Genomic DNA, 72,089 nt, shown 5'->3' with positions numbered 1-72,089 from the left:
TCATATCTGGAACTGTGTGCCGGAGAGGTGGCCACCTCTCACGGTCACTTGACCGGCCAACCCGCTAGATGACTCACGGTCACTGGTGTACACTAGTCCTGGCAGGATAGCTATCAACTGCTCAGGACCCGAATTCGATTGCATCATTGGCAAAGCCAAAGCAGATAGATATCATACTAAAATTGAAACATTTTATGGCAAGACAATACTTGAAATAACTTTAACTCAAAGATTTTGTCATGAAATAACTTGCTTGAATGTATCATTTAAACTCATTTGATATATATGAAACTGAAATTAACAGTTAGATCATCTCATGCATTCATTCGTATAAGAGGCCTACGATACGTAGGGGATCTCTATATACGTATAGTAAAAGTAATGCCCACCTGATTGCAGTGTTTTGCTACTTAAGACAATGATTCTCTTTCCTTAGCGCGATAGGTTACTCAGGCGCTTTTGTTTATTTGAACCTTTAATAACACGAAAACATGTGTTCGAGTGAATAATAGAAAAGATAACAACAAATGCAGTGAATCACTATTCACTCATTTCTCTAACTACCCATATTTCCTTAAACGACTATATCTAACTCATATACAATCGTTCTTCCTTTATCAAAATACTTCATGTACCTTTGAGGATGTAGGAAATTCCATTTTATATTATTCTTTTATTTATCTATTATAAATAAAGAATAATTCTATAAACATAAAACGTTTTCCTTTTCCCCATTTAATAATGTCAATCACCAATATATATATATATATATATACACATCAATAGCTCATTTATAAACTAAAAGTGATATTTTATCAACAATAAAACTTTAAAATTCTTAATAGGAATTATTTTGAATCATTTCCATCTCAACAAAACTGTATAGATTCAACTTCAACTAATAAACTGCTTTTACTCCGAACTCGTATGGAGTCGAATTTTATATCAATAGAAACCTCTTTGAGTCTAGTTTAATTGAAAAAAAAGTATGTTGAAAAACTCCAAGTAGTTTAAGAGATATAGCGATTTTCCCATCGCCTACCAGATTCGGCAGTTTCTGCCAACTGAAAGTCCAGATCTTTGAAAAATAGCAAACGTTTCCGGAATGACCTCAAATTTTATATGCAGATAGATAACGCATATAAATTTATACCATAAAAATTTGAGAGCTAAATATCAACATATGGTTACTGAAATAGTTAACTTAATCATCTGCCTTACGACAGTTTCAACAGATACGGGCAGTAGACTTCTCAAATTTTAAAAGGGTAGTAAACGAAGTTCAAATAACATGAAACTTTGTACAAATATTCACCACACTCCCATCTATACCCCAGAAATTTCCCATAATATAATAGAAACGGGAATGCATCGAAATAAGGGCGTCAACTTACCCTTGTCCAAGTGAGCACTAATGGAAGTTGTTCGCCGGGGGTTTTTCTGGTCGTCGTTCCGCTATGGTGTTTAGCCGCGAAGGTCTACGACTTAGTCTTCCTCGTGCGAGGTAGATCAGGCTACACAACGGTGGTTTCTCGATCCTTTTTCGTCGTAAGGATAGTGAGAAACGAAGGCCGTAAGTTGGCCGGTGGCTAAGTCGGGAATTCGACGTTGGCCTCCGAAGGATATTGTGGCCTTTGGTCGGGAAAATATAGAGAAGGTTTCGGCCTTTCGATTGTTGGGTTTGGTAGCCTGAAGATGGAGGAACGAGTACACGTTCTCGGTTCAGAGCCTAGTGACCGGTCGGCGAATAAACGGTCCGGCGAAGGGAGCTCACTTGAGCTCTTGCAATGAAGAAATTAAGGTTTTCACTACAATGCTTTTGCGGGAGTGATGAGTACTGAAATGATAATTGAAGTTTTTTTTGATTTGAAGCTGAATCAATCGAGTGAATTTATAGATGAATTTATGCGACAATTGGGGTAATGATAATGGAATTTTTGGCGTAGGGAGTTGGAAGGGGAAGGTTGAGCATGCCATCTTTGAAAATTTTCAGCTGCAAATCTACACTTTTGAAAAAAAAGATTTGCTAGAAATCTGCAAATCTTTGAAGTCAGAAATCTTGAATTGGAGGGGAAGGTTGAGCATGCCATCTTTGAAAATTTTGTTTCTTTCGTGATCTTCTTTTCCTCATATCTTGGCTTTTTGGATTGCATGGAAGATATTGAGACCTTGAAAAACTTGTTGCAGTATGATGTTGCGTTGAAGGAGAAGGTGGAATAGTGTAGGAATTGATGTGTTGGATGAAAAATCGAGACATACGTGTAGTAGGATTTTGATTTTCCGTGATCTAGTTTCTCCTAGTTCTTATTCGTTTCTGTAATAATTTTCCAATTCCTGCTAATTAAATACTTGTCGTATTTATATAAATTAAATCCTCAATCTTGAGATTTAATACGTGAAAGTCGGAATTAATTCGCGACTTAATACCTTAACACATATAACGCGAAATAATAAAATTATTATGCATATGATCTCAAGTTATAATTCTAGCAATTTGATTTAAATAACACGATTTATAAAATCGGTTATAAATCTAAATTTTCTAATAATATTGATTAAATCAATAAACTGGTAAAACAAAGTCTCAAACGTATAGTTAAACCAATAAATTTAATTATTGGTTTCATTCATGACTGAATATTAAATCGCAGCTCTGTATCTCTTATACAGACTTTTGCTGAAATAATATTATCTGAACAAAATAATCACAATAAATAATTAAAAGAATTTTATAACTAATGCACATATTTAATCTAATATGTATTTAAAAGAGCGGGGCATTACATAAAGCCACATAGGACCTAAAATTAAGGGGAGACAAGTAATCTCAAATCGTATTATATAATGATGATGTACTATCTAAGAGAAGACGATTTACATGATCCGATTCATTATACATATATTTGTATGCGTGTGTTATATATATAACTTTATTAATGTCTCATCTCTGACCCTTAATTTTCTTAATCCAACCGTAGGAATTTGACTTTGTCTATTTCTTTATAAAAAATAAAAAAAAATAAAAAGAAATTGACTCTGTCTAATTCTTAGTATACAATCTTCCTTGTTTCAAAAAAATAAAAAGTATACGACTTCCCTTGAAAACAAATACAACTGGGGCCGTAGAGATTCGTCATTTAACGCTATGGAAATTTCTTTACTCAATGGGAATGAGCGACCTCAAATCTTTTCTTCTTCTTCTTCTTCTTCTTCATTTTTTTTTTTTTCAAATTTCGTTTACAATATTGTACAACTTTCAATTGGGTTGGTAGCTCTTCGCAGTATTTTCCACCCGTGGGGTATCTACACAAGTAATAGTATAATATAATCTAATATATATGAATTCTCTGGTCAAACAAAGGAAATTAGACCTTGATATAAACTTTAAGACAAAAAAAATATTCCCATACCATGAAAGAAAAAACAGATATTTAAACAAGAAAAATAATATTGGAGATTAGGAACCTTAATTACAGGCCTATTCATTTCGTTCGAGGCACATAAGATTATGATACTTTGGTTCTGGTGTAAATTATTCTTATACTATTAACTTTCGGTCAATAAATGGATGATTCAAATTGATTTTCATGCACATAGGAGTATATTTTTATGCATACATGTTTCTTTCAAGCTTTTTTTCATGTATATGTGTTTGGTTTGGTGGATATGATAGATAAGATTGATAACATTAGAGGGGTCATTAAATAATCTACCAAATTTTGGGGTGATAAACAATTACTCATTGGGTAATTAGATGCGGACTGAGTTATTAATCACAAGCTCAATCATACAAATCAAACACTTGATTAAAGTGAATTATTTTATCAATCATGTCTTATCATTCAAACCAAATGCCTTCACTAAGAATAATCCTTAAGCGATTTTCGACCGTTATGTAAAGAAGAATTATTGCTTGTATATAGAAATGTTTTGAAATAAAAGAAAGTATCACTATATGCACGAAGAAGAAGCATTAATGAAATCTATAAAAAGCATGGATCATAGTTTCTATATGGCGGGAGAAGTTTGTATTATAATCAGAATTAAAATAAAAAGAAATAAATAAATTCTTATCTTATGTCAAAATAAATCAGACGCATTATATACATTTAAAAACTAATACCTTCATGGCTTGACGAAGTCAAACTCGTAAATTATATAAAAGACCTGAGTTATGAGACGAATACGTTCATTGCTTGAAGAAGTTATCTATAAGTATAAAGATAGAGTGTGGTGTGTGGAAATTAGAACACACAGCCTTCTCATACAAAACTAAACATACAGATTAATTTGTAGAGCAAAAAATGGTTTCCAAAATAAATGTATTATTTATGGGTGTTTTGTTAGTAATGGTGCTTCTCATTACTTCGGAACAGGGACGGACCTAGAAATTTAATAATGACTGGGCGAGATTTCACCGGATGATTCTAATAAAGTTTTAGTAAAGAAAACGAGTTGAATCTTGAAATAATTATTTCAAATTACACAATTATGACCGGGCAAAATTAACATATATAGATAATTTTTTTTTAAATCATACATATATAGGTAACAAAAAAAAATTGACCGGGCGACCGCCGGGGGTGCCTGGCCTTTAGATCCGTCCCTGCTTCGGAAGTTGCAGTTGCAGATGCTACAATACTCGCTCGCACGTCCAATACACTACTGCCATGTAAGCACCTTCTTTCTTTCAAAATTAATACTACAATTACGTATGTATGAATGGAAGGCATTCAATTTATTTTTCTTTGACAATTACGAGAGATTATCGATAGAAAATGAACGTTAGACCCAAAGGGCACACCTAGCGGTGCGATCTCCTGTGTGTGAGCAGTGAGATTTCGGGTTCAAATCCCACTGCTCCTCCTCCCCAACCCCCCAAGTCAAAAAGTCGATAGAAAATGAACATCATAAATTTCGTCGGTAAAAAACATTTCGATGGAAAGTTACCGTTGATACATTTTACCGAGGAAGGGCATGCGTGCTCAATTATCATGTTTACTTTCTTTTGTTTATAGATTTATTAAAATCTTCTACAAAAGACTCTAACTATGGCATCCACTTTATATTAATTTATTTTTTCTTGTTATAATCAGCTGGGGAAGTTGAGGTAAGAAGTCCCGATGGTCCTGTATATGATTGCGCCAACGGCTGCTGTGGTGTTAGTGTGAGCAGATATTGCCGCTGCTGCCGTTAACAACATCAAACTCAAGCCACATAAATAAATTTATTTTCTTTTTTAATGTTGGGATTTTTCTGTATAAGTTTCAGTATTTAAGAACAATAAAACAACTCCACTTGCTTCATTGTCAAAGGTTTGAAATTGAGTGTCTTATTCAGTTGCTTTATTGTCTAAACTTGTTTATCTTTCCCGAGTGGGCTTGTACGGAGATTGTATCTCAATTAATTGATTCATACGTTGTATCACTTTGCTACTTCAGTTCAAATATTTTTATTGATTTTATATGTTTATTTAGTTCTATAATTTTATAAAATTAAAAGTGGGATTATAATTTTGTTGATAGAGATAGGGACGACGTGTCTGACGATCTTCATACCCAGATGCCAACCCAAATTCAATTGAGAGTAATTACCAAATTATATCTTTTTGTGGGATGAAAGAAACATTAATGATTTCTATATTATGATAGACACGCGCTTTGAGTTTTATTGAATGTTGGTACTTAGTACTTCTCCGTCCCATTAACAATTACTCACTTTTTTTTTTCCGTCTATTTTATTAATAATGGCCCATTTAAAAAAGAAAATTACCACCTATCACAAAAGGTTATGGACTCCACCCGGAGGAAACCCATAACTTTTATTCAGTTACAATTTGATCGGAATTGCTCACCGTCGGAAAAATCAAATGAACACAAAGTTCGTGCATTTTTATTCAAAATATAAAATTCAAAATAATAAATAAAAAATATTCATGTATTTACACACAAATAACCTTTTTTTATTGAAATACAGACTTTGAATATTACAAAACCAAAAAGTTGTTCATGCATTATCATCTAAAACCTTCATACATAATGTTGAGGCCAACTAAAAAAAAAGTAGGGAACACAGAATCTCCATGGGCTTCGGATGGTGTATTCGGACCTGCTTTATGGCACTAGTAACAGTATCACCATTTTGAAGACCTCTAAGGTGGGGTAATGTTGGAGAGCACCCCTCAACGACATCTGTAAGTGGACTCCACCGAATTGGATCCTAGATGAAGATCAAGCCTTGTGTTACAAAGTGATAAACAAAATATTGGGTGAATAAAATAATGAAGCAATTTACTTGCGCCTTTACCATTATCAAAAGTCTGCATACCTCTACTAGACGAACCAAAGATTTTCTCCCAGTTCTGGATGCTCTGACCACAGCATAAAAGATTAAACACAACAATAAAGTTAATTACCTCGCCCCCTTCTCCTGAATTAGATTTTCCGCCTAATCTATTAATTGTTGGAAATATGGTTTTAATGCCATATCTGGAAATTATTATTTAATTAAATATTTATTATTTAATTAAAATAATGATTGGATGTTAATCTACATCTCGAGTAGATCAACGTGATATACTTGAAGTCTAAAAACCGATTTCCGATGAGTGAGATATTGTATGTCAAAGTTTGGATGTTGAAGAGGGAAAATAACATTTATGCTATGTTATCCCACATTGGAAAACATAGAGATGTTTTTCATGTATAAGAATAGCAAAGCACATGGAGTTGATAAATTGACTTGTGGGCTTGCTAGTGGGCTTGATCTAAGTACTAGCCTCGCGCGCACACACACACGCGCGCCGCCGCCGACGATCGGACGGACGACGACGTCGCCGCCGCCGCCGGACGGGCGGGCGGGCGGGCCGGGGCCAAGGACTTGGATCTTGGCAATTGGTGCTTTGGGGCCCAAACTATTTTTTGGACCAACTCCATTGGGCTTTTATTTTTTGGCCCAACAGGATTTTATTTTTGGCCCAACTAAATTGTTTCTTGGCCCACCCCACAGCAACACATCAGCAGCAGCAGAAGGAGCAGTAGCAGAAGCACGCCAGCTTCGACTTCTGCATGGCGTCTTCATTTTTGCAACTGAGTTTCTTCAATGACTGCGCCCACCGGCCATTTCTTCAACCTTTACTGCTTCCAGTCGTCATAGTAGATACTTACCACATGTCTATAAATAGACCTCTGGAAAGCTTGCAGAAGACATACTAACAAATACTGCATTCTGCCATTTCTACACACTCACTCTCTGCACAACACTTGTGCTCAGTTCTTGATCCTATTTAGTTCGCCGGAGCTCGCCGGATTGTGGTGCTACATCCAACGAGACGTAGTCGTTTTACCTTTGGGGAAGATACGCCAAACCGAAGAGCACTACCGGGGCGATAATCTTCTTGCGGGAAGAGATTCATCTCGACTCGACTTTGTTTATACGTATAATTTATTTATACGGTGTATTTCAGTTGTATCAAATTATTTGAGTTGTAATTTCTCAAATTATTTACTTTGTAATATTTTCAATTATTTTGAGTCGTAATTTCTCAAAATAAATATTTTGTAATATCTCGATCGTGTACCCGGTTCTAACAATCGCAAGAGGATTATTTCTCTGCCGTTGATACACGTTCGAGAAATGGCTCACACCGACGTCAATATGGATGGCTCCACCACCTCTGCAACCATCGGTTCAACCACGTCGTCAATTTTTTCCTCGTTTGCATCAACGGGGGCTTCATCGTCAACATCTAGAACTATTGGTCTTGCCGAGAAACCATCAACGTTCTCAGGCAAGAACTTCAAATATTGGCAAGAGAAGATGCTATTCTACCTCACAACCGTGGGGTTTGCCGGATTCTTAATGGAGGATAAACCTCCAACCCCGAGTGAAGGGGAAGGGGAGACAAGCCAAGAAATTCGTGCCGGATATTTGAACTGGTGTCGCGGCGACTACTTGTGCCGTAACACCGTTCTCATGTCTCTGGACGAACGGCTCTACCGTGTTTTCAAGGTTCATGAAACCGCGAAACAATTGTGGGAGGCCCTTGATCTAAAGTATCAAGTGGACAAGGCGAATACTACCAAGTATGTCGTTGCCAAATGGTTGGAATATAAAATGGTTGACTCCCGACCATTGATGGACCAAGTGGAAGAGTTCCAAAATCTTTCACATGAGGTTCAAGCCGAAGGGATGCCCTTGGCGGATGCATTGCTCGTTGCAATCATCATAGAGAAATTACCTCCTAGTTGGAGGAAATTTCAAAACCTTTTGAAGCATGAGCGCTCGGAGATGTCCGTGCCGATATTGTTATCCAAGCTTCAAATGGAGGATCACGTGAGAAGTCGTGATCAAAAGGGAAAAGTTCCGATGGAGGCAAAGGCCAATCTCGCCGAGAAAGGCGGTCCCTCCAACAAACGTGGTCGCCCTAACCCTAATAATAAGGGTAAAGGGAAGCAAAGCGGTAGTCAACCATCAAAGTTTGATGGTGTATGTTATAATTGTGACAAAAAAAGGTCACATGGCTAAGGATTGCCGCAAGCCAAAGCGGAAGAAAGCAAATGGCAACGTGAACAACGTCGAGAAGGACTTCGACGATTGGAACCACGATGACTTTGCTGCCATGATCTCCGAGGTGAATCATGTGGACAACCCGAACGCTTGGTTCGTGGACACCGGCGCTACCGTCCATATATGCATAAATCGTGAGTTGTTCCACAACTACAAAGAAGTGGAAAACAAAACGATAATGGAGGCTAGCGAACGGACATCCCAAGTCCTTGGCATGGGAGATGTGATTCTTCAACTCACGTCGGGCGTGGAGATCACATTAAAAGATGTATTACACGTTCCAACTGTCCGAAAGAATTTAATTTCGGGGTTTAGGCTTACGAATAAGGATTTTGAATTGTTTTTCAAATCTGACTATGTTGTAATACGCAAGTGGGGAAAGTTCCTAGGGAAAGGCTATGCCTCCGAAGGACTTTTCAAACTTGGTGTAAGAGCTTGTAAGCCTGCCAAGGCTAAAATCAATAAAGATGCATCAACTTCTTCTGCTTACTTGATTGAGTGTTCTGATTTATGGCATTGTAGACTTGGACATGTTAATCTAAATGCTATAAAGAGATTAGTAAAAATGAATTTACTAAAAGTTGATGAATACAACTCACAAGAAAAATGTGAAGTTTGTGTTGAAGCCAAAATGGCTAAGTTACCGTTTAAATCGGTAAAAAGGAGCACTCAACCATTGGAACTTATTCACACCGATGTTTGTGATTTAAAGTTCGTGCAAACTAGAGGTGGCAAGAAGTACTTTATCACCTTTATAGACGATTGCACAAAGTATTGTTACCTTTACTTATTGAAAAGTAAAGATGAGGCTATTGAAGCTTTTAGAAACTTCAAAAATGAAGCCGAGAATCAACTTGGATGTCGAATTAAGATGGTTCGAAGTGATAGAGGTGGAAAATATGTAGCTCCGTTTGCTGAATTATGCAACGAAAGTGGTATAATCCATCAAACGACGGCTCCTTATTCACCACAATCTAACGGCGTTGCTGAACGCAAGAATCGAACTCTTAAGGAGATGATGAATGTCTTGTTGATTAGTTCAGGATTACCCCAGAACATGTGGGGGGAAGCTGTCTTATCGGCCAACTATATCTTGAACAAGATTCCACTCAAAGGGAAAGATGTAACTCCCTATGAGCTATGGAAAGGAAGGAAACCTTCGTATAAATACCTCAAAGTGTGGGGGTGTTTAGCCAAGGTAGAAGTGCCTTTACCAAAGCAAGTTACAATAGGACCTAAAACGGTGGATTGTATCTTCATTGGTCATGCACTTAATAGCAGTGCCTATCGTTTTATAGTGCACAGATCGGAGATACCTGATATACATGTTGGGACAACGATAGAATCAAGGAATGCTATATTCTTTGAAAATATCTATCCTAACAAGGATAAAGGTACATCGAACTCTAATGATGGAGTTGATGGTGATGCTACAGGTTCTAAACCTATGGAAGTAGCTAGTAATTCTACTCAAGTAGATGATGCCACGGGTTCTAATCATGTACCACCTAATAGGAAAAGACCAAGGTCTAAACCTATGGATGTAGAACCGAGACGTGGGGAACGAGTTAGAAAAGCTAATGTCTATGGACCGGATTATGTTGTCTTGATGCTAGATGGCGAACCGGTGATGATTAAAGAAGCTATGTCTGGCTCAGATGCAGCTCTCTGGAAAGAAGCCATCGATATTGAGATTGATTCCATTATGCAGAATCATACTTGGGTGTTAGTGGATCTACCACCTGGAAGTAAAGCTTTAGGATGCAAATGGATCCTAAAGAAGAAGTACAAATCTGATGGTACTATAGATAAGTACAAAGCCCGACTTGTCGTTCAAGGTTTCAGGTAGAAAGAAGGGTACGATTTCTTCGATACCTATTCACCTGTGACCAGACTAACATCTATTCGGATGCTTCTCGCTATTGCTGCCTTGCACAATCTCGAGATTCACCAAATGGATGTGAAAACTGCGTTCTTGTATGGCGAGTTGTAAGATGAAATATATATGAAGCAACCTGAAGGGTTTGTAGTACCTGGGCAAGAGCACAAAGTATGCAAACTTCAAAGGTCTTTATATGGGTTGAAGCAAGCACCGCTTCAATGGCATTTAAAATTTGACAGTGTAATGTTGTCAAATGGATTCAGAATCAATGAGTGCGATAAATGTGTCTACATTAAGAATTCTAATAACGGATATGTTATTGTTTGTCTTTATGTAGATGACATGCTCATCATGGGAAGTAATTCCCGAGTGATTCAAGAAACCAAAGGCATGCTAAGTAAAAATTTTAGCATGAAAGATATGGGCTTAGCTGATGTTATCCTTGGAATTAAAATTCTAAGAAGACCTGATGGTATTACTATAACACAATCTCACTACGTTGAGAAATTGTTAAAGAAATTCAACGCTTTTGACAAGCCAATAGCTAAGACACCATGGGAACCTAGTGTGCATTTGAGTGTACACAAGGGAGAACCTGTTGACGCGATAGAATATGCGAAGATTATTGGGAGCTTGTTGTATCTAACAAATTGCACTCGTCCCGATATAGCATGCTCGGTCAACAAGTTGGGCAGCTTTACAGCTAACCCTAGTAATGAACATTGGAAAGCTCTTGAAAGGGTTTTGAGATATTTGAAATATACTCAAAACTATGCGATTCATTATACTAGGGAACCCTCTGTACTTGAAGGGTACTGTGATGCAAATTGGATATCTGATGCCAAAGACTCGTTTTCAACGAGCGGTTATGTATTCACTGTGGGGGGTGGTGCTGTGTCTTGGAAATCCAAGAAGCAAACATGTATTGCTAGATCGACCATGGAATCAGAATTCATAGCTTTGGATAAAGCTGGTGAAGAAGCCGAGTGGCTTAAAAATTTCCTCGAGGATATTCCATGTTGGTCGAAACCTGTGTCGTCCGTAATAATTCATTGTGATAGTCAAGCTGCTATCGGACGAGCACAAAACCATTTGTATAACGGTAAGTCGAGACATATTCGTCGACGTCATAATACCGTGAGACATTTGATCACTAGTGGAGTTATCTCAATTGATTATATAAGATCAATTGATAACATAGCGGATCCTTTGACAAAAAGTATCCATCGAGATCAGATGTATAAACTGTTAGGGGGAATGGGTTTGAAGTCCACAAATTAAGGATAATCATAGTGGCAACCCAACCATGATGACTGGAGGATCCCAAGAACTTGGTTCAATGGGACAACTAAGCTATGAAAATCCGTGTGTTGAACACTCGAATTGCCTATTCTTTGTAGAACAGTGAGTGTTCGGAAACCTGCACGTGGTGAGGTTAAGTCTTTGACTTTTAATGACTCTAGAACTCCTCGAAGAGGACAAGTATAGCAGGATACTTGAGTTAAGAGTCACCTATGTAAGTGTGAAGTGGGGCCGCTTCGATTGAAACACTTATGAATCCAAAGAGGTGTTCCAAGGCCTGTAATGGACACAAACGTGAGAACGAATAAGGATTGAAGCAATATTGTGTCAATATTGTTGACTCAGTATACACCGAGGAGGACTAGTTCAAGGAACCATATCCACTAGGCCGCCGGTATACTCGATAACATTGACTATGGCAGGTTCAAAGCCACAAGCTACCTTTCCAAATGCAATGTAGTTTCTTAAGAGAACTGAGCTAAGTGTTTGCATACTTTCGCATACTGTTTTCTCACTCATGTGGGGGATTGTTGGAAATATGGTTTTAATGCCATATCTGGAAATTATTATTTAATTAAATATTTATTATTTAATTAAAATAATGATTGGATGTTAATCTACATCTCGAGTAGATCAACGTGATATACTTGAAGTCTAAAAACCGATTTCCGATGAGTGAGATATTGTATGTCAAAGTTTGGATGTTGAAGAGGGAAAATAACATTTATGCTATGTTATCCCACATTGGAAAACATAGAGATGTTTTTCATGTATAAGAATAGCAAAGCACATGTAGTTGATAAATTGACTTGTGGGCTTGCTAGTGGGCTTGATCTAAGTACTAGCCTCGCGCGCACACACACACGCGCGCCGCCGCCGACGATCGGACGGACGACGACGTCGCCGCCGCCGCCGCCGGACGGGCGGGCGGGCGGGCCGGGGCCAAGGACTTGGATCTTGGCAATTGGTGCTTTGGGGCCCAAACTATTTTTTGGACCAACTCCATTGGGCTTTTATTTTTTGGCCCAACAGGATTTTATTTTTGGCCCAACTAAATTGTTTCTTGGCCCAACCCACAGCAACACATCAGCAGCAGCAGAAGGAGCAGTAGCAGAAGCACGCCAGCTTCGACTTCTGCATGGCATCTTCATTTTTGCAACTGAGTTTCTTCAATGACTGCGCCCACCGGCCATTTCTTCAACCTTTACTGCTTCCAGTCGTCATAGTAGAATTCAATGTATTGAATTCATACTTACCACATGTCTATAAATAGATCTCTGGAAAGCTTGCAGAAGACATACTAACAAATACTGCATTCTGCCATTTCTACACACTCACTCTCTGCACAACACTTGTGCTCAGTTCTTGATCCTATTTAGTTCGCCGGAGCTCGCCGGATTGTGGTGCTACATCCAACGAGACGTAGTCGTTTTACCTTTGGGGAAGATACGCCAAACCGAAGAGCACTACCGGGGCGATAATCTTCTTGCGGAAAGAGATTCATCTCGACTCGACTTTGTTTATACGTATAATTTATTTATACGGTGTATTTCAGTTGTATCAAATTATTTGAGTTGTAATTTCTCAAATTATTTACTTTGTAATATTTTCAATTATTTTGAGTCGTAATTTCTCAAAATAAATATTTTGTAATATCTCGATCGTGTACCCGGTTCTAACATTAATTGCTATGGCAATCACATCATGAGTTTCTCTGGATATTGCACCAAGTGACATGCCACCAGTACAAAATCGCTGAACAATAGAGGTGGCAGGATCCCTTTTAATTTCAATGAGATCCCTGAGAACCTGCCATTGGTAAACATACATTCGATCAATAATGATAAATCCTCATTGTGAAGGTATCAACTTGGAGTAAATCCTCACATAATTCAGATTTTCCAATGAATATTAATTTGAAGTAACTCAAGATCAAGCTCCACCAAAACAGAAGGGGCACTCTCTAATACCAAGGTAAGAATATAAATGAAAAAAGTAATAAACAAAGAAAGAACTGCTGATAACGATTCTCAGTTCTATGTATGTAAAAGGTAATAAACAGAAAGGGCACTCTCTAATTCATGTAAACTGTAGAGAGTTTGATTTCAATTCTCAGTTCTATATATGTATGATAACAATTAACTGCAGATTTCAAGAATTTGTTCAAATTAAGAAGGAGAAATATTGGGCTGATACACTTTATTGTCACCCACAACACATCAAAAGGCGGATCGCCTTGTTTGCCATCGTTGTGTGATGGACGCGCCCGCCCGTCGTCCGGCGCGCAGTATTAAAATAATTTGTGTATGCCCTAGACAGACAGTACACGCTCCTATTGCTCGCAACCAAATAACAGTCTTAGCAGCAAGTATATGGTCGATCTCACGGAGAGTGAGGAACTACTTTACTCTTCGGGTGCACAAATTGAGTTGTCACGGTCTCAACCTGTTTATCTGCACAAGTAAACTTAAACAAAGATCAAATATAACAAGGGGTAAGGTTTTCGGTTAGGTCATAACTGTTGTCAATATTTATTTCGGTCATAGGCATACTGATGATCCGTCCATGATCCATATAGACTCAAGGCGTGGCCCAAAGACATTGGGGCGTTTCAAGAGGCTATACTTCACATTTAGGATGGTTGAGTCTATTGCGATCACTTGGTCCGAAGGTCACACAATCCCCGGTCACAAGGCAGTGCTTCACTCCTCCTTAGGCAGTAGTCATACCCGTTACTCACCAAGTATGACCCTCACCAACCTTCTCTCCCGAGGTCCCCAACTCTGCACTTTGAGTGACACATGCCTCCTGGACACAATCATTTCTGGCTTGTCAGCCGACCAGTCATAGACATGCTACGGCGCAGAAGTTACCTTCCTCATTTGATAACCATGATTTTATGCTTCGTCACAGTTGATGGGTAGTCTCCAGAGAAGCCCAAGACTGAGGAAGGACAGTGTATCCCATCAATCATTTCCTCACCTTCCGGATCTACAACGCCTTTTGTTGACGCTGCTCAGCTACTCGGTCGTGGGTATACCGGTTGTCACGCCCTGGTATGCCCTGGCCTTTGCTTAACACGGACAGCGTTTTACCGAACGGAGATCACCCGTTAGGCCCCTACTGTCCATGGCTTGGCACAGATCCGTCTGGAACCACGAGACTCAACCGAAAGAACAAATGCCTCACGAATGTTTACATATTGACAACAATTATTTCCACCCCTTAAACCTCACCAATGGAACTACTCACACATATTGAAAAACGTAAATGTAAAATAAAATAAACACATGAATGAAAGGAAATTCGAAATACTTAATATAAAAATACCTAAGGCAACAACCTTGGCTTTGTTCGTCACAACGGAATTGAAATACGAAAAACAACTAAATCGTTTGGTGCGAAAAATGTAAAAGAACTGGAAATAAATTATTTCTTGGTGAACTAACTAAAATCTAAGTCTAGAAGAGTAATCCTAAACTCTAGAATGTAGATTTTGCTCTCTGAAATTCGTAAAACTCCAAAAACACTTCTCTGCCAGCCACACATGTTGAAGTTTATATAGCAATTCGATAAACCCTAGTCGGCAGACCAATTATGACAGATTATTTCCTTCCATATTTAGCTTGATCCTTGATTTGATTTGATAGATAATGGATCTCCAACGGATTTAGGGTTGATCCACATTATTCCAGATCCTTCCATTGCTAGAATTCGCCAGAATCTTCCGGACAATCTCCTCCACACGTCTTTCTATATATAGCTCCACCTGCTGACTGTTGTTGACGGGAATGGTCATACTAGCTTCTTTCTTCGGTTGGCCTCATACTAGGTGGTACACTTCGAACGTTCCCGCGCCTCGAATGGTTCTGAGGGGTACTTCGTCGAGCTCTCTTCCTGGTTCATATATAGTGGTGGACGTCGTATCCCACCAAAATAATTCCTGCAGAATTATCAAAATAAATTAGTATCGTGATAAGCAGGGTCGATCCCACAGAGAGCAGATAAAACCATTCAAATCCCTAAGTCTAGAAAATCGGTGATGCCACCACGCCTTAATTTTAAAAGGAGTTAATTAAACTAAAAACGCAGAATTTAATCAAATAAAATACTCTTGAATTAAATCAATAAAAAGGGTAATTCGGCTCAAATAAATCCACTCTAATTCAAACTCTGATCATTGATGCAATAATTAATTAATCCCTATCAACCAACCAGTTATAGGATACCGTGAAACGCAACGGACGTACCCCAATTCCTACTTACGGTGTCGATAAACAGCTGGAGACGCCAGACCTGCTTATTTCTCTTATTAAAATATAACCTAGCTGGAGACGCCAGACCTAGATTTAATATTCTAATAGCATTAAGATGAAGGAACCCAATTTATATCAATTATCCTAGAGACGCTAGTAATAATTAATATACCAATTAATTTCTACTACGAACATGGTAGTTGTATCACTAATTAGTCCAATTCCAACAATTACGGATTGGCAGGAACTAATTGACTGTAATCCAATTTAATCTAAGTTGATCAGGCTTAAATAAAATCAGAATTATCTTGGAACCTAGGAATTAATCGGAATCAATAGGAATCAATTTTAAACCAATTAGGTCTCACAGATCATTAAATTAGAGTTTCATTATTCTCGCCGAATTAAAAGAATTAGCTACTCATGCTTAAAATAAAAACAATCAAATAAATAAAATAAAACATAATAAATAATAAAAGCAAATCAACGAAAATAATTTTGCAAGAAATTAAATCAACTTGAACCAAATTGAAGAGAATTCGTCTGCCTCGATCCAAGTTCCAGCCGCAATCTTCTCAATCTCCAAAGCAAGAATTAAAATGTAAAAGCAACGAGGGAATTCTAATACTAAAAGACGTATGAATTAAAATTGCATGAAGTTTAAGGTTGCATGGAATGAAAATAATATCAACTGCTATTCTATCTCCAAGTTGCGGCTGAGTGTAAAAGTTAATGTGTAGAAACTAATCAAAAAGTCAAAACCTAATAATCCTTCGTCCAATGTTGCGGCTGAGTAAAAATGTATGTGTATGTCTAATGTAAACTTAAACCTAAAACTAATATATATATCCCTAACTATGCGGCCCTAACACCAAAATAAGGAAATAAATCCCTAACTATGCCGCTTAAACCAAAATAACATGGGCTTCGGCCCTAAACTTAATTAATACTCAAAATAAAATAAAATTAAGAGTTTTGGGCTTCCTAAAAAATATAACAAGTAAATTAAAAGCCCAATCTCTACTTTCTTCCATCTTCACGTCAAATCCCATCGCAAATTCTTCTTTCTCCACTTTCTTCCAATTAGCAGCTCTATCTCCAATTCTTCTCATTCCTGCGCCAAAACATAGCAAAACATGTAATATCACATGAAACCACGGCAAAACGCACACTAAACTAGGTAGCTAAAATACACACATCAAATCCCCTCACACTTAGATCATACTTGTCCTCAAGTATGAAATAAGAGAAGAATCAATGGTGAAATTCAGCCCCTAGAAGCAACTCCTTTCCTTGACACGAAGACTCTAGAAACGAAAGAACGGAAGACAGACACAACGACACACGCAAAGAACAGGAAAGTAAAAAGAAACAAGACAAGACACGACAAACCAAACAACTAGCCAAGCAACATCAAAGCATCAGGAGCGAAACAGTCTATCAAATCAAATCATGCAATTCACCATCACTTCCCAACTCTCGAACTAAGAACATGAACCTCCAAAGTGTGTTTTCATTATCAATCTAGTCCAAATTAGGCAACAATGAGTGCAACTCTCACGCTCATTCAATCTCTCCATAAGAAAAGGTAATTCTCACACAAGAAGAAACTCCAATTAGTCATGATATTTCGCAGTCACATTATGGCTCAAAAAGGTCTTTCTTCTTTGGTTGTAATGGGGCTAAGGACTATCAATGATGTAGGCAAGATCCTAGGGGTCCTAAGCTCAAACATTGAAGATCAAATATCGTGCATGCTCGAATCAAATCACACCAAAAGAAATCTAAACATATGAAGAATAACCTCCAAGTCTCCAACTCAACCATGGGCAACAACCATCAAACAACTCAATGCATGTATACTAATTCGACTTTGGTGCAACCTTTATTTTCTCTCTTTTTTTTTCTTTTCTTTTCTTTTTTTTCTTTTCTTTTCTTTTTTTCTGTTTTCTTTTTCTTTTCTTTTCTTTTCTTTTCTTTCATATTTTTTTTTCTGCACCACTCATTAAAACAAACACAATCATGCAAAGAATTCATCAAAAACAAACTGCCCAACTGTCAAAATCCTCTTCTGTTCGGCCAAACAGATCATCCGTCCTAGATTAAAATGCAATTTCGACTCAGGTTCTGTTTGGGCAAACAAGTATCCTTATGCACATTCCTAAAAAAATCACTTAAGATGTCATTCAATTCTAACATGCACAATGGGACCAAAGAGAAAGTTCACAAAAAATAGGCCTTGGCTATATATATATAGTGACTAATATGAACAATCACGGCAATGCTCAAACATGGCTCACTAGGGGTTAGTGTACGGGTAGGAATTCAAAAGCAGGCCAATTGGCTACCCTAGTGCCTCTTATCATTTACCACATATGACACACTTGATATCACGACTTCATGGATCATCAAATCTCTCAAAACAAAAATTAGTAGAGAGTGCTCTACTCTATTTAAGCTCAATACCTCACTTATGTGTAATTTAGATTCACTCATCAACCTTATTTTGTCATTCCAGACATCATGTAATCAAAACACACACTGTCAATCACAAGTTCTCAATTCTTAAGTCGGGAAAGATCAAGTTATCACACATATTTAATCTAACAGCATGCTTCAACACTGAACTTATCAATTACTTGGCCAGAAGACTCACAAAACTCAACATAAACTGACTCAACAAAAAAAAACAAACTCAAAGACGCCCCCCTCACACTTAAATTTTGCTTGCCCTCAAGCAAACAAAATAAAGTATAAGTAAGGGACAACGAAGACACACAACGAACCCAAAACAGAAAAAACAACACAAGAACAAGCAAAATAAAACAAAACAAGGAAGGAAATCACCGTGTGTGCGACCGCCGCAGCTCCTGTCTGATGGTGGCGCTCAAGTTCGCAATGCTCTCCTGCAGGGCCGCCACGTGCCCATCCATCTGCGCCAGCTGCCGTGTAACCTGATATATATATATATATATATTTTTAAGAAACTTTAACAAAAATAAATTAAAACTAAGGAAGGGAAACTAAGAAACTTAAAAAAAACTAAACGAAAAACGAGAAAGAACAAAGCGAAAAACTAAAAGGGAAAGAAAGTCGGGTTGCCTCCCGATAAGCGCCATTTTTTTTAACGTCGTCGGCTCGACTTCCAACTTTGCTCACGAAACCTTCAGAGGCAGGAGTGAAATTTCTTCCACGTCTGCCACGGGTGATGTATCATAATACGGCTTCAATCGATGGCCATTGACGGTAAACGTCTTTGCCGTATCCAAACTGCGAATCTCAAATGCTCCGTTTGGGCAAACAGACTGTATAACGAAGGGGCCAATCCACTTCGTCTTCAATTTCCCGGGCATCAATCGCAGCTTTGATTGGAACAACAGCACCCTTTGGCTGTAATAGCCCGCTCTTTTATTCTATGATTAAGATAAGTAAATGCGATATTTACTTATCGCATTCTTCAGTAAATGAAGTCCAGTAATTATTTATGATTTAAATTCAGCTTATGACACTGGATTATATTCTAATTGAAGCAGGGTTATTATTTTATTACTAAGCCAGTTAGCTTCGCGTGAGTAAAACCGCGATGAGAATTATTGAGTAAACCAATAATTATTCAATTCAGATTCATAACTGACTTATCTAAGTCATGTTATTTATTAATCACAATAGAATTATTTTTCTATTATTATTATTATTACTTGAGTCGTGGATTTTTTTTAACTTCGGAAGCAAATCACATCTACATTTTTTTCAGATTTATTTTAAATGAGATGCATGATATTAGCAAGACCAGAGATCGATATTCAAGATACGTGATTAATGGGAATAATCAATGTTTGATTGCAAACATGCAATTTTATTAGCAAAACTCGAGATTAGTATTACAGATACACAAGATATAGATTTACCGAAGACTGAAGGATTTTCTTCACTTTACTCCTACCATATAGCTAGTACACGCAGCCATAAAAAAAAGAAAAAGGGGAAGGGAAAGAGAAAGGTGCGTGTGTACACATAGAATAAAATAGCTGCAACAACAGTAGTTCTGATAACACTCATGTCCCATCCTTTCCCCTGTAGCTTGCGGCGCTTGCGGCTGGAGCAGTAAGGGGTCTTTCAACCACCCTCTATCAGCCACCCTATGACAGCCTATCTACCCCTTTATACTACACCCAACAATCCCTTCACTCATTTCCTTGGACACTAGAAACCAGAAATGAGAGAGAGAGAGAAAGAGAGTTGATTTGCTGCTGCTTGCACTTCTTCAAGAGGTAAGCCTTGTCTTACCATTCTTGTTCACCTGCATTTATTAAGGGAACAACACATGATTCGTTTCAGTAAATATCCACTGGATTAAATCCAACAACAACAACGAGAAACGCTAAACCCTCACAAGGTATATACTATCTCAGTTTATCCAGTCCACATTCATACCAACAAGCATGCTCAGTTTTATGGAATGCAGAGTGCATAAATGAGTAATATACGTACATATGGTCATAAGCAAACCACGAGTTGCTGTAATAAGATTAATCCATAGTATATTTTACACATATTGAATCCCAATCTATGATGCTTCCCCTTGCTCTAGTAACATGAAAGACATAGATTATAGAATGAGAAATTCCTTCTCGATTTAGTGAAACTGAATCTAGTATTTTAGGGAAAGATAAAAGTAGTATTTTGTTGTACCTGATTTCATTAAATCGGGGACGGGTACCAGATGACGTCGACGCTGACCGATGAAGAGGAGACGGAGGTCGTCCAGCTGAGCAGAGGCGACTTCGCCTGAACCGAGAGAGAGAGAGAGGCTAGAGCTCGATTCTTGAGCAGAGAACAGATTTCAGCGGCGCGACGATTTCCGGCCAAGGAGGACGCGACGGCGTCGAACAAGGGCGGGGACTCGCGATTCAGACGGAGAAACCGGGGCTCGACTTTCCTCCCCAATTGTGTGTCTTCGTTGAGACTGAGAAAGCGAGGAGATTTTTGGCCCTGATTTGAGTTCCACTTGATGTTACTAGAGGAAAGAGGGCAGAGCCGTTGAAGGCGGCGGCGGCGCCAGAATTACAGAGGAGCGGCGGCGACGGTTTCACTTAATAGAGAGAAAGCTAGGGCTCGATCTTTGTGATTTCGAAGGAATGACAATGAAGAAAATGAATGGAAATTGAAGGACGCCTGGAGTAAGACGCGGTGGAAGAACCGACCTCGCCGGAATCTCAGAGCCACGATGAAGGCGGCGGATTTCATGGGTGAGAAATGGAGAAGGAAAAGGGATGAGTTTCAGGCGAAAAATTGAGAGAGAGAGAGATGCTGCGTGTTGCAGCCGAAAATTTGAGAGAGGGAGTGGATTTGGGCTGACTTTTCCTTTGGTCTGGGCCCCTCTATTTTTTTTTAGTTGGGCCGAAGAAGTCAGTTTTGATTGGGCCGAAACAGGGTGAATTTCTTGGGCTGAAGCTGTTAATTAATTGGACTAATGCTTTTATTAGGTGGGTTGTCCCTCTTAAATAGTTTCCAGGCCCAGTTTCTTTTATTAATTGGACAGTAGATTACCGCATTATTTATTTAGCCCGATTGAAATTTAATTTAGATTAGTCTATTAATTGGACTTAGTTAATTCTATTTATGGAATCATTTAGAATGAGTTATTAGCTAATAAGTGGGTTAACAAACCCTGAAGTGAGTGGATTAATTAAGTTTATTAATTCAATCTCCTAAAACGAGTTTTAATCCGATAGTCAAGATTAATAGTAAAATTTCTTGAATTATTATTTCATGATAATAATCACTAGAATAAGAAGTCATGCATAGTTATTTTATACATTCTCATTCATTTGAGAATTATCATCGAGTTAAAGTCTTATATAATATTCTCGCATTAAAGGTCAGGCGCGAGAGTAAAAGCTATTCAGGAGTAATTAAGCTATAGCAAAGGTTTGCTTATCAGGTGGGCATTACTTTCATATATATCAAATGAGTTTAAATGTTACGTTCAAGCAAGTTATTTCATGACAAAATCTTTGAATTGAAGTTATTTCAAGTATTGTCTTGCCATAAAATGTTTAAATTTTAGTATGATATCTATCTGCTTTGGCTTTGCCAATGATGCAATCGAATTCGGGTCTTGAGCAGTTGATAGCTATCCTGCCTTGGCTAGTGTACACCAGTGACCGTGAGTCATCTAGCGGGTTGGCCGGTCAAGTGTCCGTGAGAGGTGGCCACCTCTCCGGCACACAGCTCCAGATATGATAGATTACAAGAGAACTTAGTCTGCAGACGAACCTTAAGAATCACAAATGAATTTAGTAAGCTTGGGCCTTTTTAGCGAAAAACCCCCTTGCTGTACTATTTATGATGGCATGACAATTTACAGTTATGAAGCATGTATTTTTATACCTAGGCATACGTGCCCACTGAGTGCTTTTGTACTCAGCCCTGCATATGTTTTCTAAATGTGCAGGTTGAGCTGATGTGATGATGGTGCTGCAATGAGCGGAGTCTCCAGGGTTGTTAATAAATAGTTAACCTGTTTATAATATGTCTTCATACATATGTCTAGCTACTTTCCGCTGCAAAATGTTGTTGATGTTATAGTATGTTATGTCATACTTTGAGTCTTAAGAGAATGGTTTCATATGATGTATAACTTGATTAATGATATTAATTAAGTTTTATGCTGTCTTTCATAGACTGCTTTCAATTGAGTATTAATGAATAAAAATGATGAGTTTTATTAAGATGAGTAAGTTTTACGGCTACAAAATGACGCCCATTTTCTTCCCCTTCTTCTTTAACCCCATCCCTAGTCGCGGATCACTCGGCCTAACTATCCCTAGTTAGGGCGGGCTGTGACAGAGTGGTATCAGAGCGAAGGAAAGCTCTGAATTAGAAGTCTTGAGTTTAGTCTAGAATGAGTCACTAGACTAATAGTTATTAACAACCGTGAGCTCAGCGCACCATCACACCAGGCTCAACGAGGTATGTAAAATTTTAAAGTTTATTTGACGTTAAATTTTGAAGAGCATGATGTTGAGGTTATATGATGAGTTATGATGTTATACTTTGAAGATGCATAGTTTGAGTTTGAGGATTACAACATGATTAATAATGAGTTATTATGTTGTAAGAGCATATGTTGACGTTACATGATAAATCATGAGAGCGTTTATATCATATGATGTTATATGATTGAGGATGTATAATTATGAGTTATGATGTGATGTATTTGAGATGTTTTGTGATGAGAATTTTTTGAGCAGTTGTGATAAGTCACAATGATTTAGATGAAGGAATCTAATGTCATTGTTAAGAGAGATTTTTTTTTTTTACTAAGTAGAAGGATGAAATGAGAACTTAGAGCTAAAGCTTGAGAGGATTAGCAATTGCTTTAAGTACTTGTTTGTATGAGTTATGAGTTTGAATTATGAGCTTGAGTATAATAGCATGATTAATGATGAGTTATTAACATGCTGCAATGAGATATTGTACGATATGTTTGAGATGTTTTATGACGCGAGTTTTGCTCACGCAACCTTAATGGTACTTGAGGAGGTATCATGAGCCATAGTCTTTGGAGATGGCTTTGAGAGAGAATTGTTGAGTTGTCTTACTGAATCACGATGATTTAGATTAAGGGATTTAATATCATTGTTTAGAGAGATTCCCTACTGAGTAAAGATGGGACGAGATGAGAATTTAGATGTTTTGAGCTTGAGTTTTAAGATAACAGTACTACTTAGTAGGAGTTTTGCTAAGTTATGTTTTGTTTATTTCTGTTGCTGGAGCCAAGTAGAGTTAGTTCCTAGAGTCACCTTTAAGTTCTCCTTATAGGTTGGCCAGGACTGTTGGCACTGCACGAAAATGGACTGTTGTGAGATCGAACTCAAGGAAGATCGGATACGAGGACGAGGCGTACAGTATGTGGTACAGAGATACCCTAGCAGATTTTCAAACACATGTTCATAGACTATGAAAGGATGAAAGCCTTATGGTTGTTACTAGACTGGATGGCATCGTGCACCTAGTCCCCGTGCTACCAATCGAGTGGTAGGATTGAGCAAGGAAGAAAGCCTCTCAATATGATGGGACGTGTAGTCTGAGTGCTGGACCCACAGGAGATGGGATTTATTACAGATGCCCAGATTTTCTATACGGATCTACTGACCGGATGCCTGTTTTCTACCAGGGACTCTAGAAGAGTGTAGTAGATATCAAGTCAATCCTTGAGTATCAGTTACCAAAGATGATAAATGATAAACGATAATGAGGATGAGAAGTAGCCGAGGAGGGCTAGAGTTGATGAAGATGAGAAGAAAAGTCGATGTAGACTAGAGCTAAGGATGATCTTGAGAGTATGAGCGGTACACCCTCGTTTTTGATTAGTTTCAATTACATTGCGATGTATATAACTTACTTAGGAGATACTGGTACTTGAGCTTTTGACATGCTGATAGATAAGCATGCGAATATAGTACCCTACTGAGGTTAAATAGATGGATGTTCCTAGTGTGGTTAAGTAGCAACTAGATGAGTTAACTGGTAGCAATTACCGTAGGAGGTCCAGACCGAGACATAGTACTATTAATAGTGTCGGTTTAGAAGGGACATTACGATAGATACTATGGTTTTTGTAGGGTTTATATAACCCCTTTATGTAAGTCCTCTAAAAAGAGGCATTCTAGTGATGGATATATTAGGTTGACCAGAGTGGTCTTTTTGTTAGCATTTTGTGAGTGCTTATTGCCTTACAGATGAATGTTAAGGTGACCGTGAGGGTTTCCTTAAAGTTGAGTTAGTAAATTGAACTTGAGTTTCGAGGATGCTTAGAGCGTTGGTCGAGTTGAGTTTTCCTTTTGTGATTTCAAAAATGCCTCAAAGATGTCATCAAGAGTGTGATGTGAAGGATAGGCGGGATAATACTCCGCCACCACCACCGCAACATGAGAGGAGAGTCGAAAAATATTGAACTTTCGAAACAAGAGTCTAGAACATAGGACCCTAAGTTTAAGCTTTTAGCTTGCTGGTGTGAACTTAAGTTTTGTTAAATATAGTATGTTGAGGGTTTAGAAGACACAGAATTTCCAAGTTCGGGATAGTATATCCCGTGTGACTGGGGAGTGATTATGTTGGACCTGGCCAGTCCGCATGATCCAAATCTCAGTAGACGTGTTTTGGGTGTATAAACCCATGTGTTTCAACTTTCGGTTGAAAAGCCAGATGAGTTCTTACTCTAGGTCATTTTTGTTCGACCTGGTAGTTACTTCATTCTACCCTCTGGTCATTCATTTGAGTCTCTTGAACAATTTGTTTTGATGTCATTCTAGGGTTGAACCCTTACAACTTTTGAGTTATCCTAGTAGATTCTTTTGATGTATAAGACTAGTGAGAGGCACGTCAGAGGACTTTAACACCCGAGCAACTGGTAAACTACACCTGAGAACAATTCAAGGCTACTTTTGAGAAATATGTACCAAGGAGTACAGTAAGCAGCGAGAGGCTGATTAGCGAAGTTTGATGCAAGGAAAGAAATCGGTTGTAGAGTATAACCGAGAATTCTGTGAGCTATCACGATTTGCTCATCAGAAGATGGATACTGATGAAGAGATGTCTGAGTTTTATGTGTCGGTTTAAGGCAGGACTTTAAGGTATGGGCAAGTTATTGGATGCACCAGTTAGAATCCTGTTTAATACAGGAGCCTCGCATTCTTTAAGTGTTTGAAGCATGTTACCTTCAAACTCGAACCAAAACGAGCTAGTCCCGAGTTGAGAGTAATCACTCCTGTAGGAAGAGCTACTACAGTTTCTCACATGATTTCTAAATTAGAGTTTGAGTTAGGATCACTAAAGATGAAAACAAGAACCTTGCACTTAATGCCTATGTGGAACGTAGACATTATTCTAAGGATGGACTGGTTAGCAGAGAACTTTGCCCCGATTGATTGTAAAAAGAGACAGATAACTTTCCAACCACCTGGGAAGGAACATACATGTTTTCACGGCATTGATAGAAAGAAGAGAGTTCCAATCGTTTCGGCACTTCAGGCGTCGAAATTGGTAAAGAAAAAAAAAAGCACAAGCTTACCTAGTTTACTTGAATGATGAAGGAGAATCAAGTAAAAAAAAAAAAAAAACTTTGAGGATGTAGCAGTGGTAAGAGAATATAGAGATGTATTTCCCGAGGTCTTACCAGGATTGCCACCAACAAGACAGTTGGAGTTCACTATCGACCTAGAACCTGGATCAGCACTAGTGTCAAAGGCACCTTATAGAATGGCGCCTAAGGAGCTACAAGAGCTGAAGATTCAGCTAAAAGAATTGCTCGAGTTAGGTTTTATTAGACCTAGTGTATCCCTGTGGGGAGCACCAGTCCTTTTTGTCAAAAAGAAGGATGGCACGTTGAGAATGTGCATAGATTATCGAGAGCTGAATAAATTGACACTCAAGAACAAATATCCTTTGCCGAGGATAGATGACTTGTTTGATCAATTACGAGGAGCGAGTTTTTCATGAAAGTTGACTTGAGATCATATTACCACCAGTTCAAATTTTGACAGAAGGATATACCTAAGACAGCTTTTCAAATGAGGTATGAGCACTATGAGTTCATAGATATGCCATTCGGTTTGACGAAGGCACCAGTAGTATTCATGGATCACATGAATCGAGTGTTCCATTAATAACTGGATAAATTTATCCTAGTTTTCATAGATGATATTCTCATCTATTCGAAGAATGAGCAGGAGCGCCAAAACATTTGAGAACGATGTTAGAAACGCTAAGAGTTGAGAAGTTTTTTGTTTTTTTTTTGCCAAATTCACCAAGTGCGAGTTTTGGTTGAACGAAGTAACTTTTCTAGGACATATTGTATCATCCGAAGGAATTAAAGTTGACCCCGCCAAGGTACAAGCTGTACATGAGTGGAGATCACCAACTACGCCTAACGAGATTCGCAACTTTTTAGGCTTAGCAGGATACTATCAGAGGTTTATTGAAGGATTTTCCATGATAGTAAGATCGAGAAAAGAAGCTAAGTACAATTGGAAAGAGGAATGTAAGGAGAGTTTTAAGAGCTTAAAGGAAATTGACTACAGCACCAGTGCTGCTAGTCCCGGAAATGAATAAAGAGTATACCATCTACACAGATGCGTCAAAGAATGGGCTAGGATGTGTTTTGATGCAAGAAGGAAGAGTTATAGTCTATGCATCACGACAACTTAGACCCCACGAGATAAATTATCCAACGCATGATTTAGAGCTTGCAGCCGTTGTGCATGCCCTGAAAATTTGGAGACATCACTCTACGGAGTTAGATGTGAGATTTTCACGGACCACAAAATTTTGAAATACTTTTTCAAGCATAAGGATATTAACATGAGGCAAAGGAGATGGCTCGAATTTAGTAAAGGATGTTAAATGCGACATTAACTATCACCTTGGTAAGGCCAATGTAGTAGCCGATGCATTGAGCCGAAAGGTCTCGTCAAAGTTAGGATGTCTTCTCACGAGAGAGGATGAGCTTATAAAGGACTTTGACAAGATGAGGATAGAGATGATAAAACCACCAGGGACGATAGCGAGTATTGTTGCGACGATGCCTAGTTTGAGGAAAATGGTGATTGAAGCACAAGGAAAGATGAGACAATGAACAAGTTACGAGAAAGGATAAGAGCATGAGATCTCAAGAGTTACCAAAAAAGCATCAAACAATGCTATCTTATTTGAGGGGAGAATATGCATTCCCCGCGATGAAGAACTTAAGAATACGATCATGAGTGAGACTCATGACACGCCTTACACCGCCCACCCAGGAGGCACAAAGATGTATCAGGTTGTGAAAAATAGATTTTTGTGGGACGGAATGAAATGAGACATAGCTTCGTTTGTAGAGCGATGCTTAGCTTGTCAGCAAGTGAAAGCATTACACCAACGACCCTATGGAAAGTTAAAACCGTTGGAGATTCCCGAGTGGAAATGGGATCACATAGCGATGGATTTTGTGATAGCTTTACCAAAAAGTCAAAGAGGAAATACAGCAATTTGGGTGATTGTAGATCGACTAACAAAATCTGCACTTTTCATACCGATCCTAATCGCGTATGGACCAGATAAGTTAGCACAATTGTATGTTCGTGACATTATAAGATTGCATTGAGTACCGGTGTAGATCACCTCAAAAAAAAAAATACATCACATTTTTGGATGAGTTACAGAAAGAGTTGGGTACAAAGATGAATTTTAGCATAGCAGACGATAGAAGATATGATAAGAACTACTATCCTTGATAGAGGAGTAAATCGGGAGAATGTGTTGCCACTAATTGAGTTTGCCTATAAGATGTGAGACAAAGTTTCGAGATAGGAGACAAAGTTTTTTTTTGAAGGTTTCACCCTCAAAGGGGATGAATAGATTTGGAGTTAAAGGACAGCTTAGACCCAGAGTTATAAGTCCTTACGAGATGTTGCAAAAGATAGGTCCAATAGCGTATAGGTTGGCTTTGCCACCTAGCTTTGGAAATGTGCATAACGTATTTCACGTGTCATAATTGAGAGGATATATATTTTCGACCCAAACCATGTGGTTTACTAAGAAGAAATGATCTTAGAACCAGACTTGAGTTATGAAGAGAGACCTCAGATGATGCTAGATCATAAAATTCGGCAATTGAGTAACAAGTCGATTGCATTGGATAAGGTCCAATGGAGATATGATAGTTAGAAAGAAGTGGAAAGAGAGTTTGAGGATAAGATGTGAGAGAAGTACCAGAAACATTTAGCAGAGATATGCAAATTTCGGGACGAAATTTTTGTTAAGAGGGGTAGTATGTAATAGCCCGCTCTTTTATTCTATGATTAAGATAAGTAAATGCGATATTTACTTATCGCATTCTTCAGTAAATGAAGTCCAGTAATTATTTATGATTTAAATTCAGCTTATGACACTGGATTATATTCTAATTGAAGCAGGGTTATTATTTTATTACTAAGCCAGTTAGCTTCGCGTGAGTAAAACCGCGATGAGAATTATTGAGTAAACCAATAATTATTCAATTCAGATTCATAACTGACTTATCTAAGTCATGTTATTTATTAATCACAATAGAATTATTTTTCTATTATTATTATTATTACTTGAGTCGTGGATTTTTTTTTAACTTCGGAAGCAAATTACATCTACATTTTTTTCAGATTTATTTTAAATGAGATGCATGATATTAGCAAGACCAGAGATCGATATTCAAGATACGTGATTAATGGGAATAATCAATGTTTGATTGCAAACATGCAATTTTATTAGCAAAACTCGAGATTAGTATTACAGATACACAAGATATAGATTTACCGAAGACTGAAGGATTTTCTTCACTTTACTCCTACCATATAGCTAGTACACGCAGCCATAAAAAAAAGAAAAAGGGGAAGGGAAAGAGAAAGGTGCGTGTGTACACATAGAATAAAATAGCTGCAACAACAGTAGTTCTGATAACACTCATGTCCCATCCTTTCCCCTGTAGCTTGCGGCGCTTGCGGCTGGAGCAGTAAGGGGTCTTTCAACCACCCTCTATCAGCCACCCTATGACAGCCTATCTACCCCTTTATACTACACCCAACAATCCCTTCACTCCTTTCCTTGGACACTAGAAACCAGAAATGAGAGAGAGAGAGAAAGAGAGTTGATTTGCTGCTGCTTGCACTTCTTCAAGAGGTAAGCCTTGTCTTAATTCCTCCACTACCATTCTTGTTCACCTGCATTTATTAAGGGAACAACACATGATTCGTTTCAGTAAATATCCACTGGATTAAATCCAACAACAACAACGAGAAACGCTAAACCCTCACAAGGTATATACTATCTCAGTTTATCCAGTCCACATTCATACCAACAAGCATGCTCAGTTTTATGGAATGCAGAGTGCATAAATGAGTAATATACGTACATATGGTCATAAGCAAACCACGAGTTGCTGTAATAAGATTAATCCATAGTATATTTTACACATATTGAATCCCAATCTATGATGCTTCCCCTTGCTCTAGTAACATGAAAGACATAGATTATAGAATGAGAAATTCCTTCTCGATTTAGTGAAACTGAATCTAGTATTTTAGGGAAAGATAAAAGTAGTATTTTGTTGTACCTGATTTCATTAAATCGGGGACGGGTACCAGATGACGTCGACGCTGACCGATGAAGAGGAGACGGAGGTCGTCCAGCTGAGCAGAGGCGACTTCGCCTGAACCGAGAGAGAGAGAGGCTAGAGCTCGATTCTTGAGCAGAGAACAGATTTCAGCGGCGCGACGATTTCCGGCCAAGGAGGACGCGACGGCGTCGAACAAGGGCGGGGACTCGCGATTCAGATGGAGAAACCGGGGCTCGACTTTCCTCCCCAATTGTGTGTCTTCGTTGAGACTGAGAAAGCGAGGAGATTTTTGGCCCTGATTTGAGTTCCACTTGATGTTACTAGAGGAAAGAGGGCAGAGCCGTTGAAGGCGGCGGCGGCGCCGGAATTACAGAGGAGCGGCGGCGACGGTTTCACTTAATAGAGAGAAAGCTAGGGCTCGATCTTTGTGATTTCGAAGGAATGACAATGAAGAAAATAAATGGAAATTGAAGGACGCCTGGAGTAAGACGCGGTGGAAGAACCGACCTCGCCGGAATCTCAGAGCCACGATGAAGGCGGCGGATTTCATGGGTGAGAAATGGAGAAGGAAAAGGGATGAGTTTCAGGCGAAAAATTGAGAGAGAGAGAGATGCTGCGTGTTGCAGCCGAAAATTTGAGAGAGGGAGTGGATTTGGGCTGACTTTTCCTTTGGTCTGGGCCCCTCTATTTTTTTTTAGTTGGGCCGAAGAAGTCAGTTTTGATTGGGCCGAAACAGGGTGAATTTCTTGGGCTGGAGCTGTTAATTAATTGGACTAATGCTTTTATTAGGTGGGTTGTCCCTCTTAAATAGTTTCCAGGCCCAGTTTCTTTTATTAATTGGACAGTAGATTACCGCATTATTTATTTAGCCCGATTGAAATTTAATTTAGATTAGTCTATTAATTGGACTTAGTTAATTCTATTTATGGAATCATTTAGAATGAGTTATTAGCTAATAAGTGGGTTAACAAACCCTGAAGTGAGTGGATTAATTAAGTTTATTAATTCAATCTCCTAAAACGAGTTTTAATCCGATAGTCAAGATTAATAGTAAAATTTCTTGAATTATTATTTCATGATAATAATCACTAGAATAAGAAGTCATGCATAGTTATTTTATACATTCTCATTCATTTGAGAATTATCATCGAGTTAAAGTCTTATATTATATTCTCGCATTAAAGGTCAGGCGCGAGAGTAAAAGCTATTCAGGAGTAATTAAGCTATAGCAAAGGTTTGCTTATCAGGTGGGCATTACTTTCATATATATCAAATGAGTTTAAATGTTACGTTCAAGCAAGTTATTTCATGACAAAATCTTTGAATTGAAGTTATTTCAAGTATTGTCTTGCCATAAAATGTTTAAATTTTAGTATGATATCTATCTGCTTTGGCTTTGCCAATGATGCAATCGAATTCGGGTCTTGAGCAGTTGATAGCTATCCTGCCTTGGCTAGTGTACACCAGTGACCGTGAGTCATCTAGCGGGTTGGCCGGTCAAGTGTCCGTGAGAGGTGGCCACCTCTCCGGCACACAGCTCCAGATATGATAGATTACAAGAGAACTTAGTCTGCAGACGAACCTTAAGAATCACAAATGAATTTAGTAAGCTTGGGCCTTTTTAGCGAAAAACCCCCTTGCTGTACTATTTATGATGGCATGACAATTTACAGTTATGAAGCATGTATTTTTATACCTAGGCATACGTGCCCACTGAGTGCTTTTGTACTCAGCCCTGCATATGTTTTCTAAATGTGCAGGTTGAGCTGATGTGATGATGGTGCTGCAATGAGCGGAGTCTCCAGGGTTGTTAATAAATAGTTAACCTGTCTATAATATGTCTTCATACATATGTCTAGCTACTTTCCGCTGCAAAATGTTGTTGATGTTATAGTATGTTATGTCATACTTTGAGTCTTAAGAGAATGGTTTCATATGATGTATAACTTGATTAATGATATTAATTAAGTTTTATGCTGTCTTTCATAGACTGCTTTCAATTGAGTATTAATGAATAAAAATGACGAGTTTTATTAAGATGAGTAAGTTTTACGGCTACAAAATGACGCCCCTTTTCTTCCCCTTCTTCTTTAACCCCATCCCTAGTCGCGGATCACTCGGCCTAACTATCCCTAGTTAGGGCGGGCTGTGACATTGGCCGACTTCAAATGTCTTTCCCCGCAGATTCTTGTCGTGCCACATCTTGGTGCGATCCTTGTACCACGCCAATGCGTCATAAGCTTCAAGACGAAGCTCTTCCAACTCTTGAAGTTGAAATCTCCTCTCCTCCTCACACTTGGGTGATTGCATGTTCACTTTCTTGATTGCCCAATATGCTCTATGCTCCAATCCAACAGGTAATTGACACATCTTCCCAAAAATCAAGCGATAAGGTGACATGCCAATGGGAGTTTTGTAGGCCGTTCGGTAAGCCCACAATGCATCGTCGAGCCTTGAACTCCAATCCTTCCTTGACGTATTCACCGTCTTCTCCAAGATTTGCTTTATCTCCCGATTAGAAACTTCGGCTTGCCCGTTTGTTTGAGGATGATAGGGAGTAGCCAATCTATGTTGAACTCCATACTTCCGCATCAAAGCTTCAATCGTGCGGTTGCAAAAATGAGTCCCTTGATCGCTTATCACTGCTCGCGGCACTCCATACCTTGTGAAAATATGAGACTTCAAGAACGCAGCGACCACCTTGGAGTCATTCGTTCTGGTGGCTTTCGCTTCTACCCATTTCGAGACATAGTCGACAACGAGCAATATGTAGAGATTCCCAAATGAACTCGGAAACGGCCCCATAAAATCCATCCCCCACACATCGAATACCTCACAAAAAATCAGCGGAACTTGAGGCATCTCATCTCGTTTGGAAATACTCCCGGTCAGTTGACATCTCCCACAGCTTTTGCAAAACAAGTAAGCACTTCTATTCAACGTAGGCCAGAAGAATCCTGAATCGAGCACCTTCCGAGCTGTCCTCTTTGGGCCAAAATGTCCTCCACAAGCGAGAGAATGGCAGTGCAAGAGAATTTCCTGTTGTTCCGCCTCGGGAATGCATCGGCGTATAACTTGATCGGCTCCAACTTTCCACAAGTAAGGCTCATCCCAGAAATAATACTTACACTCTCTCCTTAGTTTCATCCGCTGCGCCTTTGTGAACAGAGGTGGAAATTGTCCAGACGTCAAGTAATTGACGATATCGGCAAACCAAGGCTCGGGATTACTCTTGACGACGACTGAACGTGCTGCTGGCTCGGATAGGAGGCTCTGTTTGGGCAAACAGACAGCCGAACAGGTCTGGATAGCATAAAGATGCTCTTCTGGGAAAGCTTCGTTGATAGGGCTCTCATCTTCCTCTTGCTGGACTAAACGACTTAAATGGTCAGCCACATGATTCTCCGCTCCCTTCTTATCCTGAATCTCCCAATCAAACTCCTGCAACAAAAGAATCCATCTAATCAAACGTGGTTTAGACTCCTTCTTTGATAGTAGAAACTTCAATGCGGCATGGTCCGTGTAGACAATTATTTTCGCCCCCAAAAGATATGAACGGAACTTTTCAAAGCCAAAAATAATCGCCAACATCTCCTTTTCTGTTGTTGCATAGTTGCATTGGGCGGGATTCAACGTCTTTGAAGCGTAATAAATTACATGGCTCTCCTTCCCTATCTTTTGTCCAAGCACTGCACCCACAGCATGGTCACTAGCGTCGCACATGAGCTCAAAAGGAAGGTTTCAGTCAGGTGGTTGCATAATCGGAACCGTGGTCAACTTGGTTTTCAACAAGTCAAACGCCTGCTTGCAGTCGTCTGTTAGGGCAAACGGAACATCATTCTGCAGCAGATGTGTCAATGGTTGCGCGATCTTTGCGAAATCCTTGATGAATCGCCTGTAGAATCCAGCGTGACCAAGAAAACCTCGAATCTCCTTCACATTTGTAGGGTACGGAAGCTTTGCTATCAAATCCACCTTTGCCTTGTCCACTTGAATCCCCCTTTCTGAAACAACATGGCCCAAAACGATGCCCTCCTTCACCATAAAATGACATTTTTCAAAATTCAAGATCAGATTCTTCTCCACACAACGTGTCAACACCTTCTCCAAATTGTCAAGGCAGCCCTCAAACGATGCTCCATAAACTGTAAAATCGTCCATAAAGATCTCGATGCTCTTCTCGATCAAATCAGAAAAAATACTCATCATACATCTTTGGAAAGTGCCAGGTGCATTGCACAATCCAAACGGCATCCTCGTGCAAGCATATGTTCCAAACGGGCAGGTGAAGGTCGTCTTCTCTTGATCTTCTTGATTGACATGAATTTGAAAATAGCCACTATATCCATCCAAGAAGCAAAAGAATGATTGTCCAGCTAGGCGCTCCAACATCTGATCAATGAACGGTAGAGGAAAATGGTCCTTGCGAGTGGCTGCATTTAACTTTCGGTAATCGATGCACATCCTCCATCCAGTAACAAGACGCATCGGCACCAACTCATTCTTCTCATTCTCAACCACTTGCAACCCCGACTTCTTTGGCACCATGTGAATCGGGCTCACCCACTTGCTGTCAGAGATAGGATAAATGATTCCCAAAGCGAGAAGCTTTAGAATCTCCTTAAGCACGATCTCCCTCATGTTCGGATTCAACTTCCTCTGCGGGTCTCTAACAGGCTTAGCATCCGGCTCCATCAAGATGTAATGTTGACACACGTCAGGACTTATACCAGTGATGTCCGCTAGTGTCCACCCAATCGCCTTCTTGTGCCTCTTAAGCACGGTGATCAACTGCTGCTCCTGGCTTGCGGTCAGATCGCTGCTAATGATGAATGGAAGAGTATCAGCGTCCCCCAAGTAGACATACTTCAGATTCAAAGGAAGAGGCTTGAGCTCCAGTTCAGGCGGCTTTTCATCGGATCTCAGCGGTCTGTCGTACGGTGTCTGTTTGGGCAAACAGAACTGGCTTCCCGAACTGACCACCTCCGGTTGTGCATAAAGAGACATGATGGACTCCTTGACCTCTGCATCGTTCATCCCTTGAGCATCAAAATCTGTCCAACTCTTGATCATGGTGAGCTCCAACTTATCCTGCATGAATTCGGTCTCAAGAAATTCTTGGACGAGAGGGTCAATCATATCAATAGAATAAGCATTTTCAGCATCATTAGGAGTTTTCATGGCATCATCCATACTAAAAGTGTATTTCTCTCCATGATAATCCAGACAAATTGTCACAGCCCAAAACCATTTACTTCCTTTGCAAATTTTATTTGAAAATTAGTATATTTTTGAGTTATTAATATATATATCTAACAGTCGAGTTTGTGATGAATCTAGTCGCGCCCCTAGTTAGATGAATAATTTTAAAGTACAAATTATAATTTTAGCAATAAACATTTTAGACTCAAAAGATATATATAAATATTTACGTAATTTCCTACATTTAGACCGTCAAGGAATATTTACACATCTTCTTCTATATTTTGGGCTAAAGTTTAATAAGAGCCCAGTGAGAGCCCATCATCTGAATTTCAAAAGCAATTTACGTGGTTTCTTCTCAACCACCAATTCTCTATTTTAAGATCAACCACTTATCTTTTCGTGAGCTTGAAGAACAAGCATTCCATTTTACTTAATCCAGTTAAATTTAAGTCTTGCAGCCTACGAATTTCACTCTATTTAAACCTCAATCCATCATCTTCAAACTTGGCATGAACTGACTTTTTCTCATCTATTTCCTTACACCATATAATCCACTTCCATTTCTCACTGCCGACTTCAACGGTAATTTTACAAATTTCTGTAAAACTTATATAATTGTTTTCATATGCATAAATATTTACCTTTCTTTCAGTTTGTCTTGGTCAGAAAACAACCAAACTCCCACAAAATTCTTGTAAATTCAAACATGCATATACAAGTATTAAATTGAGAAGAAATCGAAATAGAATTCATATTCACTGTTTTTACAAAAGGAAAAGTAGAAATAGAAGAATGAACTGGAAAGGGGGTTGTGGCATAGAATAGCGCCGCCGTGCGCTGTTGCTGGCGGAAGGCGGCGGCTGGCGGAAGGAAGAAGGGGCAGTGGTGCGGTGGCCTCGGCCGCCGCCGTTGTGCTGTTCCGGTCGGACAAAGGGAGGAGGCGGATGGGCGGTGCTAGATCTGGAAAAGGAGGGACGGCGGCTGGGCTGTGCTGCTGTCGACGCAGGGGCGGCGATGGCGGTGCTGCTGCTAGCCGGGCGAGCGACAAGGGAGAAGCGTGGTTGTGGCGGTGGCTGGCGGAGGTGTCACCGGAGAAGGGTGGACGCTGCTGTTGGGTGCGGTGGGGGAAGAGTGAGAGAGAGACTAGAGGTGAGGAAAGGAGAGAGGTCGAAGGGAAGGAGAGAGGAGGCGTAGCCGCCGGCCTCCGGGGACGGCGCTGCCGTCCGGTGGCGGCGGCAGGAGGGCACAGAGAGCGAGAGAGAGTGAGCGGCAAAGAGGGAGAAGGGAAATGGGAGCTGCGTGAGTTGTGTGGGTGTGTTGGAGAATGAGAGTTAAAAGTAGGGGAAATGGGGAAATGAAATGGGCTTTGGGCTTAGTTTGGTTTTAAGTTAATGGGCTCAATTTCTTAAATGATTGGGCTATAATTTGATTAACTATTGCACTAATTTATTTATTTTTTTTCAAAAGGCATGCATTTGCATATTATTTTACAAAGAATGTCATATTTGGGCTTGCATTATTAATTTAAATTTAGTTTTAATTAAATATTGAGCCCAAACCTTTTTATAATCTATTAGACAATGATTTTTAAATGGTTTTATGATAATAAATTCTTAAGATTTAAACTACTATTATTATTTTTAAAGTTCAATTAGGCCCTTATATTTTATTATTTGAATTTATCTTATTAGGTGCGGCGCGACTAGGACGTTACTTTTATTTGATTTACTCAAGTTAGCATACAAGTTGAAGTTCAAGTTCAAGTTCAAAATTCAGGTGTGGGATTTATTTCAGTACATGCTGTGGTTAATCTTTGTCCATTTTAATATTATGTGTTTTCCATATGTGTTGTAAATTCAGTTATATCGCTAGGGGCCCGTTCAATGGGTCCAGGACTTCACCGTCCTTGGTATGCCACAATGCGATTTCATGTTACAGTTATGGTTGCAACCAGTCGCCAGGGGCCGGCTCAATCGGTCCAGGACGGAAAGGTCCTTGGTATGCCACAGTGCGACTTTCAGTTACGAATGTATTGATCATATGTGATTCTCATTTTATTAACGTGGACAATGATTGCATGTTCCCACACTGAGTGTACCCTGTATGCTCATCCCATATTCAACATTTTCAGGTTTTTAAAGGCCGGAGGCGCGTGGAAGGTCGAATGGCGAATCGAATATTTTGAATTTAGTTTTACTTAAAAATGTTATGTTTAGTAAAATATTTTAAAATAAGATATTTATTTCTTTATTTTCACATTATATATTTATTTATATTCATAGTTTTTCCGCGTGCGTTTTCATGTAAATTTAAAATGGATTTGGGTGTCACAAGGTGGTATCAGAGCAGGTCTACTTTCCTGTAGACTCTGCAAAATAAATTTTTTCTTAAAATGTTTTCAAGGCATTTGTGTTAGAAAGGCATTCGACCACTACGCGCTCCGATTTCAAGGTAAATGTATTTCAAAATATTTTTATGGGGATGAGTATAAATTATTTACGTTGAAAGTATGTTGAGTTTTGCTGCAATGATTGAAGTATTATCAGAAAGTTCAAGTTCATTATGCAAGTTATTATGAGAAAGTTCAGTATTCAAGTTATTATGTTGAAGATTATTGCAGCTATAAATGGTTAAATTTCGAGGACGAAATTTTTTTAAGTGGGTAGGTTTGTCACAGCCCAAAACCGTTTACTTCCTTTGCAATTTTTATTTGAAAATTATTATAGTTTCGAGTTATTAATATATATATATTAGTCGAGTTTGTGATGAATCTAGTCGCGCCCCTAGTTAGATGTGACTTTGAACTATAAATTATACCTATAAAAATAGAAATTTATTTTCCTAAATATTCTTTTAATATGAATTTGGGCCTCAATAAATTATAGCTTATTTATATTGGACCAGATTTATGATGTTGGGCCGAATATATATTTATGTAACTTTGCATAATTTTAAAACATTAGCTATTATATTAAATATAAATTTTTATTTTAATTCTGTTAGAGATTTAACTAAGTTTGCTTCAAGTTTAATTTTGTGGACTTTAAATCCCCACGTATTAACCGTAGCACCCAAGCATCAAACAGCCGCCTTACTTATTTTTTTATCCACATCCATCTTCATCACCGCCATTGTTTTTGCATCATATTTATTCATCTTATTCCTAGCTCTGTAACTTACAAATCATAATTTTTACACAGCAAGCAGATTTCTCTTTCCGGTAACTTCATTTTCTGCTCTTTCACACTATGATAAGTTCTTTTCCTGATTTTTTAATTCAGCAAAATCCAAGTTATTCTCTTGTCTTGCAAAAACGCAGCAGCCAAAACTCCCACAAAAGAAATTCTTGTTTTATTTCCAAACTTGCATACATATCATTGAAACTATTTTCTGTAATTTCCATAAGGAAATCAAATAGAACAGAGATATTACTAATTACACAGAAAAGGAAAAATAGGAGAAGAAACTGGAGGTGGGAGTTCGTGGCATAGAATAGGGACAGAGAAGAGGGGAGTCGGCGCCGTGCGCTGCATGCGCCACGGCGGCCGGCGGAGAGAGGCAGGGGCGGCGGCGCTATGGACTCGGCTGCTGCGGTGCATTTCTGATCGGGAGGAGGGAGAAGGCACCTGGGCAGCGCCGCTGTCAACGCAAGGGCGGCGATGGTGGTGCTGCTATCGGCCAGGAGAGAGAAGGAAGGTGAGGGCGACGCCGGGAAGGAAATGGTGGCTGCGAGGGTCACCGGAAAAGGGGATGCGGCCGCGGCTGGGCGCGGCGAGGGGTAGAAGGTAGGCAACAACCGAGGGAGGAGGGAGAGAGGTCGATGGGGAGCTAGAGATGAGGAAGAGGGAGAGAGGTTGAGGAGAGGACAAGGGGAGGCAGAGCCACCGGCCTCCGGCGACGGCGCAAGAATGGAAGATTCACTTCAAGTTTGCCAAAGATCTTCACAAAATCAATGAGTTCCTCTTCCGGCTTCTTCCTCGCCAATCTTCCTGGAAAGGGGACTGATGTTGCAACCTTGGGATCATGTAAGCTCAAAGGTTTAGAGACCTTGGTCTGCTCATCTTCGTTGGATTCAAGTGCTGCTCCTTTCCCCTTCTGCTCAGCTGTCGGCCTCTTGCTCTGTTTGGCCAAACGGGGCTGTTCTGTCTGCTGAATGACCGAATCCTTTGCGCCAACAGAACGCTCGAATTCCTCCACACGAAATTCGACTCCAGAATCTACCTGCGGTCCATCTTGAGAGTTCTGGGTTGTCGGTCCGTCCAACTCTGTACCACTCCTCAAGGTGATCTTGTTGACATTCTCCTTGGGATTCACATGAACTTGAGATGGCAAAGCTCCATTATTTCCCTTAAGCTGATTCATGGATGTGGCGAGCTGAGACATCTGACGAGATAGTCCCTCGATTTGCACCTTCTGCTCGGCTTGAGATTGTTGAAGTTGTTGCACATTATTTTGCAGAAATTGCTGGTTGCCAATCAAATCCGCCATCATCTCCTCAAGTGACTTGCCTTGCTTCTCGGGAGGATGTTGCTAAGCTTGTGGAGCTTGATACCCCGTCCTTTGATGTGGAGGACGGTAGTTTTGCTGCTGTGGGTGCTGCATCGTTGGTGGTTGCTTCGGCTCGGGATCTCTCCATCGGAAATTGGGATGGTTTCTCCATGGAGCATTATGATTGTTCGCGTACTGGTCCCGTTTGGGCAAATGGGGCAGTGGCGCATCACAGCTGTAAAAATTGTGGGAAGAATTTGCATGGGCTTGATACTCTTCCTCATCCCCTGTGCATTGCAAACTCGTGTGGCCTGAATTACCGCATGCTCCACATGGTTTTTCTGTCGGTTGTCCAGCGGTTGCAACCTTCTCCACCACAGTACTCAACATTTTCTCCAATTTCCCCATCCTTGCTTCGAACTTCTCCTCAAAATCTGATGAACTAGCTTGAGCAGCTTTCTTGAGCAGTTGCATGCGCGGCTCCTCATATTCCCTCGTAGCTTCCACCAAGTGTTGAATTAATCGTTTGGCTTCACTCACCGTATTTTGGGAAAATCCCCCTCCACTTGCTGAGTTCACCAAATTCTTAGTGTCAACGGTCATCCCTTGGTAGAAATACTGCAACAAATCACCCTCAGAAAACTTGTGGTTTGGGCAACTATCCACCAATCTCCTAAATCTGGTCCAGTAGGCGCTCAACGATTCATCATACTCCTGCTTTGCACCACTGATCTCCTTCTTTAGCGCGTTCATCTTGGTGGGAGGGAAAAAGTGCTCCAGGAATAGCCTTTTCATCTCCGCCCATGTAGTGATAGAATACGGTGGGAGACTCGCGAACCAAGAGTTCGCCTCTGCTGTCATGGTGAAGGGAAAAGCAGCTAATCTGAAGTGTTCCTCCGTTACTCCAGTAGGACGCTTCTGTACCTTGCAGATCTTGATGAATTCGCTCAGGAAATTATATGGATCTTCTCCTTTCTTCCCGTAGTACTTAGGAAGAACATTAAGCAATCCCAGCTTAATTTCTATAGCAGTAGCAGCCGCCGGCATCCGGATCGGAGTTGGGGGGTCATCAGCTTCGTGGCTGGAGAGATCGCACAGTCTCGGATCGTCAGCCATGTCACTCTCAGTACTTGCAACCGAAATTGAGTCGATTTCTTCTTCACAGTCTGATTCTGTCTCCGAGTCGGGGTCTGTTTGGGCAAACAGAACCTCTTCCGCAGCTACAGAACTGGATTTCTCCTCGACGAACTGTTCTTGTCGAACGGGAAGGTCAGCCTGCGAATCCAGCAGATCTAGTAGCTTCCTCGCCTTTGCCTCCTTCCTTAGCTTCTTCGCGGTCTTCTCAATTTCACTATCGTAAAGGAGGTTCGGCTTGGACGATCTGCTCATAAACAAAGAAAAAAAAAATAGACAAAGGGAAAAGAATTAATTAACACCGCTCCCCGGCAACGGCGCCAATTTGGTGGACGTCGTATCCCACCAAAATAATTCCTGCAGAATTATCAAAATAAATTAGTATCGTGATAAGCAGGGTCGATCCCACAGAGAGCAGATAAAACCATTCAAATCCCTAAGTCTAGAAAATCGGTGATGCCACCACGCCTTAATTTTAAAAGGAGTTAATTAAACTAAAAACGCAGAATTTAATCAAATAAAATACTCTTGAATTAAATCAATAAAAAGGGTAATTCGGCTCAAATAAATCCACTCTAATTCAAACTCTGATCATTGACGCAATAATTAATTAATCCCTATCAACCAACCAGTTATAGGATACCGTGAAACGCAACGGACGTACCCCAATTCGTACTTACGGTGTCGATAAACAGCTAGAGACGCCAGACCTGCTTATTTCTCTTATTAAAATATAACCTAGCTGGAGACGCCAGACCTAGATTTAATATTCTAATAGCATTAAGATGAAGGAACCCAATTTATATCAATTATCCTAGAGATGCTAGTAATAATTAATATACCAATTAATTTCTACTACGAACATGGTAGTTGTATCACTAATTAGTCCAATTCCAACAATTACGGATTGGCAGGAACTAATTGACCTTAATCCAATTTAATCTAAGTTGATCAGGCTTAAATAAAATCAGAATTATCTTGGAACCTAGGAATTAATCGGAATCAATAGGAATCAATTTTAAACCAATTAGGTCTCACAGATCATTAAATTAGAGTTTCATTATTCTCGCCGAATTAAAAGAATTAGCTACTCATGCTTAAAATAAAAACAATCAAATAAATAAAATAAAACATAATAAATAATAAAAGCAAATTAACGAAAATAATTTTGCAAGAAATTAAATCAACTTGAACCAAATTGAAGAGAATTCGTCTGCCTCGATCCAAGTTCCAGCCGCAATCTTCTCAATCTCCAAAGCAAGAATTAAAATGTAAAAGCAATGAGGGAATTCTAATACTAAAAGACGTATGAATTAAAATTGCATGAAGTTTAAGGTTGCATGGAATGAAAATAATATCAACTGCTATTCTATCTCCAAGTTGCGGCTGAGTGTAAAAGTTAATGTGTAGAAACTAATCAAAAAGTCAAAACCTAATAATCCTTCGTCCAATGTTGCGGCTGAGTAAAAATGTATGTGTATGTCTAATGTAAAGTTAAACCTAAAACTAATATATATATCCCTAACTATGCGGCCCTAACACCAAAATAAGGAAATAAATCCCTAACTATGCCGCTTAAACCAAAATAACATGGGTTTCGGCCCTAAACTTAATTAATACTCAAAATAAAATTAAGAGTTTTGGGCTTCCTAAAAAATATAACAAGTAAATTAAAAGCCCAATCTCTACTTTCTTCCATCTTCACGTCAAATCCCATCGCAAATTCTTCTTTCTCCACTTTCTTCCAATTAGCAGCTCTATCTCCAATTCTTCTCATTCCTGCGCCAAAACATAGCAAAACATGTAATATCACATGAAACCACGGCAAAACGCACACTAAACTAGGTAGCTAAAATACACACATCATATAGCTCATCTGTGTTGACTGCGACTGTTGTTATGGCCTTACCAACTGTTTCCTTCGGTTAGCCTCACACCAGGTGGTACACTTTGGAGATTCCCGCGCCTCGAATGGTTCTGAGGAGTACTTCGCCGAGCTCTCTTCCTGGTAAGTTTCACTTCTTGAAGCTTGGATAGTTTTGTTCCGGTAATGCCCATTCTGATCATATTTCGTGCATATTCCCTTTTCCGAGCTTTCCCCTCCTGAATACATGTTTTCTCCCCTAGACGACTCAAACAAAAGAAAAGAAAGAGAAAAATAGGGCCAAATGGCCCAAAAGTCGAAGACGCATCATTGTGCCACCGGTAATTACCGGCCGGAGCTCCGCCGCTGGTATTTCGGCGTTTTTTTTGTAGTGACAAATATGTATGGATAATTCTTAATTCATTAATTTACTGCACATCTTCTCTCTTTTCCTGCAATCTGCAGTTTATCTATTGTAGGTGTTGTTCTTATTACATCTGAGTGCAGACGGTATAAGGTGGCAATAGTGGCGACGTGGTGTTGCTAATGTCGGCTGAAACACATATTTTCTTCAATATATATCACATACTTGCACAAATTTAATTTGCACAATCCTAAACCCTAGATCTATATTTGCTCTCTTTCTATCTCCCCCCAAATCGGGGCAGTTCTTTATCTTCCTCAACAAAAATCGGCATTATGCGTCTAAGTCAGTCATTGGCCCGAGTTGTTCGATGGAGAATAGAGACGAGGAGCATGTGGCGGCGGCCCTAAATCCAGATCTACTCTTTTTTCTTAAATCATCGTCATTCTTTCTCTTTTCTCTATCAAAAATCGGCGCCCTGTGACTAAGTCAGTCATTTATGTGAGCTATACGGTGGAAAATAGAAACGAGGAGCAGGTGACAACGACCGCACAGGAGGCGAGCACACCTAACTTGCGCTCCGTGTTGGTGGCCATCCAAAAAAAATAAAAATATATATTACATAAAGTTGTTTGAATACAATAAGCATATAATTAAATTCAACTATCCCTATAGTTAAATACTAAAATGTATAGGGATGTCAAAAAAAGTTCGAAACCGATGGGTCGAGCAAAATAGACCAATAAAAAAGGAGGGTTAGAGTTGAACATTTTTAGCCCGAACGGCCCGAATCGAAAATAGATATTTAATTCGAAGAACGAAGACCAAATCCTGTGCGTCGATCTTGGTATATCCAAGGGTGATGATTCATCTTGTGAAGATTTGATATTTTTGTTAATTGTCATAGATATAGACAATCAAATCTTTTGTTTATGGAATATTAATTTGATGAAGAGTTTGTTACGTGAATAATGCATCCACATATTATGTTCATTGATATGTTCGTAGAAAATACTAATGTTCGTTGATATTTTCGTAAAAAAACAAATGAACATACTAATTTTCGTTGATATGTTCGTAAAAAATAAATGAACATACTAATGTCCGTCGATATTTTCGTAGGAAAACAAATTAACTTAATAATGTTCACATATTATGTTCATTGACGGATCAGGTCCCATAACAGGAAGTTTCGAAATTTCCGGGATTTATACAACGTGATCCCAGATTTCAGTGGATTTAATCAACCAATATTTAATTACATCAAAAATCAAATCATGAAATTATATGAACCGTTAGATTAAGCAAGATCGACGCACAAGATTTGATCTTTGTTCTCTATGTAAGGGAGTGGTCTCCATAGAAGCTAACCCTATATATATATATATATATATATATATATATATATATATATATATATGGTCTTGGAAGACCTTTTCCACGTATCGAGCTTTTTATGTGTCCACATAAACATAATATGTGGTTCAAATTTGAATCTATGTATATAATATATAAGAGAAGAAGATCTATATATATATATATATATATATATATATATATATATATATATGAAAGGGCTATATTGTAAGAGCACCTCTTAAAATAAGAAATAAGAACTAAAAAAACGTATGAATTTTATGTAGAACATGTATTAATTTGCTGTATAAATGTATGAATTGCGAAAAATAAATTTTTGCTACTTTTGAGATTCGAACTCAGGACCATGAATTCATCCAACATGATGATGAATCAATCGTAGATATTGATGATCTAAGTACTGAAAATTATTCTTATTATATATCTTAAAAAGTGTACTTATTTTAGCTCTCCCCTATATATATATATATAGATATATATATATATATATATATAGGGATGAAGATAAATGAGAATGGACAAATGTAGTGAGAATGAAGAATTATTACATAAGCCAATATATATGTTGAATAAAATGCTTGTAATTTGCATAAGCTGCTTGTAATGACTACATAACGAAATTCAATTAATTAGATAAAATTTTCGCACCCTCCAGGATTCGAACTCAAGTAAAAAATTTATGCAGTATTATACTGCAACTTATGCAACACTATACACTGACTTATGCAATCATTCTCATTAATTTCTCACGAAAGATAGCATTCTCAGTATAACCCATCCATATATATATATATATATAGGGGCGCGCTCCAGTGAGACCCCCTGTTTTTCGTGTAACATGAGTACAATGAATAAGACATATAATACTAATGAACAAAACGTATATCTAATGAACAAGATGTATATACTGATGAAAAATAAAATTTAAAAAATTCGTAATGAATAAGACATATATACTGATGAACAGGGCCGTATATACTGATGAACAATGCAGTATATACTGATGAATAACAAAATTTAAAATATTCTGCTCCCTCCAGGATTTGAACCCTGCGAAAAAAATCACCCTCCAAATATAATATCAGCCATATGATTGATAAAATAAACGCACCAGATCGTGCCCTAGATCTCACTAAAATTAGGGGGTCTCATTGGAGCGGCCCCGGCCCCTATATATATATATATATATATATATATATATATATATATATATATAGGGTTAGGTTCAATGAAAAAGACCTAAATGTAAGAAAGAAGAGAGAAGTAATCTCATCCGTTGATCTTATCTAATCTAACGGATATGATTTGTTCACGCCATGTTCAACGGATTTTTTCGTTGAACATTCGTGAACATATATAATATTTTTGGGGGTTCTGGGTTTCGACCCCCCATATGTTCAACGAAAAAATCCGTTGAACATGGCGTGAACAAATCATGTCCGTTAGATTAGATAAGATCAACGGATGAGATTACTTCTCTCTTCTTTCTTACATTTAGGCCTTCTTCATTGAACCTTGGCCTATATATATATATATATATATATATATATATATATATATATATATATATGTGTGTGTGTATATATATGGGTGGGCTACCATAAAAACACTTTTAAGTGTCTAAAATATGAACAAATCTTGTCCATTAAATCATAGTGAATTAATGGACCAGATCAAATTATATGGAGATCCAAAATTCGTAATTGTTTTCCTTGCAATTCATATGTTTTTCTTGTTACGAATTGAAAGTACTTTTGTTACGAAATATTTTATGCACAAATCTGAAGTTCTTTTGTTACGAATTATGTTCTGATTAGGTAAATTTCAAGCCACAAGATCAACGAAGATCTAATGGACATGATTTGTTCTTATTTTATACACTTAAAAGTGTTCTTATTTTAGCCCACCCCTATATATATTATAGGGGTAAGTTTAAGTAAGATTGCTATTTTTCGTGAGATCGTGAGACTAATGAATAATGCAATATATAGTGTTGAATAAAACAGTATATAATATTGAATAACAATATTCAAAATATTTTGTAAAATTTTGGCTCCCTCCAAAATTTGAACTTGGTAAAAAATTTCCTCCTACAGATAAATATCAGTCATACGATACATTAAATCAACACTTACAAATTAATCTAAGATCTCACCACATATAAGGGATCTCATTAGAACGTTTCCCTATATATATATACATGCGCGCGCCCTATATATGTTTATTAATGTATCATCTTTGACCCTTAATTTTCTTAATCCAACCGTAAGAATTTGACTTTGTCTATTTCTGTAAAAAATAAAAAAAAATTGACTTTGTCTAATTCTTAATTTACAATCTTCCTTCTTTCAAAAAAATAAAAGTACAACTGGGGCAGTAGACATTCGTCATTTAGCATGGAAATTTCCCACGACGTACACCCATTGCCTGCCTCTACTCAACTCATTTTAACCAAACGCAGTCTTTGATTGAACCAATGGGAATGAGAAAGAGCGACTTCATCTTTCTTTCTTTCTTTCATTCTTTCTTTTCTTTTTCTTTTTTTTTTTCAAATTTCGTTTACTATATTGTACAACTTTCATTTGGGTTGGTAGCTCTTCACAGTATTTTCCAACCGTGGGGTTGGTATATATCTACACCAAAATTATAATATAAGGTTCCGTTCTCTTTGATTGTAAATTTATCATGGAAAAATGAAGAATAAACAAAATTTCACCATTTAAATCTTTTCTTTCTTTTCCCACATATCCTATTTGACCCTTACTCATTCCTCATTTATACTACAAAGAAGGATAATATTATCCCTCCAAAAATGATGTGATAATATTATCCCTCCTTTGTAGTATAAATGAGGAATTAGTAAGGGCCAAGTAGGAAATGTGGAAAAAGAAAAGAAAGATTTAAAGAGTGAAATTTTGTTTATCATTTGTTTTCCCATGATAAATTTACAATCAAAGAGAACGCATCCTTATATGATTTCTCCTGTCAAACAAAGGAAATTAGACCTTAATTTAAACTTTAAGACGAAAAAAATATTCCGACACCATGAAAGAAAAAAGCAGAAATTTAAAGAAAAATAATATTGGAGATTAGGCACCTTAATTACAGACCTATTCATTTCGTTCGAGGCACATAAGAATTACTCCCTCCGTCCACAATTTAATGCCCTATTTGGGTGTGGGCACGGAGACTAAGAAAGCTGAAAAAGGTGTTGTGGTGAAATATAAGGGTAGTTGACTAAAGTGATAAAGGTAGTTGACTAAAGTGATAAAGTGATAAAGTGATAAAGTGTAGTAAATATAGAATATAAAAGTGAAAAAGGTGTTTGAAGGTGGGTCCATTAGTGGCAAAGGGTAGTAAATATAGAAAAAGTAGGAGAGTAAAAGGGTACAAAAAGTAAAACAGGGCATTAATTTGTGGACAGTTTTTTAAAGCCAAACAGGGCATTAAATTGTGGACGGAGGGAGTATGATACTTTGGTTCTGGTGTAAATTATTCTTATACAAGTAACTTTTGGTCATTAAATGGATTATTCAAATTAATTGATTTTCATGCACATAGGAGTATAGTTTTATGCATACATGTTTCTTTCATGCTTTTTTTATGTATATAATATATAAAGAATAATCCTTAAACGATTTTCCACCGTTATGTAAAGAGGAATGTATGTATAAAGAAATATTTTGAAATAAAAGAAAGTATCATTATATGCATAAAGAAGCATTATTAATTAATAGTTTCTATATGGCGGGAGAAGTTTGTATTATAATCAGAATTCTTTTTGAAAAGAAATAAATAAATAAATTCTTATGTTATGTCAAAACAAATCAGACATATTATATACATTAAGAAACTAATACCTTCATCGCTTGAAGATGTCAAACTCGTAAATCATATAAAAGACACGTTCTATATATTGCTTGAAGAAGTTATCTATAAGTATAAATAGTGTGGTGTACATGTGGAAAACACATAGCCTTCTCATACAGATTAATTTGTAGAGCAGAAAATGGTTTCCAAAATAAATGTATTATTTATGGGTGTTTTGATAGTAATGGTGCTTCTCATTTCCTCGGAAGTTGCAGATGCTACAAGACTACTCGCTCAGACATCCAATACACTACTGCCATGTAAGCACCTTCTTTCTTTTAAAATTAATACAATTATATACGTATGTATGAATTGCATGGAGGCAGAGATTATCGATAGAAAATGAACGTCGGTAAAAAATTATCGAGGAAAAGTTATCGTCGATACATTTTACCGAGGAAGTTTTTCGTAGGGCATGCTGCATGCGTGCTCAACTATCATGTTTACTTTCTTTTGTTGTAGATTTATTAATTAATCTTCTAACTATTACAATTTGCAATACGTTTGATCCACTTTATATTAATTAAGTGTATATATATTTATTTATTTTTCTTATAATGATCAGCTGAGGAAGTTGAGCTAAGAAGTCTCGATGGCCCTCGTGAATATGCTTGCCTGAACGGCTGCTGTGGTGGTACGAGCAGATATTGCCGATGCTGCCGTTAACAACAGGAAACTCAAGCCACATAAATAAATTAAATTTATTAACTTTCTTTTTTAATCTTGGGGATTTTGGAGGCATCGGCTGCGGATAATGCAATCTCTGTATAATGATCGGACTCTTATCTTTCAATTGATCATCGAATTTTCTTTGAATTTTATAACTTTAATTGAGGGATTGTCTCAATTAAATGCAAGTTTAGAGACATTCGACGAAGAATGTACTGCGCACAAAAAGAAAATGTTCTTTAATCTCATTGAGACACCTTAAATATGAAAGATATATAATTTCGTAAAAATAAACTTATTCTCCAATTCTTGATCAAGTTCTTCCATTATGAGTTGCAATGTCTTTGAACTAGTATCATGCCCTTATTTGTAGTTGTAGACTTGTAGGGAGAGATGATATGAAGGATCCTGAGACTGACGTGACAAGATTTTATTAGAATATTATCAAAATTTGATTTGATATAATAGCTCTAGAGATGAAAAATAATTCTCTAAACTCTGAATGCAAGTGAAAATTTAGAGGTGTCAAAGGCACGAGGCCAATTAAATCCAAACCCAAGCCCAATTGGTAAGTTTTGGACCAAGTTGCAGTAGCACGAAAGTGGGTCATGCATAGATTTCAAAAGCAGCCCAATCCAAAATCTGTCAGAATTCCAGAAAACTACCATTCTATTGAGCGAGTCAGATTCTTATCTATGAAAAAATCATAACATGAATATAATAACCAGTCAGCTCATGACTTCAAAAACTTATAAAGTAAATTAACAACTTCCTACAAATTAGAAATGTAAAGATGCCCTGTTTCTGGATCATAGCACCAATAAGCACTTTGACCAGTTGAGTAGCCAAAAAATTAAGATGCCCGGTTTAGATTGAAAATCTAGTTTGCCAGAAGCATTGATATTTCACGCATGAAAGAGTTGTTGCTGAAATCAACAATCTCAAACCCAATAACTATGCATGCAAAATATACTAGAATTATGCATGCAAAATCAACAATTAATCTCAAACCCAAGAATCAAGAATCATAAATCATAGAAGATAAATGGGAATTAATGCAATTACGTATGTATGAATTGAAGGCATTCAATTTATTTTTCTTTGACATTTACCGAGATATTATCGATAGAAAATGAACGTCATATATTTCAACGTCGGTAAAAAATTATCGATGGAAAGTTACCGTTGATACATTTTACAGAGGGATTATGGAGGAAGTTTTTCATAGGGCATGCGTGCTCAACTATCATCTTACTTTCTTTGATTATAGATTTATTAATCTTCTACAAAAGATGGCATCCACTTTATATTAATTTTTCTTTTCTTGTTATAATCAGCTGGGGAAGTTGAGGTAAGAAGTCCTAATGGTCCTGCATATGATTGCGCCAACGGCTGCTGTGGTGTTAGTGTGAGCAGAGATATTGCCGCTGCTGCCGTTAACAACATCAAACTCAAGCCACATAAATAAACTAAATTTATTTTCTTTTTTAAAGTTGGGATTTTTCTGTATAAGTTTCAGTATTCAAGAACAATAAAACAACTCCACTTGCTTCATTGTCAAAGGTTTGAAAATTGAGTTTCTTATTCAGTTGCTTTATTGTCTAAACTTGTTTATCTTTCCCGAGTGGGCTTGTACGGAGATCGTATCTCAATTAATTGATTCATACACTGTATCACTTTGCTACTTCAGTTCCAATACTTTTATTGATTTTATATGTTTATTTAGTTCTAGAATTTTATAAAATTAAAAGTGGGATTATAATTTTGTTGATAGAGATTGGGACGACACTCTTTCAAGCGTGTCTGACGATCTTCGTACCCAGATGCCAACCCAAATTCAATTGAGAGTAATTACCAAATTACATCTTTTTGTGGGATGAAAGAAACATTAAGGATTTCTATATTATGATAGACACGCGCTTTGAGTTTTATTGAATGTTGGTAATTAGTACTTCTCTGTCCCATTAACAATGACCCACTTTTTTTTTCCATCTATTTTAATGGCCCATTTAAAAAAGAAATTTACCACCTATCACAAAAAGTTATGGACTCCACCTGAGGAAACCCATAATTTTTATTCAGTTACAATTTGATCGTGGGAAAAATCAAATAAACACAAAGTTCGTGCATTTTTATTCAAAACATAAAATTCAAAATAATAAATAATAAATATTCATGTATTTACACACAAATAACTTTTTTTTTATTGAAATACAGACTTTGAATATTACAAAACCAAAAAGTTGTTCAGTTACGAAACAAGTCTAGAATGTCAGACAATTCATTAACAACATGAGCAATTGGCATCCTATCTCTTGGATTCTCCTTCGAACATGACACTCCAATGCTTAAAACACGAGCTATACACTTCATCTTCAATGCTCCTATCTCAAATTGTGGATCAACAATTTCCATTACTCGATCTGGTAAAGCAGAGCTCACAAATCTGTGCAGATTTTGATCATCACCAAATAAATCATCCGTGGGTCTTTTATTTGTGAACATCTCCAGAAGAATGATTCCGTAGCTATACACATCCCCTTGCATAGAAATCGACTCACACGTCCCATATTCTACACACAAAAAAATTAAATTAAAATTCCAACATAAAATGAACTAACTTGTGACAAGAAAATGATAAAATAAATAAATAAATAGATATGTACCTGGAGGGACATAGCCTAAGGTGCCCTTAATCCCAATTGAACTATTGCTTTCATGTGATGGAAGTATGTTTGAGACAATCTTAGCTAATCCAAAATCACCAACACAAGCAACCATATCATCATCCAACAGAATGTTGCTTGGTTTCAAATCACCATGAATAATAGTTGAACCACTACCAAAGTGAAGGTATTTAATCCCCTGAGCAATATCAAATGCAATATTAAGCCTCTGGATTATGCTAAGACACTTAAAATCCTCACCACTTTTTTCATCATTGTACAACCATTGCTCCAAACTCCCATTAACTTTGAACTCATAAACCAATGCTTTGAAATTCTTGCCTTGAAAATCCAGACTATCACAAACACTTAGTAGTTTCACCAAATTCCTATGCCTTATGCTTCCCAATGCTCTGCATTCTGCCATGAAAGTTTTTGAGGCCCCTCTAACATCAAGATTGAGTACTTTGACTGCTACAGTTGTGTCTTTATCGTCATCAAGGATCGCTTTGTAAATGGACCCGAATCTCCCGAAACCAACCAAGTTACTCTCAGAGAATCCACTTGTTGCTTTTAGGAGATCTGCATAAGAAAGCTTCAGTAATTGGGCACCAATGGTATCATCAGATGAAACAATAGGAGGGGGATTTTCTGTTTTCTTGCACTTGAGGAATACTAAAATCACAATGCATAAGCCTCCTATAACAAATATTGGGATCAAGATCTTCAACAAAGTTGACAAGTTGGAATTAGATTTCACTCCTTTGCAAGGAGGAAAGGCTAACTCCACAGTTCCACCACAAAGTCCTTGGTTTCCATCAAGAGAAACTGAAGTCCTGTTCTTGAATACTCCTCCTGTTGGAACATCTCCGTGTAGCTTATTGAAGGACAAATTGAGCTTCTTGAGCTTCAAATTCCCCAAAAATGTTGGAATCGGACCAGACAGATTATTATGCGATAGATCCAACTCTTGCAAGCCCATCAAAGAACTCATTCCTGCAGGAACCTCTCCTTCGAGTAAATTGTCATCGAGGTAGAGCTGTTGCAAGCTCACATAGCTGCTTAAAGAGCTGGGAATCGGTCCAGACAGTCTATTGCTAGACAAGTCCAAAGACGCGAGATTTCTCAAAGAACCAACTTCATATGGAATAGATCCCACAAAAGCATTGTGAGAGAGATTAAGGACAATGGAAATAGATGAAAGCCTCATGATTTCTTGAGGGATCAAACCAGTGAAGTTGTTATCAGAGAGGTCTAACTCTAACAAGTTGGAGCAGTTGGCAAGACTTGAAGGCACATTTCCAGAAAGCTCATTGCCATCTAGCTGCAATCTACTCAAAAGAGTCAAGTTTCCAAATAGTGATGGCAGTTCGCCTGCGAATCTGTTTCTTCCCATAAAAAGGTTATGCAAATTTGAGAGCTTTGATATTGACATGGGAATTAGGCCATCAAGAAGATTGTCAGAAAGATCAACCACTTCAAGATTGATAAGGTTTCCAATGCCAACAGGAATGTTTCCATGTATTTGATTCTTGTGTATATACAACATATTGATAGGAATGGACAAGTTAGCTAAGGATTCCGGCAAAGAACCACTCAACATGTTCTCACTAACATCAAATCGCTCTAACTTGGTGGAATTTGTCAATGATGAAATGAAGCTGATATCATCTTCAATTAGATTTGAATGTAAGAAGAAATCTTGGATCAGAGTGAGCCTCTCAAGATTTGGTATAGGTCCAGTAAACTGATTGGAGGACAAAATGATCCACTCAATCAATGAAGCATTTGAAATGGAACTAGGAATTGGCCCACTAAATTGGTTGCGCTCAAGAAGTAGGACAGCAAGATTAGGAAGTGTGAAACCAATAGTAGAAGGAAGAACTCCTTCAAAATGGTTAACAGAAACATCAAAGTATATCATATCAGATAAATTAAACAGAGCATGAGGAATACTACCAGTGAAACCATTCTCACTCAGTTGAAGAAAGGCGAGGCGACGGAGGCGGCCGAGTGATTCGGGGATCTCTCCGGCCAAGCTGCATGATCCTAATGAGAGGCTTGTGAGCGTAGTTAGGTTACCAAAGGATGAAGGGATAGGCCCAGAAATATTTTGGTTTCTTGTAAAGGATATATCGTCGAGTTTGGGCAAGAAACCTAGTTCAATTGGTATGGTTCCGGAAAGGAGATTCCTGGTGAGAGCAAGCCGCACAAGGTTGGTGCATTGGGACAAGTTTGTGGGTATTGCGCCCATGAAAGAGTTGTTGCTGAAATCAAGAATCTGAAGGCTACTTAAGAGAGTGATTTCTGCAGGAATTGGGCCTTGAAAAGAGTTGTTTCTGAGGAGGATGGTAGTGAGAGAAGAGAGGTTACCTACGTGAGGGGAGAGGTTGCCGACGAGGCCTTGAGACGTCAAGTTTAGAGCGACGACTCTGCCGCCGCGGCATTGGATGCCTTTCCAGCTGCAGAGAGGGAGTGTTTGGTTCCATGAGGTGAGAGCTCCTTGTGGATCTTGAAGGCTTGATTTTATGGCGAGTAATGAGAGTTGGTCTGTTTGATTAGTGGAACATAATGCAGGTGGAGGGAAAATGAGGAAGAAGAAGAAGATTGATAGAGGAAGAATCGTCATGAATTTTGCCATCATCTTTTGATTATTGGTTTAGGTAATAAAGATAGTTTCTTTTTCGATAGTTTTGTAATGCAGCTTAGTTTGACCTTATTAGTTAGGAACAAGTATATCCGCTTGGCGTTTTTTATTATAATGTTGATTTTTAAGTAAATGTTTTTTTTTTTGGCTGATTATTTCCTAATTATAACTTTTACTTTTTTGTAAATTTAATTTTTGGTAATAAATTTTAGTATTTTTTACAAGATAATTTTTTTATTATTAAAAAACATATATTTGTATGAAACTAATTGCCATGAAACCTTAAATATCTGAATTCAAATTCATAACTGTTTTTAGTTGATTCAAATTTATAGTTAAATGTATAAATGTATATTTATAATTTTAAATTGTATTTGCAACTACCGATATTCATTCGAGATCTAAAGTCCACCGTTGGCGTCGACTAGTTGACTTAAGCGATGAAAAATGGAACGAAGCATTAATTTTAAGAATCAAAGATCGCGACAAATCAAAACATTTCAAAGAATATATTCACACACACAGAGGTCAAGTTGGATGGAAGAATTATATTTTTTGAGATAATGAAAAATAAAAAATAAATTAATAAATTTTACGAATAAATCAACATAACTCATGAACAAATATATATCTAATAAATATTAGGAATGTCACTATTTTTTTAATGTATTCTTTATTATTTAAATATTTAGCATTTTTCAAGGAATGTTTCTCTCTCTTTATATATATATATATATATATATATATATATATATAGAGAGAGAGAGAGAGAGAGTTGAACAAATCAATAATTTTGATGAATAAATCAATAATTTTTATAAACAACCATTTTGGTGGGCTACGATATAAATACTTCTTAACATATAAATACGAACTAACTAAAATGTACTCCCTCCGTCCCAATATTCAAGTCCCGTATTCCTTTTTGAGTCATCCCATGTAACTAGTCCCCTTTCCTTTTTTAGCTATAATTAAGGATGAATTAGTAACTTAATTACTCCCTACCCACCTCGATTCTGCCACTCTCTCTCTCTCCCTCTCCTCTCTAAATCATCCCCCTTCTCTCCTCTTGTTCCACCGCCTCCAACACCTACCACCTTCCATCCGCCTTCTTCCACTGCCTCGCACCTTCGCCACCATCCTCACGCCTCCGCCACCATCCTCCTGCGCCGCCTCCACCTTCATCCTACTCCGCCTCCGCCGCCTCGCGCCTCCGCGGGCTCCAACGCCGCCTCTGCCGCAACAGCCGCTGCCCTCCGCCTCCTTCCACCGCCTGGCACCTCCGGCGCCTTGCACCTTAGCCACCATCTTCCTGTGCCGCCTCCACCATCCTTCTGCTCCGCTTCCAACGCCTCCGCCGCCTCGCGCCTCCGCGGGCTCCAACGCCACCTCTACCCTCCGCCTCCGGCTCTCGCCCACCACCTCTTGCCATCGGCCGCTGCAGAGAGGAAATTGAAAGATTTCCATTTTTTGTTGTTTTGCCCAAAACGATTAGGGCTCGCCTCCACCCTTTCAATTATTTTTGTTGTTTTAATTTCAGAAATTGAAAGATTTCCATTTTTTGATTTCTCTGTGGTGGTGTTTTGGTGTTCCGGCTCAGAAATTGAAATTAAGGCCCAGTGTTTTGGCAGAAATTAGGGTTCGCCTCCGTTTTTTGATTTCCGTTCACTGTTCTGGCGGCTACGGTGGTCCGGTGGTGCGGTTCAGAAATTGTGGTGGTGCGGTGGTGCACAGGCGGTGGCGCGGCAGTGCACAGGCGGTGGTGCGGCAGTGTATTAGAGCCTGAGACCCTTAATTAAAGTAACATTAACTTTTTTAAATATACCATTTAACTCTTAATTTTAGTCTCCTAAATACTCGTGCCCAAAAGAAAGGGGACTTGATTAACGGGACGGAGGGAGTATGAATTATCAATTATTGGTAGAACACGTACAAATTTTCTGTGTAAATGTATAAATTGCGAAAAATAAGCTTTTTGTTACCTATGAGATTCGAACTCGAGACCATGAATTTATCCAACAAGGTGGAATCAACCGTAAATCTTGATGATCTAAGGGTTGAAAATTATTCCTATTTTTTATTTTAAAAAGTATTTTTATTTTAGCGCCCCCCCCCTCCCACACACACACATATATATATATATAGAGAGAAGGTTCGGTTGAGAATGCTAAAGTTTTTTAGAATTGAAAATGTGTGTGAATAAGTTAATCATTTCTACGAATAAATCAATATGACGCATGAATAGTAATTTTCATTTGGATTCGAATCACATAGGGGGCGAGATTTTCACCATATTAACTGCGTACGGTTGTTGTAAGTTATATTTGATTTATTTCTCAGATTTCATTGATTTATTTGTTATTCTCTTTTCTCACAAACAATGAAAATCACACTAGATTATAGTGAAAATTGTAATTTAAAATAATAATTGAGAATATTGCGTTGGTGTGTAAAATTTAGGGATGTCAATCCAGCCCAAAACCTATGGGCTGGCCCGATTAACCTGTCAATCCGAGAGGGTTAGAGTTGAAAATTTTCAACCCCATAAAAATTACAACTAGACTAGCCCGTAATCGATTAACCCGACACCCGATAGGGTCGGCCCGACTAACCCGATGGGCTAGCCCGAAACCCGAAAACTTAACATAAAATATTTAGATATAAAATTAAAAAAATGACAAAATATTATAAAGTCTCATCATTTCACTTTTCTGTATTTTTAAGATGCTTTGATTCTATGAGTTCAAATTTTGTTGGATATTTTATTATTTTTTCTTGGGTAATTGGTGTATGAATACATGAACTTTACTCATTTTTCGGTATTTAACATGAATTTTAAATTCTAGTTATAAATACATGAACTTTACTCACTTTTGGTATTTAACATGAACTTTAAAACATAGTTATTAATACATGAACTTTAAACTTATTCAATTTTTGACTCGATTTTCATTTTTTTTTCCAAATTAAAGTTGACTTGGAATGCCTGAATCTTGACGTGGACAATTTCTCGCTATAAAAATTAATCTTTACCGTTCAATTTTTGACCCGTTTTTTTATATTCTGAAAATCTGAATTTGGCTTTCCAAATAACGAAATTGGCTTTCTGAAATCACAAAATCTTAAAGACGAAATTGGCTTTCTGATATGAAATTTGTAGATAAATTTTTATTGTGCACTTTCATATTTTAGTTTTGGGTTATTTTTCTCTAATAAAAAAAATATCATTGTCGTATCTTAGCGCCGAATTGTCCACGTCAAGATTCAGACATTTCAAGTCAACTTTAATTTGGGAAAAATGAAAAATGTGTCAAAAATTAAATAAGTTTAAAATTCATGTATTTATAACTATGTTTTAAAGTTCATGTTAAATATCAAAAGTGAGTAAAGTTCATGTATTTATAACTAGGATTTAAAGTTCATGTTAAATATCAAAATGTGAGTAAAGTTCATGTATTTATACACCAATTACCTGCTTGCTATATAATTCATATCTTTGATTTTTATGTATATTTTATACATTATACATTATACATTATACATTATATCATTAAAAATAACAAAATACAAATGATTATTTTATTTTTTATGCTTGTAATCTAATTAGCTCGATGGGTTAGTCCGAAACTCGAACGTTTAGGGTTAGAGTTGAAAATTTATAACTCGACAAAATCCTCAACTCGATTAGCCTGCACCCGATTAGTCCGAAACCCCGATAAAACTGACCCGAAACTCGGTGAACTGGTCCGATTGACATCCCTAGTAAAATTATTGTATTCGCCATTAAAACTAAGGCGAAAACAAAAATTGTGACCCTATATCCCATACATGCAATAAAGTCATGTATGTATATACTCCATCCGTCCACGAAATAAACTCCTACTTGCCCTTAAATATTTGTCCACGAAATAAACTCCTACTCTGCTTTTTAGACAATTATACCCTCCCTTGCTTTTAAATTTACTACACTTTTATCTATTGGGCCACTTTATTTCACCATTACTTATGTAATTAGTCTCCCCTAAACTAATTATTATTATTATTATTATTATTATTATTATTATTATTATTATTATTATTATTATTATGATTATTTATTATTATTATTATTATTATTATTATTTATTATTATTATTATTATTATTATTATTATTATTATTATTATTATCCTTAGTATTATTATTATTAATATTGTTATTATTATTATGATCCTTATTATTTATTATTATTATTATTATTATTATTATTATTATTATTATTTATTGTTATTATTATTATCATCCTTAGTATTATTATTATTATTATTATTCTTCTTCTTCTTATCCTTATCCTTATTATTATTATTATTATTATTATTATTATTATTATTATTATTATTATTATTATTATTATTATTATGATTATTATGATTATTATTATTATTATTATATTATCCTTATTATTCTTATTATTATTGTTGTTGTTGTTGTTGTTGTTGTTGTTATTATTATTATTATTATTATTATTATTATTATTATTGTTATTATTATTATTATTATTATTGTTGTTGTTGTTGTTGTTGTTGTTGTTGTTGTTGTTGTTGTTGTTGTTATTAATATTATTATTGTTATTATTATTTTTATTATTATTATTATTCTTATTATTATTATTATCCTTATTAATATTGTTATTATTATTATTATTATTATTATTATTATTATTATTGTTGTTGTTGTTGTTGTTGTTGTTGTTATTATTATTATTATTACTATTGTTATTATTATTATTATTATTATTATTCTTATTCTTATTATTATTATTATTATTATTCAAATTATTATTATTATTATTATTATTATTATTATTATTATTATTATTATTATTATTATTGTTATTGTTGTTATTATTATTATTATCAAATTGCTAGTTAAAGATTAGTAAAAGTAATCACAATACATAAATACTACCCTTTTAGTCTTTTACACCACCTTTACACCACCTTTTTCAGCTTTCTTAGTCTCCGTGCCGAACCCCAATTGGGAGTTTATTTCGTGGACGGAGGGAGTATTAAGATACTTTTACCAAAATAGGTCTCACAATTCCCCCAAATTTAACTCGATGTTGAAAAGGTTAAAGTACACGTTCAAAAAAAAGAAAAAGAAAAGAAAAGGCTAAAGTAAAAAAAGAAAGGGACACGTTCAAAAAAAAGAAAAAGAAAAAAAAAGGCTAAAGTAAAAAAAGAAAGGGACATAAAAGAAAGAAAGATACATATAAAAGGATATCTATAATAAAGGAATGGCCTAAAAGCTATGTTACAAAGATAAAGCTTCTCAAAACCTTTTACATCGTATTATTTGATTATTCATCTTAATTATATTCTTATTATAAATAGGCAAAATCTTGTGTACACTTGGGTGTACCGTACACTCGGGTCAGATTTGACCCGGTTCAAATAATACTGTATATATTACATTTGTGCGTTGGTTAACATCCGAGCATCTGGTGCAACTGGATGGAACCCGCGCTTACCTAGAGAAGGTCGCGGGTTCGAATTCCCTTCTTGGCGAAGTTTTTTCAGCGCTTTAAATTATGTGATTTGGTTATAACATTTTATTTTCATAAAAATAATGGCAAAACATGCAGTTCGGCTGGCTTATTACATATAGTGTTATTTTCTAATAAAAATAGTGTCATTTTTAAATATATAAAAAATGTCATTTAAATATAGTAAAAGTGTTATTTACATATAAAAATAATGTCATTTAAATCTTGTAATGTCATTTGAAATTTTAAAGTAATCTTAAAGTTTCATTTCAAAATCTTGTAGTGTCATTTAAATTATTGTAGTGTCATTCGAAATATCATAGTGTCTTTTAAAATTTTGTAGTGTCATTGGAAATCTTAAAGTTTCATTTCAAAATATCATAGTGTCATTTCGAAAGGACATAGTTTCATTTGAAATTTTATAGTGTCATTCAACTTCTTATAGTGTCTTTTCAAATGTTAAAGTGTCATTTTAAATCTTGTAGTGTCATTCAACTTCTTGTAGTGTCATTTGAAATTTTAAAATTTCATTTCCAAATCTTGTAGTGTCATTTGAATTCTTTTAGTGTCATTTTGAAATCTTAAAGTTTCATTTCGAAATCTTGTAGTGTCATTCGAATTCTTATAGTGTCTTTTGAAATCTTATAGTGTCATTTCGAAATGTCATAGTGTCATTTCGTAATGACATAGTGTCATTCAACTTCTTGTAGTGTCTTTTCAAATGTTAAAGTGTCATTTTAAATCTTGTAGTGTCATTTAACTTCTTATAGTGTCATAGTTTCATTTAAATTCTTAAAGTGACATTCGAAATCTTGTATTGACTTTTGAAATCTTGTAGTTTCATTTCGAAATGTCGTAGTGTCATTTTAAATCTCATAGTGTCTTTTGAAATCATTTGTAGAATAGAAAAGCTGTTGGGAACCTTGCGGAATATCCTAACCCTTGTTTTGATGATACCAAAATTCATAGGACTTATATGTAATAGACTAGAATCGTTTTGAACTCAAGTGTTAGAGTTCGTTTCTAGTTTAGTTGCGGTGTCGAAGACTGAAGACTGAAGACTGAAGACTGCAGTTGCCAACTGAAGTATCAGTTGAAGACTGATTATTTAATGCGAGCAAAGGACTGATACTAAAGTCAAGTATCAGTTGAACATTCCTCCTAGGACTGATCTTCCAACGTTCAGAGGAATCCACGTACGCACAAGTACAGCCGCATTAAATGCAGAGATCTCAGAATATCTTATCTCTGCAGAGGTCATTCCTATCTGGTGGTTACTTTTCAGAGATGTCACATCTCCTGTCCATCAAAGAGAGCCGTTTCCACACAGATAAGGAACCTCGAAGATTGAAGCCTCAGCCCAAATTCGAATTGCTCTCCAACGGAAGAAATCTTGAGGACGATTTACGCCAACGGATCTATTCAAGAGTTCTCCTACAAATAGCGCTCGAGGATCACTTCAACCTTCACCGATTCAACGACATAAGCTGAAGCTCTGCCGAAATTGCTACTCATCCTAAAGCTTAACTGCCCAAAGCTTGAATCGAAGAAGAGAATTCCAAAGCCAAAATCAGTCACTGCTGATTACATACATTCTCTTAGACCCTAGGCATATATCTGTTTACCCAGAAGCCAAAGGTCAAACTTGCTTCAAAGAACTTGTTCTTTGTAAGTATAGTTGGCACTCGTTTAAACCTCTCCCCCATAAGAGTGTTTGAGTGATTCGGAGTTCAGGAAGGTACTCTGAACTCTGAGTGAAAAGTCTGAGCACGATGTGTGCTTAGCAGGGAAATCCTACGCGAGGTATGTGGGTGCTGAAGAGGGGTTATCTTCAGTTTACGGTTGTGTGCACCAGGCAAGCACACGAGTACGGTTTGCAGTGCACCAGGCAAGCACTTGCGGAGTGGATTGTTGGTCTGATCAACCAGCCATGGATGTAGGAAAGGGTTTTTCCGAACCACGTAAAAGTCTATGTGTTATTTACAGCTTTCAGTTTTACATTCTTACTTGTGCTATTTCCATTGATAAAACTGAATACTGACTAACAGTAAAGAGAAACCTTAATCCAACTATCTGCTCCACCGAGGCTATTGCGAAACTAAGTTTAATTTCCGCTGCGTATGATATCAATCTGACTGAACTATCCACTGATAGTAAGGAAGAGCGATATCATCTCTATCTTAGCAAACACGACTGAAGCCCTTACTTGGATCAGTTAAGTTCCAGCAACTTAACTGATAACTCATTACTGAAGAGTTTTCAGTATCAGTCGTCAACCCTGTTGGTCAAAACTGTTTTCAGTAAAAACAGGAATCCTTGTTTGCATGCAAAGTTTCGTTTCAATCTCTGACTGAGATTCCTCTGATTGAGGTCAGTAGATTGTCATAAAAATAGCCTATATGTGTATTCCCCCCCCCCCCCATACACCTATTCGAGACCCCCCCGGACCTAACAAAAGCGTTCTTTATAATAATGTTAGTGTCATTTCAATATAGTGTTAGTGTCATTTGTAAAACATAAAAGTGTTATTTATAATAGCGTTAGTGTCATTTCCATATAGTGTCATTTGTAGAACATAATAGTGTTATTTATTTAACATGATAGTGCCGTTTGTAGAACTATATAGTGTCATTTGTAGAATATGATAGTATGATTCATATAACATGATGTGTTAGTGTCATTTGCATATAATGTTATTGTCATTTGTAGAATATAAAAGTGTTCTTTATAATTGTGTTAGTGTCATTCCTATATAGTGTTATTTGTAGAATACAATAGTATTATTTATATAACATGATGGTGTTAGTGTCATTTTCATATAGTGTTATTTATATAATATGGTAGTGTCATTTAAATATTATGTGATATCATTTATTAAGGTATATAATGTTAGTTATTAAATGTTATTTACTAATAAAAATAGTGTCATTTAAATATAGTAAATGAGTAATTTAATAATAGAAATAGTGTGATTTATCAAAAAAAGAAAAAATTTAAATCGAAAAGACAATTAAAAAAAAGATGAAAAAAAAAACGAAAAAGAAAGAAGAAGAAAACGAAAACAAAACAAGAAGAAAATGCAAAAAAAAAAAAGAAAATGAAAAATTTCACCGGAGAAATAAGGAAAAGAACGGAAAAGAACAAAAAAGAGAAGAAAAAAAACAACCAAAGAAAAGGTGAATTAGCTTGAAAGAACAAAAAATAACGGCTGCAACAAAAATCGAAGCCGCGACCTTAAACTGTGAGGCGCAGGTTCAGACCAATTGCGCCACCCATGCTGTTGTTTAAAAATGCGAAAACTTGATATATATAGTATGATTTGGAACCGGGTCAGTTTTGACCCGGGTGTACCGTACACCTAGGTGTACACAAGATCACCTCTTATAAATAATGCTAGGGGTATCGAACTAACAAGCTATATGTGATTTTATAATTATACATAAATAAGTTGTAATAACTTTTGCAGTAGGAGATCAAAAATTTCCGTTAGATCAAACTAACCTTATATATATGTTTCAACTTTAATGAGATTGTTATTTTTCGTTAGATATAATAATAATAAATAAGACAATATATAGTGCTGAATAAGATAATATACAATGTTGAATAACGATATATAAAAAAATTGTAAAATTTTCGGTTCTTAGAATTCGAACTCTAGTAAATTTCATCCAACAAGATGATGAATCAACTGTAGATCTTAATGATGATCTAAGGATTGAAAATGATTCCTATTTTTTATTTTATACTGAGAATGCTATCTTTCGTGAGAAATGAGAATGATTGCATAAGCCAATATATAGTGTTGCATAAGTTGCTAAATAATAATGCATAAAATTTTTACTTGGGTTCAAATACTGGAGGGAGCGAAAATTTCGTTATGTAGTCATTACAAGTAGCTTATGCAAATTACAAGCATTTTATGCAACATATATATTGGCTTATGCAAATCATTCTCCATTCTCAATATTGATGAGGACTAAATCCTCATCAGCGCTGTACTTAACAATATCGAAATATCTCTCTCAATTATTATTATTATTATTATTATTATTATTATTATTATTATTATTATTATTATTATTATTATTATTATTATTAAGTAAAGATAACCAGCACAGGTTTAACTGAAGGCTTTGGATAATATAAAGAAGATTCGCCTGTCAGACAAAATGAAGTATGAAGGGCGCATGCCTGCGCAGTCAAGAGAACCCGAAGCGCCTGCGCAGTCAAGAAACAACGAAGCTCCATGCGCTGAAGACTCAAGTCAGAAGCTAGAATCATTGTAATAAGGGTCTATGCCCATTTATTAGAGTTCATGGGTCTAAAGGTCTTTAGTTTTATACTTGTGCCTATAATTAGAAAGTCTATCATTAGGGCTGTGGGATTCATTCATACTACTACACTTGCAAATTGTAACTCTTCTAAGATAGTGAAAACTCTGAAGACCTACCGTGGATGTAGATCTTATGATCGAACCACGTTAAAATCATTGTCTCGTTTATGGCTTCTACCATTCTAGATAGGGTGAGGTTTTATAATGTCCATTCTCATTTGATCTTCTTCATATATATATATATATAGGGAAGGGTTACCGTGAAAATACTTCCTAAAATAAAAATAAAAATATTTTTCAATGTACGAATTTTATGTTGAACACGTATAAATTCATCCAACAGGGTTACAAATCAACCGCAGATCATGATGATCTAAGGGCTGAAAATTGTTTAGAGAGGTTCCTTTGTGTTGGGGTCCCGGTGGGTTGACTGACAGGTGTATGGGGGAGGGGAATACACCCGTAGGCTGTTTTTCGCAATCAAAACAAACTTAATCAATTTCCATTTAGAAAACAGGTTGTAAACTGATACTGAAGATACTTCAGTAGATTGACATCAGTCGAGCACTGGGCTTAACTGATATCCACGTAAGGCTTCAGTCTAGAGTTTGTAAAACAGAGTAGAGTTATTAATCGCTCTGATTATCAGTTGAATCGTCAGTAGGATTAATAACACAGTAGCGAAATTTAAACTTAGTGCGAATAGCCTTTAGAAAATATTTGTCACTTATAAAATTATTAGTTACACTTTTCAGTTAGTCTAGTTCAGTTGAAAACAGTTTAACACATAAAAGGAATAACTGAAAGCAAGCAAAGAACACAAGGATTTTTAACGTGGTTCGAAGACATCTCCCCTACATCCACAGCCAGATTATTTGTCTGACAAACACTTTGCGCTTATGCTTAGAGGTGCACAACAAACCTACCAATCCATCCTGAATTGGATTTAACACTTAGCATGCCCTGACACTGTCGTGCCTACACAGCTAATGTTAAGGTAATTGGATCCAGCGCCTTTAAGCTGAACTCCCTCTTGGCTTTCTAGGTGCCAAGGTAACCCAACTGGTTTAGTTTTGAACCGGTACTAAACCACAACCAACACTATTTAGTTTTCTGGTACTAAACAACAACCACTTAGCTTGAATGGTGCCAAGGGACCATCTGTTTGGTTTGACGGTACCAAACAACCGTTGAGTTCTTTCTTAGTCTCGAACTCTATTACAAACACTCTTCTCTCAGAAAGAAAAGGTTAAGTAATAACCAACTAGGATTACTGAGAACATGCTCTCAAGTAATCAATATTCTCAGTCGCTTCCTCAGTCGAGGCTAATGCAATGGCTCGTGGATTCCTCAGTCGCTTCTGATGCAGTTTCCTTCAGTTGGGATCTTTCAGTTGAGTTTGCATCTCTTGGTGTGTTCTGGACTTGTGCGCGTCCTTCAGTTGAGTTGACATCTTCAGTCATCTTTGTGTTCACTGTCCAGTCTAGCTATTCAAGAAACTCAAACCACCATTAGCTAGAATGTGACTTTCAGTGGTTTTGGTATCATCAAAACATGTGGTTGGATATTCTTTCATTTCCAATACTTTGAGAATGTTAAATGTGTTGAGAATTGAAAATGCGTGTGAATACACTCTAATAAATCAATAATTTTTACGAATAAACCAATATAATGCATGAATAGACATTTTCTTATGGGTTCGAATTCTGAAGGAGGCGAGATTTTGACCATATTAACTAGATACAGTTATTCGTGAGTTATATTTATTTATTTATAATTTTATTTTTATTCATTATTCTCAATTCTCTAGAAAATAGAATCTCAGTGGAACCACACCCTATAATGAGAAATCTCATTTCTCATTTCATGTGTTGAGAATTGAGAATGCATGTGAACACACACGAATAAGTCAATAGTTTCTACAAATAAATCAATATATACAACACATGAATAAGCATTTTCGTCTGGGTTCGAATCCTGGAGAAAATGAGATTTTCATCATATTAATTGGATACCACTATTCGTGAGTTATATTGATTTATTCGTGATTCTTATTTCTCATGACAAATAAAATTCTGACTGGAACCACATATTTCATATATATAGGATAAGTCTAAAATAAAAACACCTCTTAAAACATAGAATATGAATCATTTTTCAGTCCTTAAATCATTAAAATCTACGGTTGATTTATTACCTTGTTGGATGAATCTGTGACCCTGAGTTCGAATCTCATAGGTAGTGAAAATTTTAATTTTTGCAATTCAAATATTTACACAGCGAATTCATACATGTTCTACATAGAATTCATACATTTACATACGATTTCTATAAAATTAAATCTCAACCGGTAGATTATGAGTAGATCAACGGTGTAAATCTATTCATATATTATACTCTAAGAACTATTTTTAGCTATATATATTAGCAAAAAATTATTTTTTGCAATTCATACCTTTATACAGTGAATTCTTCTACATAAAATTCATATATTTTTGTTGGTTCGTAGTTTTTATTTTAAGAGTTGTTTTTACCGTAACCCCTCCCTATATATATATATATATATATATATATATATATTAGATAAATTAAAAATTGTGTCCTCATAGGATTCAAACTTGAGTATTACGTTCGGTGATGGGAGGGGGTTGGGGGAATTGGGCCTCATTGGAATTAAAAATAAATAATTGGCATTTCACCTGTATCACTTATCCTGATACATTTGCTTTGAATATGGAGATTAAGAATAAGGTGTTAACAGTGTAAAGTGGGTAAAGACCACTTATTTAATGTGTGTAGAGAAGGTATCGACCATAATTTATTTTTTAAAAGTGTCATTATAAATGTGATAAATTAAAAAAGAAAGTGTGCCAAGATAAATAGGGTTGAGGGAGTATTATTTAGATATGTATTTAATATTTTTAAAATTAGAAATATCTAACAATTTTTTATTAGTGATAATAAATTCAATTTAACAAACCGTATCTTATAGTATTTGATAATTTATAAACTACTATTTGTTGTTAAATTAAATTTATTTTATTTGGTTAAATTTGTGCTTCTATCTATTATAATTGTATTAAATTATAAAAGTGTATTTAATTCTTTAATATGTGAATATTAAGGCATAATAGAGAAGCAAATATAGTTATGTATAATTGATTATTCGGCATGTTGATCATTTATTAAATGACGATTTTATATAAAAAAAAGGAAAGAAAAAACCTAAAAAAAAACCCTTGAAAGCACAGAAGGAGCAGACTAAGGGACGAACCTCATTAAAACCTTTTCACTGAAAACCCAGAGGGAAAAACCGTGAAAAGGAAAAAGAGTACTCGTGTAAACACAAAACGAAAGTAGGGAAGAGCGGAAGGGAAAGTTTCCGGAACTCCGGCCTAACCATCGTCCCCAAACTATCCCGGCTCTCACCCCACGAAAAGAAACTAAACGGGCGGTTAGAACCAAACAGCCACACATCAGCCCCAACTACCGTTTCTGACGCAGATGGCTATGCGAAGCCATGTCAAGACGAACCGCAGCCCTAATCTCCTCAATCTCGTGCGGCCACCACCCTTCCGAACGTTGTTGGTTAGCCATTAAATCGGCCGCTTTGTTTCCTTCTCTAAAGATGTGAGAAACCTGCAGCGAGAAATCATCTAACATCTTTAAAATCCTATTCCACGCCGCCTTAAAACGCCAAGGCACATTCAAAGAACGAGAATTAAGAATGAGTATCACGTAGGTGGAATCGGCTTCAATCCAAAGTCTGTGCCATCCACGATTGTGAGCAATTTGAATCGCCGAGATAACTGCCAGTAGCTCTGCTTCAAAGGCAAAACCCGAGCCACCTTTGAAGTGAAAACAACCACGCACCACATTCCAGTTATCTCTAAACACCCCACCTGCAGCAATAGTGCCCGGAGTTCCCGTCGCTGAACCATCAGTATTCACTTTGATCCACGGCGCCACCGGTGGCCACCAATGTACCTCCACAAACTCCGGAGGAGGAGCATTCCTGGTATTAACACCCACTGCCCGGAGAATCAGATAATCCGACCAAGAATTCCACATGTAGCCTAATTTAGCAAAGTTATTATCAATCTCTTTGAAAGCAACTTTCACAGTGTGGATGACACGACGTGCTTCGAACTTTTGATTATCAAAGATACAATTGTTTCTCTGCATCCAAATGGCCCAGATGACCGTGATGATATCCGCTTTCTAGAAATTACCGATGAGGGGACTAAGTTTATACTGCCAAGCTACCACCAAAAAACTATGAATATCACTCTCTTGCAACCCTTGATTGAAATTGAACCACCCAAGGAACGTAACCCAAATATTCTTCACACGCTCACAATTCCAGAAAAGGTGATCCTGAGACTCACTTCCTTTTAAGCAAAGCAAACAAACGTTAGGCGTGATCATGCCGTAGCGGATAAGGCGATCATAAGTCGGCATTCTATTATGAAGAAGACGCCAACATATCAAGGAACGTCGAATCGGAACAAAGGATTCCCAAAGCCAAGAACCCCAAGACACCTTCGGAAAATGATGACAATGCTTGTTGAAGGCCAGCGCAGTAGTGACATTCCCGTGCAACGAGGGTTTCCAGAAACGCACATCTCCGTCAGTGCCCAGAGGAGTGAGCAAAATATCACACACTATCTCAGGAAAAGCATTAACAAAGGCTTGCGTGAAATGCCAGACCCCATCATAGAAGTAATCTGCCACCGATTGAGTAAGAAAAGCATGTTGATCATTTATTGTAAATATATATACTTTTCATAATTTTTATAGCTTAAGTTATACGCACCTTGTTCAATATTTAATATTGTTTTATTCCATTTGTCCCCCAATTTCATGCCCCTACCTTTTATTTCAATTATTTTTATTTATTTTTTGACGGAAAAAGAGAGATTTTATTAACCACACGAACATGGAATATGGAGATGACCCTCCACAAACGACGGGGGTTCATTCCAAACGTGTAACGTAGAAATATCTCTCGCAGCTTTAGCTAAGCAGTGTGCTATAGCGTTTCTAGTACGACGAACATTGCAAACTCGGACACCCGGCATGGTCAAAAGCTCACGTCAACAGTAATCTGCAAGGACGTCTTGCTCATTGACAAAGCCCACTCCCTTCAAAACTACATCACAAGTTATCTTACTATCACAATCAATCCAACCATGCACATAACCAAGAGACTTATGCCACGACAATGCCTCCTTTATACTCATGAGCTCACCTTCCACAACGTCCCTACTCCCCGGCACCTTCATCGACTTTTCAATTATTTTATTAAAATTCATATTATTTTTAAAGGGACATAAAATTGGAAAGCAAAGGAAGTATTATCTTCATTGATGGACCAATTTTATAATGAAATATCTCATGTTGTGGATACTTCGACTTCATCGTTCGATATTTTTATTGTTATAATATAATTGGTAAAAGATTATAATTACATTTCAAATACTATTAACTTTTAACTTTATTTGAAAGTTTTTAAATAATTTTTTTCTTTTTTTAAGAGGACCCATTCAAAGTGATGTATTCACCATAGATCTTGGCAATCAAAAGGTTGAAAATGATTCTCATTTTAACTTTATTTAAAATGAGAAGGAGAACTGAGTCTTTCGATCGTGAACATCTACGGTGGATGCATCATCTTGATGGGTGAATGTAACACCTGAGTTCAAATTTTGGAATGAACGAATTTTTTTAGTGCCTTAAATTTAAGGTTATTTGCGTATAAATACACGAGCTTTTAGTATTTTCTAGTTTTTCACACAAACTTTGTGTTCATCCGATTTTCCTATGAAAATTATTTTTCCTCAAATTGATGCTGACGTGTCCGCCAAAGCTGCCAATCGATCGACGGTCTTATTTTTTTTTTTTAATTCATTCGTGTGTATGTAACATAAACTTTCATCATTTTCTAGTTTTTCCCGCAAACTTCATATTTTTCTGATTTTTTCCATGAATTTTTTTTTTCACACAAAATTCATTTATCCCATATTTCTCGCTCAATGATACTCCCTCCATCCACCAAAAATATGACACTTTTGGAAGTTTTAATAAAATGGATGGTGAGTTTTATGTAGTTGAAAAATGATTCTCTCACTATATTAAATGAGTGATTGAGATTGAATTAAGGATGTTTTTTTTTTGTAAATAAGAGATATTTGAAAGGATAAAAGACGAGAAAAAGATGTAGTCCATTTCTTAAAATAGAAAATGTCATAATTTTTGTGGACACCTAAAATGACAAAACTATCATACTTTTCATGGTCGGATGAAGTAGAATTTTTAGATACAAAGATCATATTAAAGTTTTTCAATTTCTCAACACAATAAAAAATTTGAATGACATTTTAACCATAACTAATTAAGCACAAACTCGTTGAGAAATATGACATGATAGAATTTTTGGATCCAAATCATATTAAAGCTTTTCAATTTCTCGACAATAACCGATATTACAACATTAACTGATTGAAAAACACTCTCTTCGTCCATGAAAAGTATGACAATACTTTTGCCATTTTTGGTGTCTATAAAAGTATGCCACTTTCCTTTTTTGAATATGAATCACATTTTTTCCTTAGCTTTTATTAATACAAATATCATTTATTTACAAAAAATAACCCTCAATTCAATCACAACCACTTATTTCATACAATGGTGGGACCCTTTCTCCGCTGTACAAAAATCAACATTCATTTTATTGAAATTTGTGGCCACTAAAGTTTTATACTATTAGTGGACGGAAGGAGTATGATAGAAATGAATTTTATGGGAAGAAAAAAAAATAAATTTCGTGGAAAAAATCAGAAGAGTATAAAGTTCAATCGTGGAAAAAATTAGAAAATGCTGAAAGTTCGTGTATTTACACGCAAATAATTTAAATTAAAAATTGACATGTGTACGCCACATAGACAATAATATGCCACGTATTCAGTTACAGTTTGATCTGAATTGCTCGAGGTTGAAAAAAATCAGACGAGCACAAAAATGGTGTATTGAAATTCGATAAAAAGTTCATGGAAAAAACCAGAAAATGCTGAAACTTTGTATATTTACACGCAAATAACTCTTCAATTTAATAATAAATGCATTAATTTTATTAAAAAAAATGCATTATTCACACATTTAAAAAAAAAAAAAAGCAATTCTCACTACAACCATATATATATATATATGGTTGGGTTATCATAGAACCCTTCTCTTAGGTAGTATATAGATCTAAATCTGAACCATTAATTGAGAAAAATCTGTATAGATGAATGACCGTAGCGCTAACACTAAAAGATTCCATTCTAAAAAAAACACAAAGGGGCAAAACAATCATTTTTTGGTTTCTTATATATGCATGACAAAACAGAACATTATTTTTTTTTATTAAATAGAATTTTTATAAAAGAGGAAAATAGAAAAAGACGGCGGAACCAAACCCTTGAGAGTACAGAGGGGAGCAAACTAAGGGCCGAGCCTCATTAAAGCCTCAACAAGAGGAGAATGAGTACTCGTTAAAGAAAAGGTGCCTAAGAAGCTGAGTTGGAAAATTTTCAGAAGCTCCGGCCGAACCATCGCCCCTAAAAAATTCCGGCTCCCAAAAGCACAGAAAATGAACAAAACAACAAAAAAGAAAAGAAGAGGACGGGTACATGGCCGGAAAGACGGCGTCGCCGTGACCCCTCGAAACCTCAGAGCAAACAAAACCGAGGGCCAAGATGAACCGCTCCACCCAAGCGCAAGCCAAACCACAACCAAAACTCATCAATAACGTAAACGAACG

At 36.9% G+C, this 72,089-nt stretch overlaps 1 protein-coding gene and 2 long non-coding RNA genes across 3 annotated transcripts; 1 reads left to right on the top strand and 2 right to left on the bottom strand.

The window, feature by feature from the left end:
• Window positions 1-5,938: 5,938 nt before the first annotated feature.
• Window positions 5,939-6,360, bottom strand: LOC130986818 (uncharacterized). The gene is made up of 2 exons (XR_009089410.1): window positions 6,328-6,360; window positions 5,939-6,219 (listed from the first exon to the last, which is right to left on the bottom strand). It is a non-coding gene; the product is annotated as an uncharacterized LOC130986818 (long non-coding RNA).
• Window positions 6,361-35,761: 29,401 nt separating this feature from the next.
• Window positions 35,762-37,597, top strand: LOC130986815 (uncharacterized). The gene is made up of 3 exons (XR_009089406.1): window positions 35,762-35,929; window positions 37,039-37,123; window positions 37,208-37,597. It is a non-coding gene; the product is annotated as an uncharacterized LOC130986815 (long non-coding RNA).
• Window positions 37,598-51,293: 13,696 nt separating this feature from the next.
• LOC130986766 (probable LRR receptor-like serine/threonine-protein kinase At3g47570) lies at window positions 51,294-54,504 on the bottom strand. The gene is made up of 2 exons (XM_057910283.1): window positions 51,780-54,504; window positions 51,294-51,686 (listed from the first exon to the last, which is right to left on the bottom strand). The coding sequence occupies exons 1-2, from the start codon at window positions 54,421-54,423 to the stop codon at window positions 51,361-51,363; spliced, it is 2,970 nt and encodes a 989-aa protein (XP_057766266.1). The 5' UTR covers window positions 54,424-54,504; the 3' UTR covers window positions 51,294-51,360.
• Between the last annotated feature and the right edge of the window lie 17,585 nt (window positions 54,505-72,089).

Source organism: Salvia miltiorrhiza, chromosome 5 (genome assembly GCF_028751815.1).
Source record: "Salvia miltiorrhiza cultivar Shanhuang (shh) chromosome 5, IMPLAD_Smil_shh, whole genome shotgun sequence".
NCBI lineage: Eukaryota > Viridiplantae > Streptophyta > Magnoliopsida > Lamiales > Lamiaceae > Salvia > Salvia miltiorrhiza.
The sequence above is the reverse complement of the archived record's forward strand: the minus strand, read 5'-3'. Positions and strand labels throughout refer to the sequence as shown.

Excerpts from the sequence above, each read along its gene's own strand:
- LOC130986766 (XM_057910283.1), bottom strand. The coding sequence starts at position 54,423 with ATGATGGCAAAATTCATGACGATTCTTCCTCTATCAATCTTCTTCTTC. Across the intron at positions 51,687-51,779 it reads CTTAGGCTATGTCCCTCCAG|AATATGGGACGTGTGAGTCG; the intron begins GTACATATCTAT and ends TTTTGTGTGTAG.